We start from the raw sequence: 72,089 nt of genomic DNA, 5'->3' as shown, positions 1-72,089 counted from the left end.
CCTTACTTAATTCTTCTGATTTGTACCCTGCCTTTTCTGATGTATTTGCATCAGAATCATATTTATTTATTGTATAAAATGTACAGGCTCCAGTTACTGGTGCATTACATACAATTCAGGGAAGAAACCAAGTAGTTATATTTATAAGGTTAATTCTATCACCTTTGACATGATTGATTTTAATTTCTCATAGAAGATTAACACACAGTCTTTGCCATGGTTCATTGTCTTCCCAATTTTTAAAATTTGCTCAGTAGTAAAAGGCACTAAAATCTCTGCTGAGTCTATAATTGCTAATGAACAAGGTCTTAATTTTTCTTTTCCAATTAATTCAGAGACTTTTAACATATAAGTTTTTAATTTCTTACTTGGCTTATGTGGTAAAAGATCCATTAATGATAATGTTTTCACTTTGCATTATAGTTGCTGTAGGGAAAATTTTGGAAGGCAGTAAGGATAAAATACAATTAAGATTAGATTCACTCTATCTACATGTGGCTCCTGCAATTTCTTTTCAATGATTGTCCATTCTTTTTCTGTTTCAGATGTTAATTCCCTGGAACTATTTCAGTCTTTATAACCATCTAATGTTTGTTTAAATGAATTATTAAGTCCTGTGTAATACCAACAGCTGATCATAGACTGAAAATATCTCCTAACAATCTTTGAAAGTCGCTAAGAATCTGGAATTGGTCTCTCCTAATTTATGCCTTTTGTGTTCTAATTTTCTGTAAATCTATTTTATAACCTAGGTAATTGACAGAGTCTTCTCTTTGTATTTTTTTTTCAGGAGCAATTGGTAATTCCCATTTAGGCAAAACTTTCTTATTTCTTCAAGCATCCTCTCTAACATATCTGCTTTTGTGTCAGATAACAAAATGTCATTCATGTAATGATAGATTACAGACTTAGAAATTGCTTGCTTATTATCTCTGATGGCTGACTGACAGAGTATTGACACAGGATGGTGTCTATTGAGCATGCCCTGTTGGAGGATAGTCCGTTGATATCTCCTAGTAGGCTGAGAATTACTGTAAGTAGGCATGGTGAAAGCAACTTTTCTATATCCTTTTTTTTTTTGTAAAGGTACAGTGCAGAAACAATCACTTAAATCAATAACAAGAGGTTATACTTATTTATTTATTTATTTATTTTCCATTCAAAGATTTCCATTTTCTCCCCTCCTCCCATTCCCCTCCCACCCCCTTACTCACCCTCCTCTCTCCCCCTCACTCCTTAAGAGAGGGCAGGCAGGGAACGGGGCCCTGTGGGAAGTCCAAGCACCGCCCCCTACATCCAGGCCTAGGAAGCTATGCATCCAAATAGACTAGGATGGAGATAGAAACAGAGACCCTCATCAGAGGCCATACTTTTTCTAACAGAAAAGGTAGAAAAATTCAAGATTGTAGAGGGCCCATAGGTCAAATAACCTTGTTGAGAGCCCTTAGATTTGTCACCATTCTCCATTTGCCAGATTTCTTTTTAACAACAAATACAGGACTATTTCAAAGGCTGGTTGATTCTTCAATATGGCAAGCATCTAATTGTTCCTTTTTCAGTTGTTCTAAAGCTTTCATTTTGTCTCCCGTTAAAGGTCATTGTTTAACTCATATGGGTTTCTCAGTTAACCATTTTAAAGTCAAGGCTGTTAGTTCCTTGGAAGGTTTGATAGTTCCTTTGTGTTCTTGTACAGTCTGAATGGCTGTTTATAAGACCTTATAATATCCTTCCCAGTGCTTGAGCTTCTCTCTTCCATCTCTTGTATTCTGCTTTTCATGCTTGTGTTTGTGATTCTTGATCATTTTCTCATGATTTCTGTTGCTATAATTCCCTTGGTTTGTGTTTTCTATATTGTATTCATTTCAATTTTCAAGTCTTGAATAGTTTCTTTCATATGTTTGATTTATTTTTCTTGTTTTTTGTGGGATTTGCTGATGTCTTCCAATTTTTTATTTGTCTTTTCCTCCATTTCTTTAAGGGAATTTCTCATTTCCTCTTTAAGAGTTTCAAACATTCTCTTGAAGTTATTTTTGGGCCATTTTTTTCTGCTTTATCTATATTTGGTTGTTCAGGTCTTGCTGTTGTAGGGTCTTTAGGTTTTACTGGTGTTGTATTGCTCTTTGTGGTGTTGCATTTGTTCTTACCTTCTCTACTTACCTTTTCCTCTAATAGATGTGGTTAGGGATGACTAAGATTCTGTTGAATAATCTTCCAGGTGCCAGTGAATCCAAAGCTCACATGGTTGTCCTTTGTGGTAGAGTCAGTGCCACAGTTCTAGTGACCCCGTTGCTACCCCACATCAGAGGTCTGATCTCCAAAATATACAAAGAATTCAAGAAATTGGTCATCAAAAGAACACATAATCTAATTAAAAATGGAGTACAGACCTAAACAGAGAACTCGCAACAGAGGAATCTAAAATGGTTGAAAGACACTTAAGGACATTTTCAACATCCTTAGTCATCAGAGAAATGCAAATCAAAACAACTCTGAGATTCCATCTTATACCAGTAAGAATGGCCAAGATCAAAAACACTGATGACAACTTATGCTGGATAGGCTGTAGGGAAAAAAAGAACACTTCTGCATTGCTGGTGGAAATGAAAGCTGGTACAGCCCCTTTGGATATCAGTGTGGTGATTTCTCAGAAAATTAAGAAACAACCTTCCTCAAGACCCAGTATTACCACTTTTGTGTATCTATTTAAATAATGCTCAATCATTCCACAAGAACATGTGATCAACTATGTTCAATGTTTGTCATAGCCAGAAACTGGAAACAATATAAATATCACTTGACTGAAGAATAGATAAGGAAAATGTGGTACATTTACACAATTCTACACAGCAAAACAATAACATATTGAATATTTTAGGAAAACTGATGGAGCTAGAAAATATTATTTTGAGTGAGGTAACCCAGACACAGAAAGACAATTATCACATGCACTCACTCATAAGTGGTTTTTAAACATAAAGCAAAGAAAACCAGCCTACAAACCACAATCCCAGAGAATTTAAACAACAATTGGGATACTGAGAGAGACTTACATAGATCTAATCTACATAGTAAGTAGAAAAAGACAAGATTTCCTGAGTAAATTGAGATCTTGGGGATCTTGGGGAAGGGCTGAAGGGGGAGGGGAGAGGCAGGGAGGGGAGCAGAGAAAAATATGGAGCTCAATAAAAATTAAAAAATAAAGGAAAAAATAATATCCTTCCCAGAAACATGAGGTTTTGGGATTACAGGAATATTAACTTGGGTATTCCATTGCTTCAATAGGTCATAACTCCATAAATTCACTGTAATATTAGCTATATTTGGCCTCAGCCTTCCTTTTTGTCATTCTGGCCCTATGCAATCAACCCACCTGCTGCTATGCTTCACTTGAAATAAGATTCCAATTCCTAGGAATTGAATATCTGCCTCCTGAAGAGGCCAATCTGGATGCCAAGATTCTGGCACAATGATACTCATGTCTATAACTGTGTCTAGTAATTCTTTAACTGCAATGTCATTTATATGCACTCTAAAAATTGGTCTTTAATCATTTATAGAAGTCTGCCACAATATATGTTTCCTATTTCTTACTGGACTTTTTGACTAATTTTCTATGTCTATTCCATCATCCAGGACAGTATGGTTTTTATTTTCTTGCAGTAGACACTGGATTGTTTAATTTTCCTGGTGAGACATGTGTTCCAGAGTGCCTGGGAATGATTAGACCTTTTTTGACATGTGAGCCTGTGTGAGGCCCCCAAGGAGTTTCCTGATGATATTGAGTTGCCTTGTCTGTATTTTGTTGACCTATATCATTGGTCAAATGTTGACCTTTGATACATCATGCAGAAGCATGGGTTCTCCTACTCTTGCCTTTCAAAGAGTGGAGATTATTCCTAGGAATTCCTTGTCTACAGTTCCTTCTCAGTGTTCTATTCTACCACAATTAAAACATTTGGTATTTGGTATGTTCTCATACCATTTGAAATTGCTTTACCTACCCGCCTCAGTACTACAATTAAATGTTTCAGCATTCATAGTATGCAAAATCCATTCATCTACATTCCCACACACACATAGACACAAAACTGATATCAGCTGGTTGGAGCTATAGAATCAACTGTGATTAAGAAGAAACCAGTATCACTGAAACAAAATCTTTTGGGAATTATTTACTTGGGATCATCACACAGAATCTGTGGTCCTGAGGTGCCAAGGTTGTATCTTGTGTTGGCAGCTGAACTCAGTAATGTATAGGAGTCCGTCTGGTGGTACTAATGTGGAAATCATGATGGGATCTTGGAGATACACTACCCGGGTCAATGTCCCTGCAGGGAGTCCAGGAAAATTATCCATGAAAGTGCAGTCTAGTTCAGCATGTTTGGAAACAACAGTATGGTTGCATAATGAACAGTAAGTGGTGTGGAGCTGTCTTGTGCCTAGAATTCAAGCCATGTGTGCTTTAGAGGCTTTTAAAGCCCAGAGGACTATTATGAGTGGGTACAAGACATCAAGCACTAAACTTTGGTTTTACTTTGATTTGATTGCTGCTCTGCCCTGGTTTCCCATCTTCCATCATTGGCAGAGAAACTATTTGGCTTCCTTTTTGTTTATTTGTCTGTTTGCTTTATAGGAACCCATAGTTAGAAATCTTTGTACATTTTAGAGTAACTTCGAACTTTGAAAGGATCTTTGGATGTTTTAAAGAGGGTGTACTTCATAGGGTTTTTTTGTTGTTGTTGTTGTTTTTTGTTTTTTTTTTTGGTAGAATTTCTCTTTGTAGCCCTAGCTCTCTTAAAACTCACTCTGTAGACTAGACTGGCCTGGAACTCACTGAGATTCTCTTGCTTCTGCCTCCTGAGTGTTGGGATTGAAGGGGTGTGCAATTATGCCTGGCAAGTGTTGGAATTTTTAAATATTGTGTGGGGGGGTTAATTTTATATTATGATATTAGTATTACAATGCCATGTTGGAGTTTTGAGAAAGAATGAAAAAGAACCTAATTGAATACATTTGTGTATCAAGATGACAGAGAATTATGCTGTACAGTTTTATGACAGCTTGCCACAAACTATACTCATTTGTGAAGAAGGAACCTCAGTTGCTAAAACACCTATATCAGATTGACCTGTGAAGAAGCCTGTGGAGAATTATTATTATTATTATTACTACTATTATTATTATTATTTATGTGAAAGGGCCCAACTCACTGTGGCACCTGGCACCCATGGCTTGATAGCCTTCCTTTGTGCTATATGAAAGTGGATTGTGTTAGGCTATGGTTGTTCAGGCCTTTAATATCAGAACTTGGGAGGGAGAGGCAGGGAATCTCTGTGAGTTTTAGCCCAGCCTTGTTTACAGAGAAAATTCCAAGATAGCCAGGGCTGTTACACGGAGAAACCCTGTCTCTAAAAAAACAAAACAAAGGGGGTGGTTCTAGGTGGAACTGAACAAGCTATGATCAGCAATCCAGTAAACAGGTTTCCTCTGTTCACTTCTGCTTCAGTTCCTGCCTTAAGTTACTGCCTTGGTTTCCTTCAATGAACTGTGTCCAAAATATGTAGGCTAAATTGCTTTTCATCATGTTGTTTTATAACAACAATAGAATTATAAACTAAAAAAAAAACCAAACAAGTAAATATGAAATAAAAATATCACTGGCACCAATCATCAAAATTGAAAGTCCATCATAATTAAAAATTTACTCATCTTCCAACATTATAAAATTTAAAAAGAATAATTATATGATTCAGCCATACCACTTTAATGTGGGTCTATATATAATCCATACATATGGTAATTCCATAATGAAACCCTTTATTTTGTATAGTTAAGGTACACTAATTATCCTTCCTTATTTTTGACACATGAAAAAAACTTACTGATAATATCTACCATTGTAGAGATTGCATTCAGTTATACCTCAGTTGGCTTTTTAATACCTGTTTGAAATTAATTTTGAGCAGTTTTTTTCTCCACACCTTTGTCTCTTCATGGTGAAAAAATATTTCACCTCTTGATTTCATTTTCCATTTACCATATTCTTTATATGGCACATTTTATATTTATTATACATCTTCATTTACATTTTATTGAGGACAGAAATGTAAACAGTCTCCCAAAGTCAAATCCTTGTACAATTTCCCTCTATTTAGTGCTGGTAAAACCAGTTACTCTTTAACCAATAGATTATAGAAAAGAGCTCCCCTATAGATGAATGTTCTATGGCAAAATACTTGCATTAATATTATTGTTTAGTTCAAAAATATCCCCCAAGAACTCATGCACTGAATACATGTTCTTAGCTGATACTATTAGAAGCTAGTAGAATCTTAGGAGGTGGGGTTTTGTATCACCCCACAGTGGGATGGACTCTCCCCCATGACACTAATTAAGAACATTTTCTACTACATTGCCTACAGGCAAATCTTATGGAGACATTTTTTTTTCAATTAAGGCTCCCTTCCTTTCTGATGACTCTTGCTTGTATCAGGTTGACATAAAACTAGCCAATACTAGTAAAGTATACTACACTTGACTCCTTTGTACTTTATATAAATTAATGAATTTTGACTGCCCTAATTTTATAAATTTATAAAGAATTATTGTATTGTCTCCCAAGTCTTTGTATTGTTATTTATTTTTATAAAATTAATATGATTATGGTTATTGGTTATTTTTCAATGTTTTCTGCAACATTTGTTTATTTATTGTGCATGTGTGTGTCACACAGTCTATATATGGATATCAAAGACAACTTGTCAGAGACCAGTCTATCTTTCTAACATAAGGGGCTATAAAATCAAACTGGGGTTACTTACCACTGCTTTACCTTGATGGCCCTGTTTCAATATTTTCTAGTCTAATAATGAACTAATAATGTGGTTGCCATTGAAGTGTATGCTTTATTTGGTTTAGATCCAGCCAAATTCTGATAGTCCCAATATTGAGAACTATGTTTCTCTTTCCATTTCTTTGACTCTCCCAACCAAAACCACACATATCACAAATTCATAACTGTATTGACAGAAGTCATTTGCTAGATAACAAATGGCCAAAGATATTTTTGTAGTTGTTTTTTTTTTCTCTTCACTCTTTTGAAGCCTACCTCCCAGCTCCCAAATAAATACTTGGATACTTGTTTCTTATAAATACCTGATTGTAACTTGGCTTATTTATAGCCAACATTTCTTAAATTATCCCATCTACTTATCATTGCCTTTGGCCTTTTATCTTTCTCTATTGTATATACCTCTCTTTACTTCTTACTCCACAGCTGTATTTTGGCTGAGTGACTGGTCCCCAGTGTTCTCTTATCCTTCTCCCTTTTTCCTCTTCTCCTTCTCTTTTTTGTCTTCTATTTATTCTTTTTACCTGGCAGCCCACCTAGCCTTCTCCTACTATGTTATGGCTATTCAGCTCTTTATTAGCCTACTCAGGTGTTTTAGACAGGGAAAGTAGCACAGATTCACAGAGTCAAACAAATGCAACATAGAAGAAAGCAATATATCTTTGCACCATTAAAAATATTTCACAGCATAAAAGAATGTAACACATCTTTAACTAATATTCCAAAACAGATTTCTGACCAGAGACACCATGTAAATGCCTTCAAAAGATGATTGAAATTTAGCATCAAGGGAAATATATGATGCTAAGTATAGATAATTTCCATCAATATTGAGAGTGACAGAAACATACCTCTACATTGTCACATCATTATTAGCAGTTTCTTAGTCATCTAGGGAAGTTGACTCAGGTAAAACAAGATCCCTGGCTTCGGTATGGAAAATAATTTAAGATAAGCAACTATAAAGTAGAGTTGTGGGTCATTAAAATGTTTTAAATAGATATTTTAAACATCCAGGTGAAGAGAAGGAAAGATGTGCTTGAAATAAAATAAAGACACCCATGAAAGCATGGATGTGGACTTTTCAAGAGTGACTGGCACTTCAATGTCTTGAACAATAGTCATGTACACTATTTTGACAAATTTTGATGTTATCATCTTCAGAGGATTTGTAAGGAAGCTAACAACATAGGGTAATTTCTGAGAGACATGTAAGGCTATTTTATACATCCATATATATAAAATGAATGTTATCTCTTCATCAACAAACTTCATAGGGACAGGGGCTCATTTTCCTTCTCATTTTTCGTTTTATTTTCCATCTTTTTTTCCGCCTCTATTATGATTGTAGTAATAAGGGCGGTGGGGCTGCGTCCCCAGCACCCCGGCTGCCTGGCTAGCTTATGCCCAATATAACAACACACAAACTGTATTCATTTAATCACTGCTTGGCCCATTTCTATCTAGCCTCTTCTAGGCTAATTCTCACATATTAATTTAGCCCATTTCTAATCATCTGTGTAGCGCCCCCTAGGTGCGCTTACCGGGAAGATTCTAGCCTATGTCCATCCTGGGTCAGAGCTTCATCGCATGTGTCTGCCTGGGTGCTGGGAGCATGGCGTCTCTCTGAGGCGTCTGCTCCCGAGAGGAGAGCTGTGGTGTCTGAGCTCACTTCCTCTTCCTCCCAGCGTTCTCTTCTGTTTACTCCTCCCACCTATCTTCTAACCAATGAGGGCCAAGCAGTTTCTTTTTATTTAACCAATGACCTTTCTCCATCATATGATAATTTTTAGGATAGTCTTGATCAATATTTCTTTCTTTTTTTGATGTGAGTGTTTGTGAGCATGGATGTGTGTATGTGTGTATACCTGTGTGTGGAAATACAAGTTGAAGTCAGTTATCAACTTTGATGGCATTCTCAGAAACTTCATCCACTTTTTCTAGACAGTTTTTCATTGACCTAGAGCTTAGTGATTCAGCTGCGCTAGCTGGTCAGTTAATCTGAGGGATCATCTAGTGTCCAATTCCTCATCACTGAAGCACATGCCACTATACCTTGGTTTTTATGTGGGTGCTGGGATTAACCTCAGCAACCCCCTAGCTTAACATTTTAAAGCATACTTTAAAGACTGTCTTCATTAGACACAAACTGTAATACTTAAACCAGTGTTCTACACTTCCCTGAAAACTCTAAAAATAAACAGTAGTTTTTCAACTAATTTTAGTATGGTATAGAGTATAATGATCCTTCTATTGTAAGTTTTTCTGAGATAATATTGATTTTTAATGTAAAACTCTAATCTCATTCCTCACCTGAATCTCTTTTGTTTGCTTTCCCTATGATACCCTCTAAAGCAGAACAACCAGATATTTCCTCCAATAATTCTGGATTCTAGCTAGTACAATTGTACTGTTGGAGACAGTAAAAGCCATACAATGCAAGTAGATTAAATCTTATTTTTTTCAGTTAACTTTCTAGTGTATATGCACTTTTAATGTGGTAAAAAGTAACATAAGCTTTGAAGACTTCATGATTCCTTTAGAAAAAATCATAACTTTATCTAAAGCCATATATTTTTCTGTGACGGCTTGTGTTGTATACACACACACACACACACACACACACACACACACACTGGCATTTTCACATTTTTAAACATAGGCTTCAATAAATAAATGATTGGCCAATAATTCTAGTTTGAATTTTACAAAATGGTAAGCTGTTAGATCAACTCTTTTTAAATAAACAACACCCTAGTAGCTACTGTCGGTGACTGCAATAAGTTTAAAAGTAAAAACCAAATCAATAGTAATTTGACAAAGGGATGAATGGGGTTAACGAGTCTGAATTAGGAGTCTTGTGTAAATATACATTTTGGATAAATTGTAGAATAGATTTTAACAGTGCTTGAAAATGAAGTTCCCTGCCATAAGGAAAACTATATTTTAATATCCTGAAACATAATTTTGGTATTGTGTCCCTGTTTTCCTCTTTGGGTAAATACAGTACTTTCTATACTACATTTTGGCTAGTTGCACAGTCAAAATATTGCATCAGATATAGCATGCATTTCTTTAAAAGTTAATGCTTTTTTATTTTTTCATTTTTAATGCTTTTTTAATAGGAAATCGAAGTGTCACTGTACAACCATGATTTTAAAAATGTTTCTCTTTATCTACCTTCCAAAGTAGAGTCTTTTCTTGTGCAGTTCATTTTTGTTACCACTGCTACTGAAACTCAGGTTTTAGCCCCTTTCTGTTTCATCTTCATCCTTCTGGTCTTATTATTTTTTACATGAACACTTTTTTTCTCAGAAGAATTTAGAAATTATCTTTTTACTTACATTTCACATGATGCCATGATTAGGGGGCGGGGCAGTACCATACAATAAAAAAAATAAAACAGGCCTCAGGGAAGCTGAAAGAGTTTCATTCAGATCATGAGTCTATCACTAACTAGCTGTGTTACTGTGCAAAAATAACTTAAACCTGAGGTCTCCCGTTTAAGTGATAGAAGCAATTATCAGCTTTCAAAAATAGCCATTGTGGGATTTAGCTAAATAAAATAATTCGTACTTCTGGAAAATAATGGCTGCTATTATTTTTATTATTAATAGTTTGATTACAAAACTGGAGAGAAATATTCAGCGAGGTCTATCATTTTATATAAGGATATTGCAATCAGATTTCACTGTTGTTCCCAATTGCCTCTAAGGGCTAAGAAAATTAGCCAAACCTTTCTCTTTTTCCCTGAATGGCTGAAATAAATCATCTACCTAGGGAGTCAGGATAGCTATTAGCTGATTAGTTTTCCCATAGATGTTGACCTTCCAGTAATCTACAAATTCTGGGGTGGGGTGTTATTTATTTCTTCAATTGAATCTTTTATTAAAGGCTTTAATGGATGAGATAACATCCCTATGTCTTCATGTGACTGTATAAATAGAAGTACAAAAGTGAATTTCTGCAGGAGACTTGTAGACAGCTACCGTGTTTTTTCTCCCTTTAAGCAATATCTTATGGTTTTAGTGTTTAGGAGCCTTTTTAGCACTTCTGTGAGAACCCTTCCCCCAAGCAAATCAAGGAGTACCAGAGAACAGTGTGGGCTATAAAAAATGGTATTGTGAAACATCATTCTGATTTCCCTTAGGGAACCATTTTGACATTTTCGGAGGCTGTGTCTAGTACATTATAGAACTTTTACTTATATTTAAGATTTCAAATCCATAAAAGTCAATTGTATTTTTGTTGTATTTGCATTTACAGAGTTCCTTTAACACATTTTATATCATAGTTCTTCTACAGACCAATGAATTATATAGCTTTATGGCAGAGACTAGAGTTGGCAAAGGCAATACTTATTTACAGAAGTCCCTGGTTTTGCACATTTCTTCAAGTGATGAATATTTCAGCTTGTGGAGAAATGTAATTGAGAGGTCATGATTGACAATTATTGGTCACTATTGTTTCATATCAATTGTGACCATCATGCATTACACTGACTCTATGGGTAAAAGAACTTTTCTCAGCATAAGCAGCCAGCTAGTACCAGATCTAATATTATCTAGCATATCAGAACTTCCACAGTAGGATCTTCGGCTTTTGTTTAGGAAATATGTCTATAGGTGGAAGTCATAATTCATAACATATATTCACAGTTTTCACTACAAAAAGAGTGCATAAAGCTTCGTATCACTAACAAAGATCTAGGTCAAGTCAAACTGTTGCAATTAATAAAATTATAGAATCTACTCTGTATTTCATGGCTAGTTCTCAGGACAGAGTTAGAAAGATTTGCCTTGGAGCTTTTAAGAATGTGGACTGTGGACATGACCCAGCCTCCCCCAAGCCTGCCCTGTTGTCTGCATGGTCCTTGGCTCAGGAAGAGTTTTCTGCTCCTGCACTAAGGCTACCCACCCAGAGGGGTAAGTGTCTGCCTGCCAGGCAGGTGGAATGCGGGCACCTTCAGCTTGTGCTGCAAGGTCTCCTGTGTCCTACTCAACCCTGCCCTGCTCCCCACATTAGCCCTTTTGTCCACGGTGTCCTTGGGCTACCAGGCGTCCCTGTTTCAGCACTGAGGAGTTTTATCCAGACGGGCTATCCACCCAGAGGGGGATACAAGGCATCCCTGTTTCATTGCTGAGGAGTTCCATCCAGACAGGAACAGTACCTGCCCCTGCATTGAAGAGATCCACCCAGAGAGTCAGTTACAGCAAAGACTGGACCAAGACACTAGGCCTCTCCTGGCTCCATTTGAAGAAAGAGATGGGCAGGCGAAAATGCAAGAATTCCTCCAACAACCTGAAAGGCAACATGACATCACCAGAATCCAGGGATCCCGAAACAAGAAGAATCTAACACCCTGCTCCAGAAGAAGTAGAAGAAATCGACTTTAAATGGAACATTATGAAAATAATAGAGGACCTTAAACAGGAGTTGAAAAACTGTCATAAAGAAATAGAGATGACAATCAAAAAGATAGAGGAAATGAGTAAATCTCTCAAAGATACCCAAGAAAAACAAGAAAAAGCAATCAAGCAGGTAATGGAAATGGTTCAAGACTTCAAGAATGAAATGAAGGTAATGAAGAAAACAAACCGAGGGAAGGCTGGAGATGGAAAATCTGGGAAAATGAACAGGAACTACAGACACAAGTATTACCAACAGAATATAAGAGATAGAAGAAAGAATCTCAGACACTGAGGACACTATATAGGAAATAAACTCATTAATTAAAGAGAAAAACAAATCCAACAAATTCTTAACACAAAACATCCAGGAAATCTGGGACACCGTGAAAAGATCAAACCTAAGAATAATAGGGGTAGCAGAAGGAAAAGAATTACAGCTCAATGGCCCAGAAAATATATTCGACAAAATTATAGAAGAAAACTTTCCCAACCTAAAGAAGGATATTCCTATGAAGGTACAAGAAGCATACAGAACACCAAATAGACTGGTTCAAAAGAAAGCATTCCCATGCCATATAATAATCAAAACACAAAACATACAGAATAAAGAAAAGATATTAAGAGCTGCAAAGGTAAAAGGTCAAGTAACATATAAATGGGAACCTATCAGACTTACACCTGACTTCTCAATGGAAACCATGAAAGCCAGAAGGTCTTGGATCAATGTGCTGCAGACACTAGAAGAACATGGATGCAAGCCCAGACTACTATACCCAGCAAAGCTTGCATTCACCATTGATGGAAAAAACAAGATATTACAGGACAAAAACAGATTTCAACAATATGTTGCCACAAACCCAGCCTTACAGAAAATTCTAGAAAAAAAATCACAAACCAAGGAAACAAATAACACCCATAATAACACAAGCACCTGAAGCCTCCACCTGCACAACTCAAAGAACGGAAAGAAACAAACTCTACCACCAAAATAAATAAATAAATAAATAAATAAATAAATAAATAAATAAATAAATAACTGGAATTAACAGCCACTGGTCATTAATATCACTTAATATCAAAGGACTCAATTCACCTATAAAAAGGCACAATTTAAGAGAATGGATACAAAATCAGGGTCCAACATTCTGATGTTTGCAAGAAACACACCTCAACCAAAAAGACAGACACTACCTCAGAGTAAAGGGATGGGAAAACGTTTTCCAATCAAATGGACCAAAGGAACAAGTGGGTGTGGCTATACTAATATCTAACAAGATTTATTTCAAACTAAAACCAATCAGAAGAGATGGAGATGGACACTTTATACTCATAACAGGAAAAAAAATCATCAGGAGGAAGTCTCTATCCTGAATATCTATGCCCCTAATATAAAAGCACCCACATATGTAAAAGAAATATTACTAGAACTCAAAGCACACACCAAACTCCACACTCTAATAGTAGGAGATTTCAACACTCTGCTCTCAACAATGGACAGGTCAACCAGACAGAAAGTTAACAGAGAAATAAGAGAATTATCAGATGTAATGAACCAAATGAACTTAACGGACATCTATAGAACATTCCACCCAAACAGAAAAGAATACAACTTCTTCTTAGCATTGTATGGAACTTCTCAAAAATTGATCACATAATTGATAACAAAGCAAACATCCATAGATACAAAGAAAATGTAGTAATCACCTGTATACTATCGGATCACCATGGAATAAAGTTAGAATTCAACAACAATTCTAAACCCAGAAAGCCTACAAACTCATGGAAATTGAACAGTCAACTACTGAACCACCCCTGGGTCAAGGAAGAAATAAAGAAAGAAATTAAAGTCTTCCTTGAATTAAGTGAAAATAAAGACACATCATACCCAAACCTATGGGACACTATAAAAGCAGTGCTAAGAGGAAAGTTCATAGCACTAAGTGCCCACATAAAGAAAACTTAGAAAGTGCACATTAGAGACTTAACAACACAGCTGAAAGCTCTAGAAAAAAAAAGAAGCAGATTCACCCAGGAGGAGTAGAAGACTGGAAATAATTAAACTGAGGGCTGAAATCAACAAAATAGAAACACAGAACACAATCCAAAGAATCAATGAAACAAAAAGCTGGTTCCTGGAGAAAATCAACAAGACTGAAAAACCCCTAACCAAACTCATCAAACACCAGAGAGAGATCCAGAAAATTAAGAAGATTAGAAATGAAAAGGGGGACATATCGACAGACACAGAGGAAATTCAGAGAATCATTAGATCTTACTACAAAAGCCTGTAGGCCACAAAATTGGAAAATGTAATACAAATGGACACCTTTTTAGATAATTACCACATACCAAAATTAAATCAAGACCATGTGAACAGTTTAAATAGACCTGTAAGTTGTGAGGAATTGGAAGCTGTCATCAGAAACCTTCCTACCAAAAAAAGCACTGGACCAGATGGTTTCAATTCAGAATTTTACCAGAACATCCAAGAAGAGCTAATATCTATACTCCTTAAGGTGTTTCACCAAATAGAAACAGAAGAGTCATTGCCAAACTCCTTTTATGAAGCTACAGTCACCCTGATAGCAAAATCACACAAAGACACAACCAAGAAAGAGGATAACAGGCCAATGTCACTCATGAACATCAATGCAAAAATTCTCAATAAAATACTGGTAAATTGAATCCAAGAACACATCCAAACATGTATACATTATGATCAAGTAAGATTCATCCCGAGATGTAGGGCTGATTCAACATACGAAAAACTATCAATGTAATCCATCATATAAATAAACTGAAGGAAAAAACAATATGATCATTTCATTAGATACAAAAAATCATTTTACAAAATTCAACACCCCATTATGATAAAGGTCTTGGAGAGATTAGGGATACAAGGTTCATTCCTAAATATAATAAAAGCAATTTACAGCACGCTGAGAGCTAACATTAAATTAAATGAAGAGAAACTCAAAGCCATCCCACTAAAATCAGGAACAAGAGAAGGCTGTCCACTCTTTCCATACCTCTTCAATATAGTGCTTGAAGTTCTAGCAATAGTGATAAGACAGCATAAGTAGATGAAGGGGATTCAAATTGGAAAGGAAGAAGTAAAACTTTTGTTATTTGCAGATGATATGATAGTGTACATAAGAGATCCCCGAAACTCTACCAAAGAACTCCTGCAGCTGATAAACACCTTTAGTAATGTGTCAGGATACAAGATCAACTCCAAAAAGTCAGTTGCCTCCTATACACAAAGGATAAATAAGCAGAGAGGGAAATCAGAAAACATCAACTTTCACAATAACCACAAATAGCATAAAATATCTTGGGGCAACTCTAACCAAGGAAGTGAAATATCTATTTGACAAGAACTTTAAGTCTGTAAAGAAAGAAATTGAAGAGGATACCAAAAAATGGAAGGATCTCCCATGCTCTTGGATTGGGAGGATCAACATAGTATATATGTCAATTCTACCAAAAGCAATCTATAGATTCAATGCAATCCCCATCAAAATATCAACAAAATTCTTCACAGACCTTGAGGGAACAATGATCAACTTTATATGGAAAAACAAAAAAACCCAGGATAGCCAAAATATTCCGGTACAATAAAGGTACTTCCGGTGGCATTATCATCCCTGACTTCAGACTCTATTACAGAGCTACAGTAAGGAAAACATCTTGGTATTGGCACAAAAACAGAGATACTGACCAATGGAGTTGAGTAGAAGACCCAGATTTTAACCCCTAAACCTATGAACACCTGCTTTTTGACAAAGCAGCTAAAAGTATACAATGGAAGAAAGAAAGCATCTTCAACAAATGGTGCTGTCTTAACTGGATGTCAACCTGTAGAAGAATGAAAATAGATCCATATTTATCACCATGCACAAAACTCAAGTCCAAATGGATTAAAGACCTCAATATCAATCTAAACACACTGAATCTGATAGAAGAGAAACTGGGAAGTACAGTATAACACATGGGCACAGGAGACTACTTCCTACATATAACCCCAGTAGCACAGACAATAAGGGTAATATTAAATAAATGGGACCTCCTAAAACTGAGAAGCTTTTGTAAAGCAAAGGACATTTAAATTAAGACAAAAAGACAGCCTAATGACTGGGGGAAGATCTTCACCAACCCCACAACAGACAAAGGTCTGATCTCAAAAATATATAAAGAACTCAAGAAACTACACTTTAAAATGCTAATTAACCCAATTAAAAATGAGACACTCAACTGAACAGAGAATTCTCAACAGAAGAAGTTCAAATGGTCAAAAGATACTTAAGGTCATGTTCAACCTCCTTAGCAGTCAGGGAAATGCAAATCAAAACAACTTTGACATACCATCTTACACTTGTCAGAATGGCTGGAATCAACAACATCAATGATAACCCTTGCTGGAGAGGATTGGAGTAAGAGGAACACTCATCCATTGCTGGGGGAAATTCAAACTTGTACAACCACTTTGGAAATCAGTTTGACGGTTTCTCAGGAACTTCAGGATCAACCTACCTCAGTATCCAGCAATTCAACTCTTGGGAATATACCCAAGAGATGCCCTATCATACTACAGAAGCATTTGTTCAACTATGTTCATAGCAGCATTATTTGTAATAGCCAGAACCTGGAAACAACCTAGATGCCCTTCAATGGGAGAATGGATAAAGAAAGCGTGGAATATGTATGTATTAGAGTACTACTCAGCAGTAAAAAACAATGACATCTTGAATTTTTCATGCAAATGGATGGAAATAGAAAGACTATCCTGAGTGAGGTAACCCAGACCCAAAAAGATGAATATGGTATGTATTCACTCATAAGTGGGCCCTAGCCATAAATAAAGGACATTGAGCCTATAATATGAGATCCTAGAGAAGCTAAATAAGAAGGTGAACCCAAAGAAAAACGTATACTTATCCTCCTGATATTGGAAGGAGACAAGATTGGGTGGGAATGGGGTGGGGGTAATGGCAAATGGGGAGAAAAAAAGTGAGAAGGTGAAGGTGGGGAGAGCTTGGGGGAATGGGATGTTTGGTACGGACGCAGGGTATATATGGGGGTAGGGAAGTATATATCTTAATTAAGGGAGCCATTTTAGTGTTGGCAAGAGACTTGACTCTGGAGGTGTTCCCAGTTGTCCATGAAGATGTCCCTAGCTATATCCTTGGGCAGCTGAGGAGAAGGAGCCTGAAATGACCCTATCCTATAGCCATACTGATGAATATCTTGCATATCACCATAGAAACTTCATCTGGCGATGGATGAAGTTAGAGACAGAGACCCACATTGGAACACATGACTGAGCTCCTAAGGTCCAAATGAGGAGCAGAAGGAGGCAGAACATGTGCAAGGAAGTTAGGTTCACGCGGGTTGCACCTACCCACTGAAATGGTGGAGCTGATCTAATGGGAGCTCACCAAAGCAAGCTGGATGATGGGGCATGTGATCAAACCGGACTCCCTGAACGTTGCTGACAATGAGGGCTGACTGAGAAGCCAAGGACAATGGCACTGGGTTTTGATCCTACTTCATGTACTGTCTTTGTGGGAGCGTAGTCTGTTTGGATGCTCACCTTCCTAGTCCTGAATGGAGGGTGGAGGGCCTTGGACTTCCGATAGGTCAGGGAACCCCAACTGCTCTTTGGAATGGAGAGGGAGGGGAAGGGGGTTGGGGGGAGCGGGATGAAAATGGGAGGAGGTGAGGAGGTGGAAATTTTTAATTAAATAATAACAAAATAAATAAAATAATGGAGACAGTGGAATCTAGTATATTAACAGCAAAAGGACCTAATTTATAATCAACATATTTTTTCTTATAATTAGTCATTTATTTTCTAAATTCAACTTCCTCCTAAGGTCCATTTTCTTAAAAATTGCATACCTCATGTAACATAGTATATTAGCTGAAAGAAATGCTACTGATCTACAAAATGGTATGAATAGGAAACTTTTCACACATTTCACCATACTAACCGAGAATTGTTAAACTTTTCTTGTAATTCTACATTTCTAATTGAGTTGAGGTTCTTCTTAGGTATATACTTTATCTAAATATGAAGCTTTGGATTTTGTTTAATAGACAACATCTCAAAAGTATAGGTTTGATTAATGGCTAATATTCTGGATGAAGCTTTTAAAAGGTTCAAAATTTAAACTTAGCCACTTCAGTATTAATGACAATTACACATAATTTATGACATACAAATTTCTATTATTAACCCAAAACTTAGGAGAATGTAAGAGACGTTTAATTCAGCCTTTATTTTCTTAAAGAAAGTAATAAATTTCTAAAATATGGGATTCCCATATTTTCTTAGATAGCATCTAATCAGGCTTATGTGTATATCTATATATCTCATATACCTATGTAGAAGGAATGCTGCTTGTTTGTTCCTGGCTGCTCAGCCCTAAAATAATCACACAAAAACCATATTATTTAAATCACTGTTTGGCCCAGTAGCTCCAGGTTATTATTTGCTAACTCTTATATCTTAATTTAACCCATCTTCATTAATCTGTGCATCACCATGTGGTCGTGGCCTATCAAGAAAGTTTCAGCATGTTTGTCTCCAGAGGCAGCTCCATGACTTTTCTCTGACTCTGCCTTTCTTTCTTCCAGCATTAAGTTCTGTCTTCCCAGCAGGGCGGTGGTGGCACATGACTTTAATCCCAGTACTCAAGAGGCAGAGACAGGAGGATCTCTGGGAGTTCAAGGCCAGCCTGGTCTACAAGAGGTAGTTCCGGGATGGGCACCAAAGCTACAGAGAAACCTTGTCTCTAAAAAACAAAAAACAACAAACAAACAAACAAACAAACAAACAAAAAGTTCTGTCTTCCCTGCCAATGTAAGTTCTGCCCTGCTATAGGTTCAAAGCAGTTTCTTTATTCATTAATAGTAATTATAGCATACAGAGGGAAATCTCACATCATACCTATATAAAAACAGTAATCTTAGATACCTATATATAAATAGTATGAGGATTTTTTTTTATTGAGAAAAGAGAAAAAAAAACAAATTTCCTCCTCCTCCCAGCCTCCCATTTCCCTCCCCCTCCTCCCACCCTTCTCCCCCTCCCCCCACTCCTCTCCCCCTCCCTCTCCAGCCCAAAGAGCAGTCAGATTTCCCTGCCCTGTGGTAAGTCCTAGGTCCTCCCCCCTCCGTGCATTTCTAGGAAGGTGAACATCCAAACTGGCTAGGCTCCCACAAAGCCAGCACATTACGTAGGTTCAAAACCCCGTGCCATTGTCCTTGGGTTCTCATCAGCCCTCATTGTTGGCCATGCTCAGAGAGTCCAGTTTTATCCCATGCTTTTTCAGTCACAGTCCAGCTGGCCTTGGTGAGCTCCCAATAGATCAGCTCCACTGTCTCAGTGGGTGGGTGCTCCCCTCGTGGTCCCGACTTCTTTGCTCATGTTCTCCCTCCTTCTGCTCCTCATCGGGACCTTGGGAGCTCAGTCCAGTGCTCCAGTGTGGGTCTCTGTCTCTGTCTCCATCCATCACCAGATGAAGGTTCTATGATGATATGCAAGATATTCGTCAGTATTGCTCTAGGATAGGGTCATTTCAGGTTCCCCACCCTCATCTGCCCAAGGAACTAACTGGGGACCTCGGCTTGGGTATCTGGGAGCCACTCTAGGTTCAAGTCTCTTGCCAACCCTAAGGTGGCTCCCTTAACTAAGAACCGTGCTTCCGTGCTCCCCCATCCAACCTTCCTTCATCCCAAACCTCTCCCTTTCCCAAGCTCCCCCCCATTCTCCCCCTCTTCCCCCTCTCTCCCCAACTCCCCTTACCCCCATCCCACCCCACCCCCAAGATCTCACTTTTCTCCCCGGCAATTTTGTCTACTTCCCATAGCCAAGAGGACAACTATATGCTTTTCCTTTGGTTCACCTTCTTACTTAGCTTCTTTGGGATCACCAAGTGTAGACTCCGTGACCCATGTTTATGGCTAGAAACCAATTATGAGTGAGTACATCCCATGTTCATCTTTTTGGCTCTGGGATACCTCACTCAGGATAGTGTTTTCTATTTCCATCCATTTGCATGCAAAATTCGAGAAGTCATTGTTTTTTACCGCAGCATAGTACTCTAATGTGTAGATATTCCACACTTTCTTCATCCATTCTTCCATTGAAGGGCATCTAGGTTGTTTCCAGGTTCTGGCTATTACAAATAATACTGCTATGAACATAGTTGAACAAATGCTCTTCTCATGTGATAGGGCATCTCTTGGGTATATTCCCAGGAGTGGTATTGCTGGGTCCAGGGGTGAGTTGATCCCGAATTTCCTGAGAAACCAAAACACCGATTTCCAAAGTGGTTGCACAAGATTGCATTCCCACCAGCAATGGATGAGTGTTCCCCTTCCTCCACAGCCTCTCCAGCAAAGGCTATCATTGGAGTTTTTTATTTTAGCCATTCTGACAGGTGTAAGATGATATCTCAAAGTTGTTTTGATTTGCATTTCCCTGATTGCTAAGGAGGTTGAGCATGACCTTAAGTGTCTTTTGGCCATTTGAACTTCCTCTGCTGAGAATTCTCTGTTCAGTTCAGTGCCCCATTTTTTAATTGGGTTAATTAGCATTTTAAAGTCTAGTTTCCTGAGTTCTCTATATATTTTGGAGATCAGACCTTTGTCTGTTGCGGGGTTGGTGAAGATCTTCTCCCAGTCAGTAGGTTGCCTATTTGTCTTGGTGACAGTGTCCTTTGCTTTACAGAAGCTTCTAAGTTTTAGTAGGTTCCATTTATTTAATGTTGCCCTTAAAGTCTGTGCTGTTGGGGTTACACATAGGAAGAGATCTGCTGTGCCCATCTCCTGTAGGGTACTTCCCACTTTCTCTTCTTTCAGGTTCACTGTGTTCTGACTAATAGTGAGGTCTTTAATCCATTTGGACTTGAGTTTTGTGCATGGTGATAGATATGTGTCTATTTTCATTCTTCTACAGGTTGACATCCAGTTATGCCAGCACCATTTGTTAAAAATGCTTTCTTTCTTCCATTGTATACTTTTGGCTCCTTTATCAAAAATGAGGTGTTCATAGGTTTGTGGGTTAAAATTCAGGTCCTCTATACGATTCCATTGGTCAACGTCTCTGTTTTTATGCCAGTACCACACTGTTTTCATCACTGTAGCTCTGTAATAGAGTTTGAAGTCAGGGATGGTAATGCCTCCAGACAATCCTTTATTGTATAGGATTGTTTTGGCTATCCTGGGTTTTTTGTTTTTCCATATAAAGTTGATTATTGTCCTCTCAAGATCTGTGAAGAATTTTGATGGGACCCTGATGGGGATTGCATTGAATCTATAAATTGCCTTTGGTAGAATTGTCATTTTTACTATGTTGATCCTCCCAATCTAAGAGCAAGGAAGGTCCTTCCATTTTCTGGTATACTCCTCAATTTCTTTCTTCAATGCCTTAAAGTTCTTGTCAAATAGATCTTTCACTTCCTTGGTTAGAGTTACCCCAAGATATTTTATGCTGTTTGTGGCTATTGTGAAAGGTGAAGCTTCTCTGATTTCCCTCTCTGCTTCCATATCCTTTGTGTATAAGAGGGCGACTGATTTTTTGGAGTTGATCTTGTATCCTGCCACATTACTAAAGGTGTTTATCAGCTGTAAAAGTTCTTTGGTGGAGTTTTTGGGGTCGCTTATGTACACTATCATATCATCTGCAAATAACGAAAGTTTAACTTCTTCCTTTCCAATTCGAATCCCTTTGATCCCCTTATGTTGTCTTATTGCTATTGCTAGAACTTCAAGTACTTTATTGAAGAGGTATGGCGAGAGTGGACAGCCTTGTCGTGTTCCTGAGTTTAGTGGGATGGCTTTAAGTTTCTCTCCATTTAATTTAATGTTAGCTGTCGGCTTGCTGTATATAGCTTTTATTATATTTAGGTATGACCCTTGTATCCCTAATCTCTCCAATACTTTTATCATAAAGGGGTGTTGAATTTTGTCAAATGCTTTTTCAGCATCTAATGAAATGATCATATGGTTTTTTTCTTTCAGTTTATTTATATGCTGGATTACATTGATAGATTTTCGTATGTTGAACCAGCCCTGCATCCCTGGGATGAAGCCTGCTTGATCATAATGGATAATTTTCCTAATGTGTTCTTGGATTCGGTTTGCCAGTATTTTGTTGAGGATTTTTGCATCGATGTTCATGAGTGAGATTGGTCTATAATTTTCTTTCTTGGTTGAGTCTTTGTGCGGTTTTGGTATCAGAGTAACTGTAGCTTCATAAAAGGAATTTGGCAATGACTCTTCTGTTTCTATATTGTGAAATACATTAAGGAGTATAGGTATTAGGTCTTCTTGGAAGTTCTGGTAGAATTCCGCATTTAAACCATCTGGTCCTGGGCTTTTTTTGGTAGGGAGGTTTTTGATAACCTCTTCTAATTCTTCGCGACTAACAGGTCTATTTAGATTGTTCACCTGGTCCTGGTTTAACTTTGGTATATGGTATTTATCTAAAAAAGTGTCCATTTCCTTTACATTTTCCAGTTTTGTGGCATATAGGCTTTTGTAGTAAGATCTAATGATTCTCTGAATTTCCTCTGTGTCTGTGGTTATGTCCCCCTTTTCATTTCTGATCTTATTAATTTGCAAATTCTCTCTCTGCCGTTTGATTAGTTTGGATAGGGGTTGGTCAATCTTGTTGATTTTCTTCAGAAACCAGCTTTTTGTTTCATTGATTCTTTGGATTGTTTTCTGTGTTTCTATTTTGTTGATTTCAGCCCTCAGTTTGATTATTTCCAGTCTTCTACTCCTCCTTGGTGAGTCTGCTTCTTTTTTTTTTTTTCTAGAGGTTTCAGTTGGGCTGTTAAGTCTCCAATGTGAGCTTTCTCTGTTTTCTTTAAGTGGGCACTTAGTGCTATGAACTTTCCTCTTAGTACTGCTTTCATAGTGTCCCATAAGTTTAAGTATGTTGTTTCTTTATTTTCATTGAATTCCAGGAAGACTTTAATTTCTTTCTTAATTTGTTCCTTAATCCAGGTTTGGTTCAGTAGTTGACTGTTCAGTTTCCATGAGTTTGTTGGCTTTTTGGGGGTAGCATTGTTGTTGAATTCTAACTTTAATCCATGGTGATCTGATAAGACACATGTGGTTACTAATATTTTTTTGTAACTGTGGATGTTTGCTTTGTTACCGACTATGTGGTCGATTTTTGAGAAAGTTCCATGAGCTGCAGAGAAGAAGGTATATTTTTTCCTATTTGGGTGGAATGTTCTATAGATGTCTGTTAAGTCCATTTGATTCATTACCTCCATTAATTCTCTTATTTCTCTGTTAGGTTTCTGTCTGTTTGACCTGTCCATTTGTGAGAGAGGAGTGTTGAAGTCTCCTACTATTAGTGTGTGCGGTTTGATGGCTGCCTTGAGTTTTAGCAATGTTTCTTTTATGTACGTGGGTGCTTTTAAATTAGGGGCATAGATGTTCAAAATTGAGACTTCATCCTGATGAACTGTTCCTGTTATGAATATAAAATGCCCCTCTCCATCTCTTCTGATTGATTTAAGTTTGAAGTCAACTTTGTTAGAGATTAGTATGGCCACACCTGCTTGTTTCTTAGGTCCATTTGCTTGATAAGCCTTTTCCCAGCCCTTTACTCTGAGTAGGTGCCTGTCTTTGTGGTTGAGGTGGGTTTCTTGTAAACAGCAGAATGTTGGATCCTGTTTTCGTATCCAATCTCTTAGCCTGTGCCTTTTAATAGGTGAGTTGAGTCCATTGACATTAAGTGATATTAATGACCAGTGGATGTTAACGCCGGTCATTTTTTTAGTCGTAGAGTTTGTGTGTTTCCCTTCTTTGATTTGTGTTGGTGAAGGGTCTCTAGATGTCTGAGTTATTGTGGTCATTTTTGGACTCCTTGGTTAGTGATTTTCCTTCTATTACTTTCTGTAAGGCTGGATTTGTGGCTGCGTATTGTTTGAATTTGTTTTTATCCTGGAAAATTTTATTTTCTCCATTTATAGTGAACGAAAGCTTGGCTGGGTATAGTAATCTGGGCTTGCATACATGGTCTCTTAGATTCTGAAGTACATCTATCCAGGACCTTCTGGCTTTCATGGTTTCCATGGATAAGTCAGGTGTAAGTCTGATAGGTTTACCTTTATAAGTAATTTGGCCTTTTTCCTTTGCAGCTCTTAATATTCTTTCCTTATTCTGGATGCTTTGTGTTTTGATAATTATATGGCGAGGGGATGTTCTTTTTTGATCCAGCCTATTCGGTGTTCTGTATGCTTCTTGAACCTTCATAGGTATATCTTTCTTTAGGTTGGGAAAGTTTTCTTCTATAATTTTATTAAATATATTTTCTGGACCATTGAGATGCACTTCTTCTACTTCTTCTACTCCTATTATTCTTAGGTTTGGTCTTTTTATTGTGTCCCATATTTCCTGAATATTTTGTGATGAGAGTTTTTTGGACTTGCTGTTTTCTTTGATCAGAGTGTTTATTTTCTCTATGGTATCTTCAGAATCTGAGATTCTTTCTTCTATCTCTTGTATTCTGTTGGTTATGCTTGTTTCTGTAGACTCTGTTTGTTTACTTAAATTTTCCATGTCCAGCCGGCCCTCTGTTTGTGTTTTCTTCTTTGCCTCCATTTCAGTTTTCACGTCTTGCACCGTTTCCATTATCTGTTTGATTGTTTTTCCTTGGTTTTCTAGGGTATCATTTACTGATTTATTCAGTTCTTCAAACTTTCTGTTATATTTCTCATCCATTTCTATAAGGGCATTTTTTACATGCTGTTTAAGGGCGTCAATCACTTTCATGAAGTCAACCTTTTCTACTTCTTCTTGATTAAGGTGTTCATGTCCTCCCGTTGTGAGGTCGCTGGTTTCTGGTGGCTTCATGTTGCTTTTCAGCTTGTTGGGCGAATTCTTGCCTTGGCGTCTACCCATCTCTTCTTCCAAATGCTCCCTTATGGATCTTCTTTACCGGATCAGGTCTCCTTGCCTACCCAATGCTGGATCTCCCCAACGTTGTCTCTCCCCAATGCTGGGTCTCCCCAAGGCTGGGTCTCCTGGCGCCTAGAGATCAGGCCTCCGTGCTGATGGGCAGGTGGCAAAAAAAGCGCCTACCCTGCTTAGTGCAGGCAGGCCAAAGAAACAAAGGAACTCCCGCCCACTTGGGTGCCCCGATGATTCGGACCCAGTGCCCAGACAGGCTGGGCTGGGTGATGTTATGTGCAGAAAGAGGGCGGTGGGGCAAATTGGGGAGGGTTCTCGATGGAAGCTGGGTGGGCTAGGAAGAAAGAGGAGGTATGCAGGGAGTGGGGGCCCTGCCGAGAGCTCAAGAAGGATAGGGGGCCAAGGAAGCTCTGAACTCCCCTTCCCGGGCTGGCGCCGCAGGGTCAGAAACTCACCCCAATGCTGGGTCTCCTGGCGCCTAGAGATCAGGCCTCCGTGCTGGTGGGCAGGTAGCAAACAAAGCGCCTACCCTGCTTGGTGCAGGCAGGCCATAGAAACAAAGAGACTCCTGCCCGCCTGGGTGCCCCGATGATTCGGACCCAGTGCCCAGACAGGCTGGGCTGGGTGATGTTATGTGCAGAAAGAGGGCGGTGGGGCAAATTGGGGAGGGTTCTCGATGGAAGCTGGGTGGGCTAGGAAGAAAGAGGAGGTATGCAGGGAGTGGGGGCCCTGCCGAGAGCTCAAGAAGGATAGGGGGCCAAGGAAGCTCTGAACTCCCCTTCCAGGGCTGGCGCCGCAGGGTCCGAGTCCACAAATTTAAAATGCCCTAGTATGAGGATTTATTGGACTGATATGAGAAGAAATAGTTGTTTTATCAAATTCTGATAGCATCATTTAATCTAATTTCTAACAGCTAAAATGTATAGGTATAAGAAGAATTTTGAATTCATCATAACCGCCCCAAATAGAGATTAGTTTAAAGTAATTTTTCTGAGTATATACAAAATATAAAAATCAAATCTAGCCCTACCTTTTTTCTACTGGAGTTTTTTTTTTAATTTAAATCAATCAATGAACCAGCTGGAATCAGTAAAATAAAAACTTGTGTAGTTTCTGAAACTAAAATAGCAACACATGGGTAAATGAAGTATCAAAACATCTACTGCAGTGACTCTGAACTTACTGAAATTTTGTTAGGTTGAATTCTTTTCATCAAACAGTATAGATACTGCTATGTTTCATCTCAATAGACAAGTTTAATTTCAGGGGAAATATAAACAGGTGTTCTAATTAAGATAATTACTGAGATTTTTTTATATCATTCTTGGCATACACAGTCACTGGAATCTAGTATATTTTACTTTTACAAGACATCTCCGCTCTAATTAGTTTTGTTTCAAAGCCTCAAAATATGTGGCTACTGTCTGTCATATAGAACAGTGCAGACTGAAAACAGACCTACATTATTTACTGAGAGTATTTTATCTTTAAGGCATTAAGGATAATTTTGAAAAGAAATTAAACGAGAATGATACAGGACATCAAAGGTCTGGTATATACTCAACTGAATGCACAGAGCTCATCAGTAGCATGCTGAAATCAATTTCTAAATTCAGATAACTCCTGATCAAAAAGGAAAGGCAAGCATAAAACTGAAATTCTGACAATCTTATAATACAGGAAAAAAATTTTAAAGAGGCACTGAAATTTACTCAGTACCTGTGTATTTATCATAATGTAAATATCTGAAAGCAAAAAGTAACCTCCTCTTTGTTTTTCTATTATTCTTCTTATCTAAAATGACTTTTACACATAGAATAAACTTCAAAGAATGATTAATGACACAATAATGAAACTAATATGCATATGTTGTTCACAACAACATAAAAGACAAGAAAACTTATTAGAAGCACATGAAAAGGATGATATTTTCAAATTTACCTGAAATATTTGTTTGAATATTGGAACAAATTTTGTAACTTCAGTCAGAGAATTTAAATATATAATGTTTAAATATATTTTATTAAAATATGAAGACAAAATATGACACTATTTAAAAAATAAAATTACTATATAGAACTAAATATGTTATATAGATTCTACCTACAAATAATAGTTTGATGTTCATTACTTTTTAGAACTAAAGTATACTGAATCTTTGGTTGAAAGCACCAGGTGTTACATCTACCAAATTAATTTAAATACTTCTTTAACTGATGTTTTTTATTTAGGAAACTATACACTCATCATACTATGTTGTCATAAAGCAAAGTGTAAATTCTCAGGAAAGCTAACATTAGAATTCATAAAACTAAAAGCATTATACAATAGTGAATGTGGTTAACATTATGAAAATGTCTGCAAGTACATCTGTGGGACAAAAAAAGCAAACATACAGATGTATCCTTCATAAAGTGTTCAGGAGGAATCAGCTTCCATTCACTGGAGTTAACTAGTTAAGAGCAGGTTACTTGCTATTATTAAGAACTATGAATTTTGATTATATTTTTAAATATCATTTAACATTAAAATGAATTTTCTTTAAATTTTATATTTAGTAGAAAATTTAAATGACATGACCATCTTTCTCAAAATAAAAATAAAAAGAGAGCTGGAATAAAGATCAGTGATTGTATGTATGGGTACCTCCAAGCCAAACATACCAACATAGAATAAAAATGGGAAGGGACCAAGTGATATGACTTCCTCCCACTTCACCATAACAAAGAGAACACAAAGAAAATGTCAGATCAAAATAGAAGCCACTCAAAAAGAAGTATTTGAAATGTTTATTTTGCAAAAAAAATTCTACAAGATAGTTTCAAGCCTTTTTCTTCTTGTAGCTTCACAGAAAAAAAAGGTGATGAAAAATATTTTGGTACTTCAAAAGGTGCTGCAAGTAGTGACAATGTCCGATCAAGCAGTTGTAGGACCAGCTCATGTAAGTCTCTGAACTTCTCATTGTAGGGCCGAGTATTGCTTGGATAAAGGCTTCATCCTGAGGTTTCAAAATGTTGAAAAAATTCCTTAATTTCTATTACCAAGGAGAGATGACTGGTTTATTTGCACATTAAAATTAAGTACAGATTCCAAGTCATAAGCCAAATAGCTATATAGAAAGAAATAATCTCCATTAGAGCCATGAAAATCTGGCAGGTTATTGTAGATATTCAAGAAATTGCTGTTTACTTGAGACAAATTAAGTCCTTCAGTGCTTCTGCTACTTTCAATTGCTTCACAAATGTTCTCATTTGCTCTAATGGCATTTTCATTTTCATCAAAAGCATTTTGTCATGCTTGCAAACCATAATGACTTGCCCTAAAGGCACTTGTGTTTGCACCCAGAGCATTTGGGCTGGTCCTGAAAACACTGGGGTTAGTCTCTAAAGCATAATGACTTGTATGAAAATCATATGAGTTTGTCACAAATCCATAGTAGTTTAGACTGAAGGTATCTGAGTTCGAACTCAAAGTACACTGGCTTACCCCAAAACCATTTGGGCTTTTCCAGAAGCATATTGGTTTATCCCAAAACCATTTGGGCTTGTTTCCAAAGGATACTGGTTTGTACTGAAGACATTAGGGGTTGTCCCTACTGTCTTTGGCTTACCCCAAAACCATTTGAATGTATTTCCAAAGGACACTGGTTTGTGCAGAAGGCATTTGGGCTTGTCCCCAAAGCCCCTTGACTTACCCCAAAAGCATTTGAGTGTGTTTTCAAAGGATACTGGTTTGTACAAAAGACATTTGAGGTTGCCCCAGAAATATGCTGACTTACAACCAAACCATTTGGGTGTGTTTCCAAAGGACACTGGATTGTACAGTAGACATTTGGGGTTGCCCTCAAAGCCCCTTGGCTTACCCCAAAAGCATTTGAGTGTGTTTCCAAAGGATACTGGTTTGTACTCGTGACATTAGGGCTTGCCCCAGAAGTATACTGGCTTACCCCTAAATCATTTGAGTGTGTTTCCAAAGGACAATGGTTTGTCCAGAAGACATTTGAAGTTGCCCTCAATGCACATTGACGTTTGTCCAGAAGATATTTGAAGTAGCCCTCAAAGCATATTGGCTTTCCCCCAAACCATTTGGGTATGGTTCCAAAGTGTACTGGCTTGTCCCGAAGGAATTTGGACTTGCCCCAAGAGCATACTGGTTTTCCCAGGATGGATTCAGGTTTGATCCGAGAGTATATTTGTTTGCTCTATTGGAATTTGAATTTGGCCCCAAGGCTTTCTGCCTTGCCCCCAAAGCCACTGAATTTCTCATCAAAACATTGGGGTTTACTTGGAATTTACAGGCGGTATTCCCGAAACCACTGGAACTTGCTCAAGTGATATTTGAGTTTGCTCTCAAAGTATATGGGACAGCTTTTTGGGTATCTAGGTTGGCTTCTTGAGCATTTGAGTTAGTCACAAAGTAGAAGCTTTGGTTGCCTCTTCCTCCTCAGTAACTTTCAAATCTACCGGTAGGAACAGATTTTCTTTCCCTAACCACAGTATTAGCTTTATTTTTACTCTGTTGTTGTCTTCCAGGATATTCTTTAGGAAGTGCCATTTTAACTTCACAATGGCTGGAGCCAATGTAATGGAACCTGGTTTCTAAGACCTTTCTAAAAGGCTTTTTCCTCCATGTATTTGATAAAACCAAAAGCTCTTCTTTTCTTTGTATCTGAACACAATGGAAGTTCAATAGCTTCTATCTGCCCAAATGTGCCAAAATAGGATCTTATTTTTTCTTCAGACATCCGAGGGGTCAACCTACCAACAAAAATCTTTTTGATGGGGAATTGAGATTCAATGGCTTTAGCCCTTTTAAACTCTACTTTCTTACCATCCACTTTGTGGTCTTTCACTTGTAACACCTTCACTACAGTAGAACTATCTTCAAAAAGCACGAATCCAAATCCCCTGGAGAGTCCGGTAGTTGGGTCTCTTTTTATGATAAAATCAATTATCTCACCGAACTGAGACAAGTATTCCAGAAGTGCTTGCTTGTTCAATTCTGGGGAAAGTCCCCCCATAAATATCTTACTGGCATCCTGTTCACTTTTGGTGGCATTGATTCTGACTCCTTCAGGAAACTGGTCTCGTTCATTGTACTTTCTTGCAACAATGCTGGTTGTATTCATGGTAAATAGGTTGAATGGCGTTGACTTGGCTGTTGGTAAAAAAAAAAATGGCTGAGGCACAAATGTCGACGGCATTGCCGTCTTCAAGAAGTAAGGAGAATTGTCACAAAATAATGACGAAATAGAAACAAGCTTGGTGACTCGAATCAACACAGGGACTATTTCGGGTTCTAAACTGGGTGGGGGGCAGGGGAATGAAAAGTGCCTAATTTTAACTGCAAAGGTGTTGATTATTCTCATGAAAATAGGAGGCATGCCTACAAACTTTGTTTTTGCACTCATAAGGCCTATGTAAGGGACAGTTTGCTGTAAAAGGAAGCAATTTTCATTCGCTTTCCTGTCTTTTCAGATTATATCTCTTTGAATTTATGTTAAAACTTTTTTTGTTTTCTGGAAAGGGCCTTAAATGTCCATGAAATCACCAGTTCATTGTATCCTTCAGGTAAGTTTCACATTCATCTTTAACCATTTGAGTGATTGAGATGGAAAAACAATGTAGATTTGAAACATTTTGCAGGGGAAAAGAATGCCTATTTGTTTGTACATTATACAAAAAGAATCCAAAGAAAGAATTTAAAATCAGAGTTTCACTGAGATTCATTTATGTAATTCATCCTTTTAATATGTTAAATGTATTAAAAAAAACTATTCTGTCATTACAATAATCCATCTCATAAATACACTCTCCTCCAAAATTCATTTTATTTAAAGCATCACTCCTTATTTCTTCATTACCCACTCAATAGTATGAGTGATTTTTCTCTTTTACTTATCGTACCTAAATGCTTTCAAGATGTACCTATGCTGTAGTATATATTAATATTTTATATTTATTCCTTGTGTTGATATGCTATATTTTGTTTTAACATTTTACATCAACTTCATATATTTCACTTGGCAGTTTGGCTTTGTTCCATTTTCCACAGATGCATCACACATACTCACATGCCACACAAATAATCATGGTATTTGTTTTTTTTTTAATCTGACACTCATTTTTTTTTCTTTTTAGCATATTCAATAAGTATCAACCTCACATTTTGCTATTCTGATGAGAAAGCATTTAATATCAGAGAAATTTCTCAAGACCAAAGCTCAAATTTTAGGTACTTATTTTTTGCCTATTTCTGTCCTTGTCACTATCAATTAGGTATAATGAAGTACTTTATGTCTGTCACTTGCTCCTTCTAATATTCGTTTCTTTGAGGAAGGAGATTTTAAGTGTCTCCATTACTTTCACCACAGCTTGTGTATATAATCATCCTCAAGCAATTTTTGCAATAATTTCATGTTTATGGCATCAGTTCTATGTTCAAAATAATGGCCACCTACCTTCTTTCTCCAAACTAAAAGCTTAAATATTAATCATAAAGCATAATTTTGAGACAAGAAAGGAAGAAAGTTACATTCCGAAAATACTCTCAGCTCTAGACATTTGCAGTTATCCACATGATGGACTTCATTCTAGGCTCCCTCCTATGTATGATACAACAGTTGGGACAAATGTAGATTGGAAAATGTTGCATGTTGAGATAAAATATGATTTCATAATATGCTGATGAAAAGCTAGGGATCAATTTCCTCAAGGATGTTATTTTGCTAAGTGTCTCCAGGAAATGTCTGTTTAAAATGAATAAATAAATAAAGCTTCATTTTTCCAATAATCATTTTCCTATTAGAATCAAAAAAAATCTTATAATGACCCATCCACATGGTATAAAGTAGCACTGAACCCTATTTTCGATCACTTATCTCCCCATGGACAAATGTCTTTTCCAGATAGTTATAGGACAAATCAGCTTCAGAACTCATTAAGTTTCAAGGCCCCAATTCCTAGTAAGAGACTTTTGTAATCAATAAAAATATTTTATAGGTGTACTAGTAAATGTTTTCTAGAGAAATAGAACTTACAGAATGAGTCTCTCTCACTCTCTCTCTTTCGTAAAATGAAATGCATATGTTTGACATACTTGGTCTACTTGGTTGTTTGATAAAATGAGATTTTTCCTTTCTCTTTTTCCTCTTCACTTTCCAAACAGATACATGTAATAATACACACACACACACACACACACACACACACACACACACACACACACACACATATATATATATATATATATATATATATATATATATATATACAGAGAATGAGAGAGAGAGAGAGAGAGAGAGAGAGAGAGAGAGAGAGAGAGAGAGAGAGAGAGAGAGTTTATTAGAATGAGTCATAGGACGTGATCCAGCTAATCCAACAATGGCTGACTGAACAGAAATCCCAAGAATCTAGTAATTTCTCAGTCCATGAGGCAGGATGTCTCAACTGGTCTTCTGTAGACTCTGGAATCTGAAAAAAGTGGGTTCTAATGCCAGTGATGGAATGGACTTGGCAAAAAGTTGAGAGAAAGCTGGTAAAGAGGAAAAGCTTCTTTCTTTCATGTATTTATATAGGAATTCAGCACAAAGTATCATATTAAAGGTGTTTCTTTGTGCCTCAAAATCCAGACTAAAGGCATTTATATTCCTGTCTCAAAAATCTGAACATGAAGTATATTCACCTACTTCAATCCAATCCAAAAACAAAACAAATCTCTCACAGGTGTACCCTCCATTTTTGGACTGTAGTTAAGGGTTGATCTAATTGACAAAAAATAATAGCCATCACAACCATACAATGGTGGTATATACCTTTAATCTCCATACTTGGAAGGCAGGGGCTGGTAGATCTCTGAGGTCTCAGACAAGCTGCTCTACAGAGAAAGTCCCAAGACAACTGGGACTACAAATAGAAACCCTGTCTTGAAAAATTGAAAAAGAGAAAAGGAAATAAAAATTGCCATCAGAATATTTATCTAGTATAGGTCTTCTAGGCTCCCTGATGTTGTCTGTAGTTAAATGAGCTAAATTTTATGATGTTAAATGTAGATGTTTCATTCTCTGTGAATTATCTTCTCTTTGATTTAATAAATATTCTGTTTTCATACATAACAGAAAAGTATAATAATGAAAATAAGGAGCAATGCTGTCATTAAAATTGAACTCTAAGAAAAATAAGTTACTTCATAAGGTAAAAAACTAAAATCATTTAGCAAAAATTCCCTGATCATACTTTGATTATCAGATATTTTAATCTCCTTCTACTTATATTTTAGAACCTTGTCCATATCATTTTACTTTTGTTTGTTTGCTGAATATCATTCCTCACAGTTTTTTATCTTTTGTTTTTCAATTTTTCTTGTTGAACATCTATCTTCATTTCATTTGCTTAACTTTTATAGAGTTCCCCAAAAGCCTCTTCTTTAGAATCTGTGCTAAGTTTTCTATATGTCAGTATTACACAACTTCTTTTTTTTTCAGTACCTTTAAGTATTTATTAGAGACAGTATGAAAACCATAGATTAACCACATGTGTTTTGCACTGGTAAGAATCTTACATGTTTAACAGAGTTAGTTGGATAATTTATAATACATCCATCCGCTAAAAAAATCTTTTGAGCTGGGGGGTCTCCTGCAGCCTGAGTTAGAGCAGAATGCCCTGACCTTTTTTTTTTTTTTTTCCAAAGTGCTAGGCTTACAGCTCCACTATGCCTTGTTTAGGAGAAAACCATTACAACTTTTCAAATAACATTTAAGGAACAAGGTAGACAACACACTTATCTTAATATGTAATTTTGTATCATTGTAGCTGAAACTTCTTATTCAGTGTCTGCTTTATGCGAACACTCAGTGAATTTTTTTTTACAGTATTATAATTTGAATAGGTGCCAAATGTCCTGTTCCCTTTCTTCAACCGGGATGAGAATATTTCTTTTCCAAATCACTTGAAGCTTGGATAAAAACGACCATTTCCCCATGTCATCCTGTAGTATTGCAGATGCAGCGACAAGGGAGACTTCTTCAACCTTTTAGGGAGGACATCCCGGCTCTCATGATCTCATCCACCAGGTTGGTGGCAATCACAGTACAGGAGTGAAGCAGCTGCTTCTTCACACAGTAGTTATCCCACACACCCATCTCTGCCGCCACCATCGGCTCACCTGTGTTCAAATTCACACACACTAGTTGACCCGATTCTGAATGCTCAGCTTGAACTTTGACTAGTGTTTCCTGAAGGTCAAAACCAGAGTTCTGGGCAAGAACCTTGGGAATAATGAGCAAGGTGTCCGCCAATGCCTGCACTCCAAGCTGAGCCCTGTCCTTCACACTGGGCTTGTATTTAATCAGAGCTTCTGCCATTGCCACTTCTACTGCACCAGCACCGGAACAACACAGCCATCAACGATAGCATTTTTGACAGCCATCAAGCCATCTCTTATAGCATCCTTGATTTGAGTAAGCGTGTGCTTATTTGGTCCTCTAACCAGCAATGTGACAGAACGGGGATTATTACATTTCTCAATAAAGGTGAACTTCTCTTCACTCAAGGTATACTCATAGACAAGACCCGCATGTCCCAAACATTCAGAATTAAGGTCATCAAAGGAATTCAGAGTCACCCCACCACAAGCAAGTGTCAGCCTCTCCATGTTTCTCCTCTTGGCCCGACGCAGAGTCACAATGCCTTCTTTTGCAAGGGCATCTAAGGAAAAGGGGTCAATCCCCTTTTGATTAATGACGACAAATCCCTTATCTGAGTCACCACAGACTTTCTTTTTCAGCTCTATTATCTTTTTAACCCTGTCTTCAATGAACTTCCTTTCAGCTTTTACTAGCCTTTCTCTCTCTTCTGCACTCTTATAAAAGAACCCAGAATTCACTTCTGTTATCTCATAATCCAAAGACACATTGTATGTGAGGATGTAGGCATTCTCTACCCTTTTCTTCATAGCAGGATGCGGTGCTCCATGATCCAAAACAAGTCCTCTGATTAAGCTTGTATCAGTTTCAGATTTATGTTTCATCTCCATGATCTCAACCATGAAGAGGTCAATGGGTTCATCTTTTTTCTTAATGGCCAAAATGGAGTCTACCACAGCCTCTGTTAAGACATCTGCAAGTTCAGAATGAACTTTAGTTAGCAGAGATGTTCTGGCCACATCGACGAGTATTTCTCTGTCCATCTCTCTGCTTACTTTCACTTTTTTCACTTTTGTTCCAAAAACTGGAGTGCCCTTTCCTTTGCAGCTTCAAAGCCTTCAGTTATTATCCTGGGGTGAAGACCCTCAGAGATGTAGAGGTCCGCCTGTTTCAGTAGCTCCCCAATGATAAGAACATTGGATGTGGTGCCATCACCTGTTATATCATCCTGGGCTGTAGCTACTTTCGCTATTAAAGAGGCTGTTGGGTGTTGAATTTGCATTTCGTGAAGCAGTACATTGCTGTCTTTGGTAAGCTTGATGTCTCCAGCACCAGAAACAAGCATCTTCATGGTTCCCTTAGGCCCCAAGTTGGTCTTCAGAACATCCTGCAGGCCCCGTGCCGCGCTGATGTTCACTGCCAGCGCTGCCTGCGCCCGGGCCACCTCGGCTTTAGGGTTGAGGGTCTTCACCAAAGCCATGGTTGGCCTAGCTCAGGGAGAGGCCCTTACACAACTTCTGATATCAACTTCTGTCCTACCATGAATTAGCTGGGCTGATATATATGCCTAGTCATCAACGAGCTGTAAATGGAGACTGCACTTTGTTTTCCAGCCACATTTACCCGAATAATCACACAGAAACTATATTAATTACAGCAGTGATAGGCACGTGAATCAGGCATATTCCTAGCTAGCTCTTACATCTTAAATTGACCCATTTCCATTAATGTGAATATTACCATGAAGGTGTGGATTACCAGTGCAGCATGTTACTCCTTCAGTGGCTCCATGGTTTCTCCCTGACTCTGTTTTTTTTTTCCCCTACGGATTTCTCACCTTGCTAAATTCTGCCCTGCCATAGGCATCTTTATTAACCAATGGTATTCATAGCATACAGAGAAAAATCCCCCATCAGCAAATGAACTAGGTTTGAAAAGGATTATGAGGAGTGCTTTTGTTAGAAGAAGTCTGTCTTTGTAGGTGGGCTTTGAGGTTTTAAAAGCCCACATTAGGCCCACTTTAACTGTTTTGGCCTATGGATCAGGATGAAACTCTCAGCTAATATTCCAACAATGTCCTGAATTCCATCATGTTTCTTACCATCAACCTCTGAAATGGTAAGCAAACTCTTAATTAAATGCTTTCTCTTATAATAGTTGCATTGGTCATGGTATCTCTTTACAGCAATAAAACAGTGACGAAAACAAGATAAGTCTTCATGTTTCTGTGCTTTCCATACCTGTCATTGAGCTTCTCCTAGGTAGACAATGAGCATTCATAACTCGGAGTTCCACTACTTGGAATGAAATGCATAAGATTTAACATATTTTAAACAGAAGTTTACTTAACACTTGCTGAAATCATCTTAACAGTGGACATCAAGTGCTACATTTTTTAAAATTTCTGGTCTACCTGGCCTCTTAGAAGATGAGTCAGTTGCAAATTGATTCTTGGATACTGATTTACTACAAGCCGAAAGAGCTTACATACCTTTTCCCACTTAAAATAAACATGTGAAAGAGGATGAAAGTTTGAAAATTTCTTGTTTCTAGACATTTTCTAGCCTTTTCAGATAACCAAAGTATTTAGCTTTTCCTGGAATGAAAATCTTAGAAGAATTTTATTCTCAATAAGTGATTCTCAACTGATGAAGCTCCCTCATGACTAATTATTAGCTATGGATATTTACCTATGTGACAGAAGAGATGTCATAGTTCTGAACTCTTTCTTAACTCATTAAGTTTACTCAAAAACATGACCGCATGCTGTACCTTTTTGTTACATTACTTAGTCTTAGAACTTGTAAATGTATTTGGTGTCACAAAGTTCTGCTAAGACTGAGCAAGTCAATAAATCTGTAAAAAAAAATTATCCTTACTTTTGTATACACAATTCAAATCATTCATCCTACTGATCTTTAGTCAGTAATGTCACTTTGGTATATGAAAGACAACAAATTATTACTGTAATTCCTTTTGAAGCAATAAAAAGGAACATGCCATAAAGATCTTGTTATATTTGGTTCTCTAATGAAAACAATTAAACTTGCTGTGGTTTTTACATATATACACAAGAGACAGATTGAAAGAGACAGAGAGAGAGACAGAGAAGTATTTTAGCTGTGTAAAATGTTTTTAAATTACCCTTTCCCACTCTTAGGTATAAAGAAATCAAAATCTGACCAGTGAAGTTTTAATTTTATTTGTGAGCATTGGGGAATTGTACCCCAGGACTCTAATGGGATTTAGGTTTTGAAATTTTGTTACATGATTCATAATGCTGACTTTCCTCATGGGTAAACACACTAATAATAATTCTGACTAGTTATTTATTCTTATTCCACGTTAATTCAAAATACATGGTTTTGCAATTTGAAATCACGTGTGATTTTTATATCAAGCCATGAATGAATGAATGAATGAATGAATGAATATTAGATATTTTGACAATTGTCAGAGGTTATTTATAAGTTTGTAATGCTCATAAAAACTGACTCTGAAGTCAGAGGACAGAAGGTACAACAGCTAGAGAGAGAAATTAGAATTTGATACTACTTGTAAATAAGGGGAACAATCATGAAATAAATGTAGACTATTATAATTTTTGTATTTGGGGAACATAGTATACCTGATTTGGGTTTGTTTTACTGTTTATTTCAAGATTGGGCTTGAAATATTTACAGCTCTAAATTTATTCATTCCTTGGTCATTGTTATCTCATTTATAATTGTTAGAGAATGGTGATAAAATGAAGGATGACCTATGACTTTGGAATTAATCTACCTCTCTTATCACTCAACCTTGGCAGAAGTATGCTATGGGACACATAAATCAGAAAAGTAACGTGAATGCATCCTTATTTGATATGCTGGCATAGAGCTGTCTCTGTGGTAATATGTTCTTTAATGCTCTGTTGAACTTGTTCTCTTCAGTGAAATGAAAATGTATGTGTTTGACATACTTGGTCTACTTGGTTGTTTGATAAAATGAGATTTTCCTTACTCTTTTTTTTCCTTCATTTTCCACAAAAGCTGCCAGTGCCCATTACTTAAATTAAGCTGAGAGTATATGCAGATAGTTTTAAAAAATGGTCATTCAGGAAATGTTCTTTTCTCCTTACTTTTTGCACAGTCAAATAGTGATCTAAGTGAAAGTGGTATGTTGGATATAGACTAAAAAGCCATTTAACATCAAAAGTTTTTAGCATCTTAACTTGTCTGCTGTCCTTCTACTTACTTGAGATCTATTATGAACACTTTCTTCACATCTCTAAATAAGAGAACAATGTTTGGGTTTAGTGTTAAATTTTCATGTATCAATACATAAAATTTCAGGTATCAATATGTCTTAATAAGACATGTACAAATATTCAAACATGTATTTCTCTTAGGAATGATGCTTATAAGAGTCAATTGATTTATATTGTTCTCAGAGAGACTATTTTAAAGTGCTTCATATGCCAAGAAAGAATTATAAGAAGAAAGACTCCTTCTCTCTTATGTTATATAAAAAGATGAATTGTGTATTCTAAAGGGAATTCTACTATTTTGGTCTCTGAATTATTGTTTGCTTTAGAATTACTATGGTATGTTACAGAGGCAAACTAGTTGCTATTTTGGGCAGAATTTATCACCGAAGAAGGAGAAAGCTATTCCCCCAATCATCTGTGTATACCATAGGGTCGATTACAACAGTATGTGATCCGCTGTAATTCTTACTTTTTTTTCTTCCTAATTAACAAGTGTCATTTGGAAGAGTTAGTTGTAATCTAGGAATAAACAAACTTTAAAAAGATAAGCTCCCAAATTAGTGTTTTCACGTTTAATTTTTAGAACAGTCTTGAGTTTCTTGTATTTATTGAGTTCAATTAACTTCATGAAGACTGCAGCCTATTTTGATGCTTTGCATAAATTTCATGATTTAGCACTTATAGTAGGAGGGAAAGAAAATCTCTTTCTGTTGTTACATGTTTTTTTTTATTTAATAGTTATTTGGATAAAGGTCTTTGTTCGAATTTATCTTGAATTAATTAAATCTGTATTGAATATATATTCATTTATTTTAAAAGCCATAAAGTAAAACATGTTTGGATATGAATACTGAAAATGTAGAGTTTAGCAATTATTGCTCTGCAAACTTGCTGAAGTTGGACACACTCCAGATCTAGCAAATTAACAATCCACATGAAGCAAGAAGGAAATCCTTTTCAACATAACTCAGCTGCCGGTATTGTTTCAAACTTCTAAAATCTTACCCCAGACAATTTATTTTAGACATATTAAGTACAGTACTCTGGAAAAAACTTTCCTGGTGACATAAACACAATAAATCTCAAGGTGTGAATTCAAGTTTCCTGGTGACAATGATCACAATAAAGTTGATTGTGTGACCTCATCAAAACTCTCTTGCAAAGTACATGTAACCTTTTCCAAAGAATGGGTTCTATTGACTAGGAAACTATGCTCAGGATAAAGGAAGGAGGAGTTTTGAGATAACATAAGAGTCTGGGAAATTTTGTAGTGGCCTGTTTCTGAGCTAGCACAGATCACCAGGCTATTAATTACAACTATTGTCAGCTTTCAGGTTGGAAATATGTATGCATCCCTTCCATTGAAGGGACAACCATGCGTGAATAACATTCCTGGTTTCCTTTGTGTTTATCTGTGAGCACAAGGATCTCTTACCCTCTAAACAAACATAGTGTATTAGTACTTTTCTATTGATGTCATAGAACACCTTGACCATGGCAATCTATAAAAGAGTTTATTTGGTTTGCAGTTAGAGAGGGCTAAGAGTACATCATTGTGGAGAATTTTGGTAAGAAGAAGCAGATTAATGTGGGATTCCTCTGTGTATGCTATGAGTATGTTTTGTTACCATTGGTTAATAAATAAGCTGCTTCAGCTTATAGCAGGGCAGAATATAGCCAGGCTGGAAGAGGTATTGTAAGACAGTAGGCAGAGTTGTTGAGACACCATGTAGTTGCTGAAGGAAATAGATGCCCAGAACCTTTACCAGTAAGCCACAGCCTCATGGTAACACACATATTAATAGAAATGGGTTAACTCAAGATGAAAGAGCTAGCTAGAAATATGCCCAAGTCATTGGTCAAGCGATATTGTAATTAATAAAGTTTCTGTGTGATTATTTGGGTTTGAGCAGTTGGGGAATGAGTGAGCAGTCTGTGCCTACAGCAGACAAAGAAGCTGGAACAGTAGCTGAGAACTCAGACCTTAAAATGTAAATAGGAAAGAGAGAGAGAGAGGGAGAGAGAGAGAGAGAGAGAGAGAGAGAGAAATTTTGTAGTGTCTCTATTTTTTCCCTCAGAAACATTTTTCACATATCTCCTGCAAGAAGAAATGTGCTGACCAATAATTTCCAGTTGTGATTATGTTATGTGTATGTTCAAATTTTATAAGGAAGCAGATGCTTACAAATCAAAATATACAGACCTTGCATTCTGTGTTTGGTCTCTGTCTAATTTCAATCCATGCACAAAGTCAAAGCTGATTACAGAAAGAAAAGTTGCAGAGTCAGAGCATTGAAGAGGTTTTGTGAGGTGCAAAAAAGATTTGCAGAAAGCATCTAAGCATAAGCACAATCAATACAAACTGAACAACTAAGGTGTTATTGAGAGCAGTCTGATAAACATGGACATAGGTTAATGCTGATTTAGTGAAACTTTTAGATTAGATTCAATGACAAGAACAATGGGCAATATCTAGAACTGGAGAAAATCAGAGATCAGAAAAGAATTACAAATTCAAAAAGATGTCTCCTTGATGTGAACAGAAACATGAAGATGACTGCTGTCATTTGTTGAGACATATATTATGGTAAATCAGTAGTCAGCTATAAACTAAGCTTTTCACTATGTATTTTGGTTATTATTTGCTTATAGGTGGAAGTATCTCTGCTACATGACACTGAGTAAACAATCTTTAGTGGTCATTATTCATGCCATTAAGAGTTCAGAACAATACAGATCCTAGTCTTCATAAATGTGGAATCAATAATCCTTATTTGGAACTTCATTTGGTACATCTGTCAAGATTCACATTATTATTTCAGCAGTGTATATTCTTTATAATCAACTACTCATCACTTTTAAGTTTAGTAGTTTTCAATCTCTGTTAATCAGGGTTTCAGCTAGGTGGTGGTGGTGCATGTCTTTAATCCCAGAACTTTGCAGGCAGAGGCAGATGAATATCTTTGAGTTCAAGGCCAGCCTTGTCAACAAAGAGAGTTCCAATGACAGCAAGAGCTGTGCAAAGAAACTTTGTCTCAAAAAAACAAAAACAATTTTTTTTAAAAAAAATTAGAGTTTAATTTTCTTTGCCTGAAAATTTAATAAATGAATTATCTGTATATTTTTGTATATGTACCCTATTCTAATATAGCATCTAATTTAAATTTAATGTCTCATTATTAGAGTTGCAAAGTCTAAGCTTAAGTAAAAAGTGAACTACTGTAAGTTTCAGTGTATTCAAGTATTTGACCAACATGCAAGTAGCATCAATCATAACAAACAGTATATATACAAACTTAAGTTTGTGTTAAGAGCCACAATTGAAAAAAAAAATGCCGGGCGGTGGTGCCGACACGCCTTTAATCCCAGCACTCGGGAGGCAGAGGCAGGCGGATCTCTGTGAGTTCGAGACCAGCCTGGTCTACAAGAGCTAGTTCCAGGATAGGAACCAAAAGCTACAGAGAAACCTTGTCTCGAAAAAAAAAAAAAAAAAAAAAAAAAAAAGAGCCACAATTGATGTCTTAAGTTAGGTTTCTTATTACCATGATAAGATACCATCTCTGAAATCAAATTGGAGAGGAAATGGTTAATTTCATCTTAAACATCTCAGGTCACACTAAGGGAAGTCAGAGCAGGGACTCAAGGAAGGAAACTGGAGGCCAGAATTGAAGCAGAAATCACAGAAGAATGAAGCTTACTTGATTGTTTTCATATGCATATTAAATGACACTTTGAATGACTGACACTATGCATAGTGGAGTGGATATTTCCACATCAATCTTCAATTAAGAAAATGCTTCCCCGGTTTGCCTACAGGCCAATCTGGTGTGGAGTATTTTCTCAATAGGTATCCCTTTTCTTAAGATATGTATAGCTTTGCAAAATTGAATGTCATGAAAAAGTTTATTTTTTCAATGTGGTCAGAGAAATAGTGAATATAACATAATCAGTATAGAACTGGTAAGTAAATAATGGCCAACCCAACTAAACATATAACTTTTTTTCTTAGAAATTCTGGATTTATCCCTAGGTGTTTATTTTACTATAAAGATTTTTTTTTTACATATTTGGGTATACATAATTTTTAAATTTTTATATTTTTTGTAGTTTGGGAATTTTACATGTGATAGTCTTATACAGCCTATGCTGGTCTTGAACTCATTATGTAGCCAAGGATAACTTTGAACTCAAGTTCCTCCTCAATCTATGTTCCAAGTATAGGAACGGCATGTGTATACCATTACTTTCAGATTCTTTAGAATTTTGAAAACTAGAAAAGTAAAGGAATGTTAATACAATAAAATGTTTATAGTTAATAGAAAAACTATGATTCTAGCATATTATAGTTACAATTAGATATTTATAACCCCCTTTAGAAAACTTTGCAAAACACACATGTTCATTCACACACACGTACACACACACACACACACACACACACACACACACATTTTGGATTTAGTTGTTTTGGGTTTCTGAAAAATCTCTAGGGTCTAGAGCTTAGGTACAAATTCTAGAATCTTACTTTTCAGAACTTGAAAAGTAGAATATGAACATTTTTTGAAAGAACAGGGTCTAAAAGAATAGAAGTACTTCCATTTATGTATATTATTAATAAATCAGTTAACATTAAAATACCATGTCATCAGATGGTAGTGTAATCATGGTCAAAAGTCCATGGTTAGGGAGATCATTCCTAGGATAGAAAGCTATTGATATTTTGGTAAATGGCCATGCTGTCAAATCATTTTATGAGGTGCAGTGAATGATACGTGTCTTTCATAGGTTTATGAATTTGAATATGAACTCCCAATCAAGGCATAAATAACATCATGGAGGAGGAGGTATAAGTAAATATCTAAGAGCTAGAGTATGATGAAAAATGATGTAAAATGCTATAGTATGGACAGAGCATAGGCATTGCATTCATGATCTCTCAACAGCTGTGGTGGCTTACACAAGATCTAGCCTGTTAGAAATTAGAACATGGGTAGGGAAAGGCTCATTAGGACCAATCCGTAGTTCAGTAGCTCTCTGTAGTTGGAAGTTGCTGGGGAAGAATCATTATTGATTGAGGATATAGCCATTGATATATTTCTCATGCTATAATAGACACAGACTCAGGTACATATGAGCAGCATTAATTGGACTTAGTGATTTATAAAAAAAAAGACAAAGTTGGAAGGGTATATGTTAGGGAGAACATGAATGTATTTGAAGGGGGAAATGGTCACATTTCATTATACACATATATGAAACAATAAAAAAATCCAGCATTTTGGTAAGACATATGTTAAAAAGCAAAGCATCTAGTTTGAATATGTTATGGCTAGATACAATACTGTAGATATAACTCAGGTATTTTGTGAAATAGTTCCTTAATTGGAGTGTTTCTAGTGTTTTTCTCTGGGAGAAAACTGGGGTAGCAGGCTGTTATGAGTTCAAATCCAGATGGGTATTAACATTCTTGGCACATATCACAGAAATAGCATATGCAACTGTGATGTGGCCCCAAATATCTGTTTGCTTAATACGGTTGCATATGAGCTTTATAAAGGCCAAGATACATCATCACTTTATTCATTCTCAATATGAAATATGAAAATTCTTGAAATCTGGTGTGAATTCATGACATAATGATTTGAGGATATATGCTTCTCCATCATTTAAAGTCACTTACAAGACTTGGGATTTTTTTCTTTTATTTCTGAGACTGTGGCAGAATCTTTGGGCCTACCTGAAGAAGCCATTGAATGTAGGTCAGTGCCATTGCTGTATCTATTGCATGACAGAATTAGAAAGTGATACCCAGCATAATATCAGATCTCTTGTCTTTGTAGTTCCTGGTGACGAGGACTATTAAGTGAAGTCCTTCTTTCTGAAATGTCTATTATGGGTCAAACAACTAGATGTTAATTACATTGAAACATTGAGTTGACTTATTAACATAAATTGAATAGTTTTACTGCTTGTGAGTGTACTCATGTGATAATTCTAAGACATGTATAAGGAGAACTTGTCATGCATAATCATCATAAATGCAGGCTCAGGATGATTGCAAAATTCACTCTTGTTCTGCCAAGTAAATCTTTCAAATGACTGAATATAGCTTGTGGGATTTAGGCATTTTCTCGGCTTTTCTGGGATTTTACAGTAATGCTGGAATCACTAAACATTTTTTAAGCTTCAGAACTTCACTCAGCTTTCCAGGTTATTTTTATCGATCCTGGGGTTGGCTGGAAAGACCTTTATTTTAACTAGTAAACACCATTAAAAATTGTTGTTCTTGTCTTTGTGTAGCAAGGTTTGAACTCAATTACCACAGTCCAACCTGTTAAAGTACAGGGTAGGTCATATGAGGTGACAAAATGTACAATAGTTATCAAGGGACAGATAGAGTATAAAACAAACCCCACTACTGACTTCTACTAAAATCAGTTTTTTTTAATGGGGTCAATGTGCAACTCTAGAATTTTCAGGGGCATCAGAAATAGTGTTGAATACATTTATTCTTTTTAAAGTTCTGCTCTGATGCAAGTAATCAATAGTGAAGTTTTTGTGAAAAAAAATCCTTTCTGACAAAAGCTCCAAGACTGATTACCTTGATCAATACCATTTTTAAGAACAATTCAGCAAAATTGTATTTAAGCAGAGAACATGATGTATCTAAACTGTTAATAACACAAACCTTTCCCTTCCTCTACTTTCTTTGGATTATCTATTCTCCCTAAAGAGCATTAAGTTTCACAGCAAACTTTAAGACCACACATGTTCCCAAGGGTTAAAATAAGATAACAGTTCTTCAAAGTTTTTACTTTCCTCTCCTCTCTCTGTACTATTTGTATTTTGCAAACTATCTCTGTGTTGTTCTCACAATACTGGGCATAATGGACTCTCATGTTTTCTTTGTTTTTTTTTTTATCAGGAAAACCAATACCATATACTGTGGAAGAAAGAAAGATGAAACCCAGAGCATTGTTGTAATCATGCCCTTACACATTTCAATCAGTAATTACTCTAGGGAAAGGTTTAATTGCTTTGGTAATTCAGGCAAAAACACATATTGAGCCTGAATGCCTTCAGTAATTATATCTGTATATTGAGCATAGTGGAGTATAAAAACTGTCCTTGTACATCAGTGTGTACTTCTAAATATCATAACCATAAGAGGCAGTGTCTAGACATTACTGAAGCACTAAATTGTTTAATTCAGTCTATCTCTCCCAGCATCTTTAAGAATTAAGTAATTAACCTACCCCCATTTTAAAATTAAATTGGAGGCACAGATTTCAGAGTAGTCACCTGGATAATTTTATTAGTTCTCTTCTTCTTGGTGGACATATGAAGAAAGGAGAAATGGAGAAAATTGATAAGCTAGGCTATATATAAGATCTATAACACCTATCAACTGGTGCCTTTAAAAGTACTTCTACCTCATGTACAGATCTGGACATTCATATCTGCTTTAAGCTTAAAGACAATCTGCATAAATCCACCAGCATTTGCCTTGGAACTTAAGCTCATTTTCAAAGCTTTTCCTGTACATCCGATCTCAGTATGTCTTTCTTGAGAATTTTGCTTTATACAGTGTTGAAGAGGCCATAAAATGTTATGTGAAAAATAATAATTCATATAAACATGTCAGAGGGAAGCTCAATTACATGCTGATTTAATGTGTTAAAAAAACATACAAACAATGACTACAGAAGAGTTCACAACTTTTGTTGGAAAGTATCATATAAGTGATTTTTAAAAGTCTCAGTGAGTTTTACATTGAGGTAACTTACAGTGTGTTGGCTTGGTAGATGAATAAATTTTAAAAGAATTTTCTGTTCATTTAAAATGACATATATGTTCCCCATTTTAATTTTATTTACTAATGAGTACAAGAAGATCTTTGGAATATATTCTAATTCCACTCTCCATGGGAAACAAAACACTTTTCATTGCTTTTCCTGTACCCTAGTAGTGAAAAAAAATGATAAGTGATGTGCCAATAATAACCTTTGTCTAGTATTTTCTGACATTCATTGACAAGTGTACAAATCACTTTCTTGTAGCCATGTATTACAGTCCAAGGGAAAGTGGGTCATAGTTGTGTTTCGTGCAATTTTTTTTTTGTTTCTTGCAAACCCATTACTGGCATTTAAAACCCAGCTTATTTATTTTTGTGTATTAATCATTGACTCATAAAGGGAATGTTTATCTTTGAGGAATTCAATATTCCTCTTCAGAATAATTTTTTCTTAAAATAATTTTATTTATTTCTCCCAGAAGCATCAAAAATGATATAAAATTTCACAAATAAATATACATTCTGCTTACAAGAATCTATTTCATTTACTGTGTTGAGTGTGCAGATTTTGGTGGGTCATAATTTAGGTAAACACAGATAGTGTTCTTGACCTAGAGGATTATTTGTCAAAATTTTCCTCCTGAACTATTTGTAACTTTTTCCCCTTCATTCCTGTAGGAAAGATTCCTTTCATACCCTTGGTGCTTTTTTATATATCTGAAAGAGAAAAACACATGATACTCTTGTTTTACAAGTGTCTAGGCTTTTTACAAAGAGAAGATATTGTTTTTAATGAAAATCTATTCAAAGATTTTCATAAGTAGCTGCATATCATGTACAGAAAAATCCCTTTATATGGTATAATACAATTTATAATATCGTCCTTGTCTACTTTTTCAAATAGGCCACCCACCAACCTACTCTACTCCACACTATTTAAGTGGCCAAGTGGGCCAGTAAAATATAATGAGTCTAGGCAAATATAAACACAAAAATTTTGTGTCCTTTGTCCCATAATATCTAGCTGACAGAAAACGGAAAGAGTAAATCACTCTACTGCAAAAAAGTCCATTTTATAGCCTGAAGTTGAACTCAAAGACAAGGAAGGTAAAGCAGTCACTCCCATCCCCCAAGAGAATGTGGGAAACATCTAGGAACTGGTTCCATGGTAGCCTTCCCCAAAATATGGAGACATGTGTGCAAGTGCCTTGTTGTGCCATGCACAAGACTGTCCAGATTTCCCAGATTTAAGAAGATAACAGTGTGTTTTGTAATGCCATTAGACACACTATTGTGGGTAACTTTCCTTTGGGCCACATATGCGTGTTTCCAGTGTCATCAAGGTACCAGCATAGTTAAAACCCTCTATTCAAAACCAGATACACTGAGTTACAATTCAGACTTATTTGTTTTAACTTCTTGTTTTCTGTTTGGAGTCTTTGTTCTATCAGGTTTAGTGTGGTTAGATTTTTATTGAGGTCTTTGATCCATTTCAACTTGAGTTTGGTGCTTGGCAATAGATATGGATTTATTTTCATTCTTCTACATGTTGATATCCAGTATGCCAGCAACATTTGATGAAGATGCTTTTTTTTTCTTTGTATAATTTTAGCTTTTTTGTGAAATATCAGGTGTCCATAGGTGTATGGATTGATATGTGGGTCTTCAATTCAATTTCATTGGTCAGCCTCTTTGTTTTTTATGCCAATACCAAGCTGTTTTCATTACTGTAGCTCTGGAAGAGAGCTTGATGTCAGGGATAGTAATGCCTCCAGAAGTTCCTTAATTGCACAGGATTGCTTTGGCTAGTCTGGGTTGTCTTTCCCTATGAAATTGATCACTGTTCTTTCACGGTTTGTGAAAAATTGTGTTGGGATTTTGATGGGAATTACATTGAACCTATAAATTGATTTTAGTAGGACTGCTATTTTTAATAGGTTGATTCTACCTATCCAAGAGCATGAGAGATCTTTCCATTATCTGGTTTCTTCTTCATTTTTTTTTCTTCAAAGACTTAAATTTCTTGTCAATTAGGACTTTCACTTCTTTGGTTAGTGTTACCCCTAGATATTTTATGTGATTTGTGGCTATTGTGAAAGGTGATATCTCTCTGATTTTTCTCTCATCTTCTTTATCATTTGTGTATAGGGTGGATACAGATTTTTTGAGTTGATCTTGTATTCAGTGTAGCAGCATAAATAAATGCATGCAGATATTAAAAATATATTCAGCTTTAATGATTAAATAAACTTACAGAACCGAGGTTCCTGCGTAGGCGTAGCACAGGAGGCAGGAAAAAAGGGCCGCACAGGCTCTGCAAGCCCTATTTATCAGTCAACATTCGCCCGAGGCAAACCCTCCCCCTAAGGGGCTGGATTAACTCTACATCTCCTGCTTTTGTCTAAATAAGACAGAACTAAACCAAATACAACTATAAACAATAACAACAAATGATAAATATAACAAACTATATTGAGAACAAAAGTTTTGCTAGACATTCTATCTCAAGGAGTCTAAATAATATAGAGAGTAACTACAATTAAATAATCTTCAACTCCGTCAAAGATCTGAGAAGGGAATAAATATTACTTAACAATGAGAGATATCCAAAATGTGCAACAAATGACAGAGACAACTGACTACCTGGGCAATCACCCAAAGTCTCGTTTGCAATGTTGAGTCAACCAACTTTGGCTAAAGCCTAACATATCTGACATACCATTATCAAATGCAAGGAACTTTCTTAGAATTATCCTACACTGTCTTGGCAAGATAAGACAATCCTGTTTCATAATTTAGTCAGTAGTTGAGGTATGGGCTTTTCTTAACCCAAAGGCCAGTTCTGCCAAGAAGACAAGCTCCCAGTGGAGTGACTTTGGTGCTCAACGTTCTCTTGGGAGTAGAGTGGCATTGCCAGGAGTAATTGGGTCTCGTTGGCACAGAATTCTAGGTTAGATTAAAGGCCATTTTCTACAGCTCTTCAAAGAGGCTGAAGATTATACTATCTATACTAAATATAATCTCTATGTATCTAAAAGACCTGATTAACCTAAAAATAAATATGACAAACATTAATTCTCAATACCTATCTAATTTGAAAACTAAGATGATAAACAATTGTGCAATATATGAAGACAATGATCTTCACCTGTAAACAATGTCATTACATATCAAATGTAAACAGTGTTATTACATAAATAGTATCAGAGGTAGAAATGTACATTGTGATATGATAGATGTATCAATATAATATAAGCATACTCTTATACAAAAATAGAGGTAGAAACACTCACATTCAATATTCAATACATTAATATACAAGAAACAGTACCAATATAATTTTCTAAAAACAGTAAGTCACAAATACAAATCATCCCATCAAACCAGTTAATCCCCCCCTTTTTTTGAATAGACCCCTAATTCCATACAATATCTCCACATCCCCTCAACCCTAAACCAATCACTAAAAGATGTCGCTAACCCTGTGGGCAAACTCTGTTGGGAGAGGGGATGTCTTCCTCTTAGATTGCTTCAAGCTGACATGGGGGTGACGTTCTTCTTAGGGGCCACTGTGAAAGCAAATGAGAGTAAAATTCCCAAATTAACCTTTGATCTAAGAAAATTATAACTAGTCTCTGAGCATTTTGAGAAGGTCTGGCCAGAGTGTTGTCAAAAATGTGCATCATTCGAAATTGTCTCATGCAGTTGGTACCAAAAAACAGGTCTAATATTAGCGATTAAAATAAAAATATTCATGATGTCATAAAAACCAGATTGAGTTGATGTTGTGGGGCCCCATCTTCATCCTGGAAACTTCAAAGATTATTGTAGGAAAATTTGTTGCTTGTTATGGGAAATTTAAACATTAACAACAAGGACATATACTGACATATAAAGAAAGACACAGATATGAGGAAAGACAAAGAAAGTTTATCAAGTATAAAATCATTCTTATTCTGTCCCATTTCATTTCTGACCTTAGACAGAAACTCTGCAATATCTCTTATCAACAGGCTTGGAATTGAAGAGGGACTGAGCCATAGTCCAACTCCAAAACAAGCTCAACACATTTATAAAGAAGTGTTCAATAAAACATATAAATATATATAAAAAATCAATACTTACAGAATGTATAGAATTTTATTGTTGATCCTTAGTGGGTCATGACTATTTTCCATCCATCAGTAATTAAATATTCAGGGTCCCTTAAATTCTTTGAAGATGAGTATTTTCCTGTGGAGATAAGAACCCTGCCCCCAAACTATCTGTAATCCTTACCCTCAGCACGCTTGCCATCCTTGTGAATGAATTGTTATTTATCTTTTCCAAGTGACTTCTCTTCTTCAAACCGAACCTTTAATAATTTTGACGGTATCCATAATTTTTCCATATCTGTGGAGATAAGAGCAAAACCCCTTCCCCAACGCAGCACATCTCCTGGCTTCCATTGTGAGGTCAGCACATCCTTGAAATAAACTGGTTGATTTAGTTCAGCAGACTTTTCCATTATCCAATGTCTTTCTGCAGCCATCATTCCCTTCTCATTAGTGTTGAGAAAATTCAAGGTTAACAAAGCATTATGTAACCTATTTCTGGGGGTGTTTTCCACCCCTTTCTGTTTGTTCAACATATCCTTAATAGTTCGATTGGATCTTTCTATGACTGCTTGACCTGTAGGATTGTATGGTATACCTGTAACATGCTTGATATTGTAATAATAAAAAAAAACGTTTTATTTTCCTAGAGACATAAGCAGTACCATTATCTGTCTTTATTTGTGTAGGTATACCCATGATAGCCATGACGTCTAATAAATGAGTGATTACTGAATCAGCTTTTTCTGAACTTAAAGCAGTTGCCCACTGAAAGCCCGAATAAGTGTCAATGGTGTGATGAACATACTTCAGTTTGGCAAATTCTGCAAAGTGGAACACATCCATCTGCCAGATTTCATTCCTATGGGTGCCCTTCGGATTAGCCCCTGCTGGCAGTGGCATTTGGTTATAGAAAGAGCAAGTAGGGCATTTCTTTACAATCTCCTTAGCTTGTTGCCATGTAATAGAAAACTCTTTCTTCAAACCTTTGCTATTAACATGATGTTTTTTTTATGAAATTCAGAGGCTTGTAGCACACTACCAATCAATACTTGATCAATTTCTACATTACCTTGTGCTATAGGACCTGGCAGACCCGTATGGGATCGGATGTGTGTGATGTACATAGGGCAAAGCCTGTTCCTGATCAAATCTTGAATCTGGATAAACAATGAGGTTAGTTCTGTATCATCAGGTATAAATTCAGCAGTTTCAATATGTAAAATAACTCTTTCTGTGTATTATGAATCAGTAACTATATTAATAGGTTCTTTAAAATCTCTTAGTACCATAAGAATGGCATATAATTCTGCCTTCTGGACAGAATCATAAGGACTTTGTTCCACCTTACCCAAGTCTTCTGATTTGTAACCTGCCTTCCTTGAATTATTGGCATCAGTATAGAATGTACGGGCTCCAGTTATTGGAGCATCACGGACGATTCGAGGAAGAATCCAAGAAGTTCTCTTTATGAAGTTAAGCCGCTTGCTTTTTAGATAGTTGTTAATCATGTCTCCCAAAAAAATAGCACAAGCTCTTTGCCATGGTTCATTATCTTCCCATAATTTCTTTAGTTCATCAGCAGTGAAAGGCACTATAATTTCTGATGGGTCTATGTCTGCTAGTTGACGAAGTCTCAGCTTGCCTTTTATAATTAACTCAGAGACTTTTTCCACATAAGTTTTCAGTTTCTTACTTGGTTTATGTGGTAAAAAGATCCATTCCAAGATAATATCATCTCTCGGCATTAAAATTTCTATAGGAGAAATTTTTGATGGTAGTATGACGAGAATACAATAGAGCTCTGGATTCACTCTGTCCACATGTGCCTGTTGTAATTTCTCCTCAATCATTGTCAGTTCCTTTTCTGCTTCAGCTGTTAATTCTCTGGAACTGTTTAAATCTTTATCACCATCCAAGGTTTTGTTCAAATAAATTATTAGATCAGGTGTTATCCCGATAGCTGGTCGTAGACTGGAAATGTCTCCTAATAGTCATTGAAAGTCATTAAGAGTCCGTAGGCGATCTCTCCAAATTTGTGCCTTTTGTGTTTTAATTTTTTGAAAACCTATTCTATAATCTAAATAATTAACAGAATCTCCCTTCTGAATCTTTTCAGGAGCAATTTGCAATCTCCATTTAGGTAAAAGTATCTGTATTTCTTCAAACAGTCTGTTCAAGGTATCTAGGTTTGAATCGGATAACAAAATGTCGTCCATGTAATGATATATTATCGATTTTGGAAATTTCTTGCGGATCATTTGCAATGTTTGATTCACAAAATATGGGCACAAGGAGGGGCTATTTAACATACCCTGGGGGAGGATTGCCCAGTGGTACCTCCTCGAAGGTTGATAATTATTATAAGTAGACACTGTGAAGGCAAATTTTTCTCTATCTTCTTTTTGGAATGGTAACATGAAAAACCAATCCTTTAAATCAATAACTATGAGAGGCCATCCTTTTGGTAATAAAGTGGGCAAGGGGATTCCAGATTGCAGAGGGCCCATAGGTTGAATAACCTTGTTGATAGATTTATCCACAGATGTAGTTAAAATTTGCCTTTCTACTCTTTTCTCTTCTTCATCAGAATTTAGAAATTCCTCAATCTTTTCAATTCTATTCACCATTGCCTTCTGCAATGTCTGAATCTCCTGTCCAGAATTATGTTCCACAGCCTTCACTGAGGATTCTAAAGTATGAAGTTTGTCCATTAGAGATAACTTGTCATCTTTAGACATAATTTTTATGGCATAAACGTGCCTTCTTGTATTGACAATCTTTCCGCCAATCTGTCATAAGCTTTAGACAAAATTCGATTGTCACATTCAGCAGTTTTGATTCTCTCAGTTAATGTTTCAGTTCCTACAGAAAGGGACTGCTGGAACTTACGATCCAATTCAGCTGTTCTTTCTTCCATAGTAATGAATTTCTCCTTAACATCAGCCTGTGCCTTTTCTAAATTTTGCTCAGTAAATTGAGTCATGTTAAACAAAGATCTGTTCTCTTCCTGGAAAACTTAAAACTGTTTCTTGAGAAGATTGTTGTCATTCTCAATAGTTTTTAAACATTCAACCTCTGCCTTAAGAGACTTTATCATTTTTCTGTTGTCAAACCATATAGTGTCAAAGAAAATTACGAATCCCAGAAATATCCATAGATGTGGGGTGATAGACACCTCTTGTATAATCTCCCACATGGTATACTCAAAAAAGCTGTTAAAATCTAAAACAGTCACATTCTCCGACATTTTATTTATAAAAGAAAAAAATTCTTTTACCTGCAATGACCGGTTCCTGCAAGTGGTGGTGAAAGAGTCCACTTGAGTCCACGTGGCCTAAGTCTGAAATAAATGACTCAAAAACAAAAATTGGAGCAGACACCAGGCTGATAAATAGCAATTGCGCCGGAAAGGGAAGAGAGAAAGCCGCCAAAGTGAAGAAATCAAAGGGACACCAGTGTGTTTGAGCCGGCTCGCAGGGCCACTGTCACGTGACTCGAGCACCGGCGGAGGTGGGAGGGGAACAGAGACTGATCATGCTGTTGCAGAGGCGCTTGTGCCACTGTCAGGCAGGGCAGGGCCCACAGACTGGGAGTGCTAATTCAGATGCCAGAAAAAATCGAGTCGCTCAGAATCTCAGCTGCTTCTCCAGCCATAGTCGTACTGGAAGACGCAGTGCTGAGAGGGTACAGTCTGCGCGCCGAGGGATACCTCCAGAGGGGGAGGTGCCGCTGGGCGCTGTCACCCCTAGGAGCCTCCGATTTGGGGCGGGTATCCGCAAAGCCCCACGGGAGTGGGCGCCAAATATGTAGTGGCATAAATAAATGCATGCAGATATTAAAAAAATATATATACAGCTTTAATGATTAAATAAACTTACAGAACCGAGGTTCCCACGTAGGCGTAGCACAGGAGGCAGGAAAAAAGGGCCGTGCAGGCTCCGCACGTCCTATTTATCAGTCAACATTCGCCCGAGGCAAACCCGCCCCCTAAGGGGCTGGCTTAACCCTACAATTCTGCCACATCACTTATCATGTACTTATATGTACATGTACTTATCAGCTGCAGGAGTTCTCCAGTAGAGTTTTTGTGCTCACTTATATACATTATCATATCATCTGCAAATTACAAAAGTTTGACTTCTTCCTTTCCCACTTAAATACCCTTGATCTGTTTTTTGTTGTCTTAATGCTATTGCTAAAATTTCAAGAACTATATTGAAGAGATATGGAGAGAGAAGACAGCCTTGTCTTGTTCTTGATTTTAGTGGAACCAGTTTGAGTTTCTCTCCATTTAATTTGATTAGCCGTTGGATTGCTATATATTGTTTTTATTATATTTAGATATGTTCCTTGTTTTGCTGATCTCTCCAAGACCTTTATCATGAAGGAGTGTTGGAGTTTTTCAGCATCTAAAAAAATGATCATGAGCTTTTTTTTCTTTCAGTTTATGTGATGGATTACACTGATAGATTTTAATAAGTTAAACCAGCCCTGAATCTCTGGGATAAAGCCAACTTGATCATGTTCAATGTTTTTTTTTTGTTTGTTTGTTTTTTTTGTTGTTGTTGATGTGTTCTTGTATTTGGTTTGCCAGTGTTTTATTAAATGTTTTTGCATCCATGTTCATGAGTGAGCTTGTTCTGTATTTCTCTTTCTTGGTTTATTCTTTGTGTGGTTTTGGTATCAGGGTAACTGTAGCCTTATAAAAAGAGTTTGGCAATGTCCCTTCTGTTTCTATTATGTGGACCACTTTGAGGAGTATAAGTATTAGCTCTTCTTAGAAGTTCTGATAGAATTCTACACTTAAACCTCCAGCCCTGGGCTTTTTGGTTTGTTTTTTATTTTGTTTTGTTTGTTTGTTTGTTTGTTTGTTTTGATGGCAGCTTCCATTTCCTTGCAGATTTTAGGTCTACTTAAATTGCTCACCTGGTCTTGATTTAATTTTTCATATATGGCATCTATCTAAAAAATATTCATTTCTTTTACATTTTCCATTTTTGTGGAGTACAGGTTTTAGTAGTATGACCTAATGATTCTCAAAATTTTCTCAGTGTCTCTTGTTATGCCCCCATTTCCCCATTTTCATTTCTGATTTTATTAATTTGGATGTTCTCTCTCTGTCTTTTGATTAGTTTGGATAAGTGTCATTCTATCTTGTTGATTTTCTAAAAGAACCATCTCTTTGTTTCAATGATTCTTTGTATTGTTTCCTTTGTTTCTATTTTGTTGATTTCAGCCCTCAATTTAATTATTTCCTGCCTTCTACTCCTCCTGGGTGAGTCTGCTTTTTTTTGTTGTTGTTGTTCTAGAGCTTTCAGGTGTGCTTTTAAGTCACTAATTTGAGCTTTCTCTGTTTTATTTATGTGGGCACTAAGTACTATGAACTTTCTTTTTAGCACTGCTTACATGGAATCCCATAGTTTAGGATATGTTTTGCCTTCATTTTTATTGAATTTAAGGAAGCCTTTAATTGCTTTCTTTCTTTCTTTCTTTCTTTCTTTCTTTCTTTCTTTCTTTCTTTCTTTCTTTCTTTCTTTCTTTCTTTCTTTCTTTCTTTCTCTCTTAACCCTTAACCTAGGAATGATTCATTAGTTCACGGTTCAATCTCCATGACTTTGTAGGCTTTCTGAGAGTCATATTGTTGTTAAATTCTAACTTTAATCCATGGTGTATTAGAGGCATAGATGTTCAGTATTAGGACTGAATCTTGACAAATTGTTTATATTATGAGTATAAAGTGTCCTTCTCAATATTTTCTGACTGATTTTGGTTTGAACTCAATTTTGTTACATATTAGGGTATCTACACCTGCTTGCTTCTTAGGTCCATTTGATTGGAAAACCTTTCCCTAACTCTTTACTCTGAGGTAGTGTCTGTCTTTGATGTTGAGGTGCATTTCTTGTATACAGCAGAAGGGTGGATCCTGTTTTCATATCAATTCTCTTAGCCTGTGTTTTTATAGGTGAATTGAGTCCATTGATATTAAGCAATATTAATGACCATTGGTTGTTAATTCTGGTTATTTTTTTAATAGTAGTATTTCTATGTTTCCCTTCTTTGGGTTATGCTGGTGGTGGTTATCAAACGCCTGTGTTTTTGTGGGCATAGTTAGCTTTCTTGTGTTACAGTTTTCCTTCTAGTACTATTTGTAAGTCTGGGTTTGTTAATATGTATTATTTAAATCTGTTTTTTTTTTCATGGAATATCTGTTTTCTCCATCGATGATGAATGAAAGTGTTGCTGGGTATAGTAGTCTGCGCTTGCATCCATGGTCTCTTACTGTCTCCAACACATCTATCCAGGTCTTTCTGGCTTTCATGGTTTCCATTGAGAACTTGGGTGTAATTATGATTGGTTTACTTGACTTTTACTTTACTTTGCAGCTCTTAATACTCTCTATTGTGTATCTTTTGTGTTTTGATTATTTTATAGCAAGGGGATGTGGGTTTTTTTTTATTCAGTCTACTTTTTGTTATGTAAGCTTCTTGTACCTTCATAGGGATATCCTTCTTTAGGTTGGGGAAGTTTTCTTCTATGATTTTGTTGAATATATTTTCTGGGCCTTTGAGCTGGAATTCTTTTCCCTCTTCTATCCTTATTTTTCTTAAGTTTGTTCTATTCATGGTGTACCATATTTCCTGGATGTTTTTTACTAGGAATTTGTTGGTTTTAAAGTTTTCTTTGACCAGTGAGTCTATTTCCTCTATAATATCTTCAGCGCCTGAGATTATTTCTTCCCTCTCTTGTATTCTGTTGGTTATACTTGTATCTGTAGATCCTGTTCATTTATCCAGATTTTCCATATTCAGAATTCCCTTGTTTTGTGTTTTCTTTATTATCTCTATTTCAGTCTTTAAGTCTTGAACTGTTTCCTTCCCGTGTTTGATTATTGTTTTCTTGAGTTTATTTGAGGGATTTATTAATTTCTTCCAATTTTTTGTTTGTCTTCTACTCAATTTCTTTAAAGAAGTTTTTCATTTCCTCTTTAAAGTTCTTCATTATATTCACAAAGTTACATTTAAAGTCATTTCCTTTTACTTCTTCTGGGTTAGAATGATAAAATCTTTCTGTTGTGTGACCTCTGGGTTCTGTTGTAACCATGTTGCTTTTAGGTTGTTGGAAGAATTTCTCCATTGGCACCTACCCCTTTCTTCGTGCAAGTGAGACCAGCAGTATCTTCATGTCTTCGTCCAATCCTTGCAGTGGCTGTCGCAGTGTTTAGGAGTTTTTCTTGTTCTGTTCTGTACTGTCAGTGTCTGTCTTTGAAAGTCTCTGAGGTCTCTATATGACTGGTCTCTTGGTCTTTTCTTCTGGTTTGCTTTCTTCGTGCTTTCTCTTAATTCCCTTGGTGTTTTAGCAAGCTTTTGGTTTCTTTTAAGCCCCCTCTGTATTGGAGCAAGCTATCCCCCCCCCTTTTTTTTCTTTTTCTAAAGCTAGATTATGAAGGATGAACTGTTTTTTTTTCAGAGAATTGGGATTTTTTTTTATACTAAGAGATATATTTTGAATGTGGTTTAGATATTATCCATGTGAATTGTCTAACGCAACCATATGTTCTGTAGTATTTAAAGAGCTAAGGGCAAAACTTAAAATGTCAATTTCTTATCTCTTCTACCTTTGTAATCAAAATTGTCTTCCTCCCCATAATACTAATGTAAACTTTTGTTCTGGGGTTGCTTACTAGTATGAAATACTGCCATAAACACCCAAACAACATATCTCTCTCTATGTTAACAAAAAACTGACATTTTCTAAAGTGAAAAATTTTCTACTTTTGTGGTGACAAACTGATTTTCATCAAGCCTTCAGACAGATGGTCACATTATCCTGATTTAAGATTAACATAGTTTCACTATGTGCTGTGATTTTTTATAAGTGCTTTATTAAGATCAATCCATTTCAATTCACAAGTGACTAATGACTGACGAATTCCTATTTTGTTACTTGAGAATAGATTCTGAAACATAGAAAATCAGAGTTATACATTGATAAACTCCCAAAACTTCAGTTTTCAAACTGAATCCTAGTCTCAATCTTTGTTAAAAACATTTTTATTATTTTAATCTCCAATATGTACAAGTAATATTTTCTGATGATATTTATACTTCATTGTTTCCTGTCTCCTCTCCATGCCTTTTTTCCAACTTCCTGCTTTGTGTCTGGGATATTTTGCATAATCCACCAGTTCAAATTGTGTTGCCCTTGTTTTCATGGTTCTATAGCCTTCCACTGGATTATGGTCAATTTACCAGGAGCTATACCCTGAATCTGTAGGCATAAGTCACAAACAATGCCACACCAGTTTGGAATTATGATTAATAGGGTGATATTTATTTAAAGGGGAAAAAACTTACAGATAACCGTCCTAGACAACAGCCCTCTGCACAATCTAGTCGCCAGAAATGGAGCAAGAAGCAATAGAGTGAGAAGGGAAGTAGCCATTTTTTTTAAAGGGAGAGAGACCACACCCCAATGGGCTGGAATCTCAGTGGCTATAGGCTGAAGGAGCAGAAAGACCTCCCGGAACACCTCCCCCCCCCCTTTTTTTTTTAATTGTACGCAATTTGTAATTTATTGCTTTGTTGTTGTCACTGAAAGAAGAAAGGCAGATGTTGCACCTTTCCATCCCCGGAGTGCTCCAGACCAATAGTCACAACCCCTGGGACCTTGGGACTGATGGCCATGGTCCTTGAAGCACTCAGACTGATGACCACAGTCCCTGGAGACTCTTAGACTGGTGACCATTGTCCCTGAGATCCTAGGCAGCTGCATCCTCTCTCCCAGCTTCAAGACTGTTCTCTGATTGCCATAGATTCTTTCAAGGTCTGTGACCAAGCCTTGAACTTGCTACGAACTTTCTGGAGTTACCCTGCTACCCTCTGGCCAGGCTGCTGTAAATAATAATGATGATAATGAAAAGAACTGCTTAAGATGCAGCAGGAGGCTCTGCAGACTCCCAGGCGCACTGGAGAATGAGAAATGTCGTGTCCAGGGACTGCTTCGGGGACTCGTGCTAATAAATCATAAGTAAGAGAGTTCTAAACCTACTATGGAATTATATACAATAAGTACAAATATCCTATTCTAACTAGCTTAGGTCTTGTATAATAAATAACTTGGCCAAGTCATGAGAGAAAAGTAACTACATTTATATAGTCTTCAACCCCATCGAAGATCTGAGAAGGGAAATAATGTTACCTGGGTAATTTGGAAGTTCAGCAAAACAACTTCCAAAACATGCAACAAATCACAGAGAGAACTAGCTACCTGGGCAATCACCCAAAGTCACGTTAGCAGCGTTGAAGTAACCAACATTGCCTAAGGCCTAACATAACTGACATACCATTTTCAAAGGCAAGCAACTTTTGAAAACTATCTTACCCTGTCTTGGCAGGATATGACAGTCCTGTTTTATCCATTGATGCATGCTCTGTATCTCTGTCAGTGGTTGAGGTATGGGCATTTCTTTTCCAAAAGGCCAGTTCTGCCAAAAAGAAAGGCTCCAGGTGGAGTGTCTTTGGTGCTCAACATTCTCTCAGGAATAGAGCAGTGTTGCCAGGAGCAATTGTGTCTCACTACCACAAAACTCTGTGTTAGATTAAAGGTCATTTTCTGTAGCTCTTTGAAGAGGTTGAGATTATCTATCTATACTGAGTATAAACTCTAAATATCTAACCTGATTAGTTTTATTATAAATGACAAACTTAGATGACTATTAATCTGTATAATTCTCAATATCTATCTAACTTAAAGACTAAGACAATAAATGACTGTGAAAAAAATGAGGACAATGACCTCCAAATATAAACAATATACAAATATACATTGCAGTATGGTAAATATATATCAATACACAAACAATATATAAGTATCTTAATCAGAGGTAAAATTGTACACTGTAATATTATATTATATATATATATCAATAAAATATATGTCAATACATAAAAAAATATTTTAAACAGAGGTAGAAACATGTATGTATACAATAGTCAATATAATTTAACTTTGTATCAATATACAAGAATTGATACCAATATATTTGTCTAAAAACAGTAACTCACAATTACAAATCTATTATCCCATCATCCCTCTTTTTTTTTTCAAAATGATCCCTGAGCTTATAAAATTCCTCCCCCAACCGTCAATCTTATACTAATTATAATCAACCCCTAAATGATGTCCCTAAACCAAAGGGCAAACTTTACTGAAAGAAGAGACATCGTCCTCTAGTATTACTTCCAGCTGTCATGGGGGCGACATTCTTTCTGGGGTATCCTGTGAAAGTAAAATGATGGTTAAATTTCCTGCCCCCATTCTGTATGTTTTTCTTACCACCTGTATGAATATCATCATTGTAGGTAAGTTTTCATTTATCCCTACCAAGAGGTTCCTCCTCTTCAAATCAAAACTTTATTAATTATGATGGTATCCAAAATTTTTCTACTGAGGAAACAAGAGCAAAACCCCTTCCCCAATGTAGCACATATCCTGGCTTCCATTGAGAGGTCAGCACATCTTTGAAATAAATCGGTTGATTTAGTTCAGCAGACTTTTCCATTATCCAATGTCTTTCTCCTGCTGTTGTTCCTTTCAAATTAGCATTAAGAAAGTTCTAGGTTAAGAAAACATTATGAAATCTATTTCTGGGGGTATTTTCGGTCCCTTTCTGTTTGTTCAGCATATCCTTTATAGTATGATTTGATCTTTCTATAACAGGCTGACCTGTAGGATTATTTAGAATACCTGTAATGTGTTTTATATTATAATAATCAAAAATCATTTCATTTAATTAGATACATATGCTGGATCTTTATCTATCTTTATTTGTGCAGGTATACCCATGATGGCCATAACTTCCAATAAATGTGTGATTACTGAATCAGCCTTTTCTGAGCTCAGGGCAGTAGCCCATAAAACCTTAATATATGTCTATGGTGTGGTGTACATATTTTAATTTATAAAATTCAATAAAGTGGAACACATCCATCTGACAGATTTCACTTCTCTTAGTACCGTTTGGGTTACTCCCTGCAGGCAATGGTGTTTGATTATAGAAAGAACAAGTAGGACATCTCTTTATAATACCCTTAGCTTGTTGCCATGTAATGGAAAATTCTTTCTTTAAGCCTTTTCTATTGACGTGATGCTTTTCATGAAATTCTGAGGCCTGCAACATGCTTTCAATCAATTATTGATCAATCTCAGCATTGCCTTTTGCTAGTGGACCAGGCAGACCTGTATGGGACCAGATGTGTGTTATGTACATTGGACAAAGCCTGTTCCTGATTATGTCTTGTACCTGGATAAACAATGAAATCAACTCTGTGTCATCTGGTATAAATTCAGCAGTTTCAATATGCAAGATAACTCTTTCTGCATATTGTGAATCTGTAACTATATTAAGAGGTTCTTCAAAATCCCTTAGCACCATAAGAATGGCATATAATTCTGCCTTCTGGACATAATTATAAGGGCTTTGTTCCACCTTACTCAATTGATCTGACTTCTAACCTGCTTTCGCTGATTTATTTGCATCAGTATAGAACGTACGGGCTCCAGTTATTGGAGCATCACGTATAATTCTAGGAAAAATCTAAGAAGTTCTCTTTATGAGGTTAAGTCTATCACTTTTGGGATAGTTGCTATTAATTTCTCCAAAATAATTAGCAGAAGCTCTTTGCCACAGTTCATTGTCTTCCCATAACTTTTTATTATTTCTTCAGTAGTAAAAGGCACTATAATTTCTGCTGGGTCTATACCTGCTAGTTGATGAAATCTTAGCTTACCTTTTAACATTATTTCAGAGACTATTTCCACAGAAGTTTTTAATTTTTACTTGGTTTATTAGGAATAAATATCCACTCTAAAATATTATCTTCCCTCTGCATTAGAATCCTTGTAGGAGAAATTCTGGAAGGCAATATGACTAGGATGCAGCTAAGATTTGGGTTCACCCTATACACATGTGCCTCCTGTAATTTTTCTTCAATCATTGTCAGTTCCTTTTCTGCTTCAGCTGTCAGTTTTCTTGGACTATTCAAATCTTTATCACCATCTAATGTCTTTTTTTTAAATGAACTATTAGATCAGGTGTTATCCCAACAGCTGGTCATAGACGGGAAATGTCTCCTCACAATCTTTGGAAGCCATTAAGAGTCTTTAACTGGTCTCTCCTAATTTGTTCCTTTTGCATTTTAATTTTTGGTAACCCTATTCTGTAACTTAGGTAATTAATAGAATTTCCTCTTTGAAACTTTTCAGGGGCAATTTGTAATTCCCACCTAGGCAAGACTCTCTTTACTTCTTCAAACATTCTATCTAAAGTATCGATATTTGAATCAGATAACAAGGTGTCATCCATGTACTGATAAATTATGGACTTGGGGAATTGTTTACAAATTATTTCCAATGGCTTACTTACAAAATATTGGCACAGCCGGGCAATGGTTGCGCACGCCTTTAATCCCAGCACTCAGGAGGCAGAGGCAGGTGGATCTCTGTGAGTTCGAGACCAGCCTGGTCTACAGAGCTAGTGCCAGGACACCCTCCAAAGCCACAGAGAAACCCTGTCTATAAAAACCAATATATATATATATATATATATATATATATATATATATATATATATATATTGGCACAATATAGGACTATTGAGCATACCCTCTGGGAGGACAGTCCATTGATATCTCCTATTAGGCTGAGAATTATTATAAGTTGGCACTGTGAAGGCAAATTTTTCTCTATCCTTTTCTTGTAACGGTATAGAAAAAAAAAACAATCTTCCAAACCAATAACTATAAGAGGCCATCCTTTTGGTAACAGAGAAGGCAAAGGAATTCCAGATTGTAGTGGGCCCATAGGTTGAATTACCGTGTTGACAGCTCTTAAATCTGTCACCATTCTCCATTTACCAATTTTCATTTTTACAACAAACACAGGAGAATTCCAAGAGCTGGTTGATTCTTCAATATGGTGAGCATCTAGTTGCTCTTGCACCAGCTGTTCCAATTCCTGTAATTCATCTTCAGCTAAATGCCACTGTTTGTTCCATATTGGCTTCTCAGTTAGCCATTTAAGAGGTAGGGCTGTTGGTACCTCTAAAGGTTTGGTATTTGCTGTATGTTCTTGTACAGCCTGAATGGCTGGTGACCTTTTTCTATAATACCTCATCATATCCTTCCCAGAATTATGAGTTCCTGGAACTACAGGAATGTTAATCTGGGTATTCCATTGCTGTAGTAGGTCACGGCCCCATAAATTCATGGCAATATTGGCTATATGTGGCCTTAGTCTTCCTATTTGTCCTTTGGGCCCTATGAATTCAACCCATCTTGTGCTTTGTTTTACACGAGATAGGGTTCCAATTCCCAGGAACTGAACATCTACCTCTTGTAGAGGCCAATTCAGATGCCAAGATTCTGGGGTAATGATACTTACATCCACACCTGTGTCCAAAAAGCCTTCAATAAATGTGCCATTAATACAGACTCTTAGCTTTTGTCTTTGATCATTAATAGAAGTCTGCCAATATATAAGTTTACTCTGTCCTACTAGGTTTTTTGACTCATTCTCCACACGTAATTCATCATTTAGACCAGTATTACTGTTTACAATAGAAATTGGAGCTTTTAATTTTCTTGGTGAGGCACGTTCTCCACTGTGACTGGGAATGACTGGGCCACTGTTGGCTTGGGGGCCTGCCAGAAGCCCCTCAAGGAGTTTCCCAATGATATCGGATTGCCCCGTCTGTCTGTTGTTGACCTGCATTCATTGGACCAATGCTGTCCTTTACTGCATCTCCTACATATACCTGAAGGCTGATGTCTCCTATTTTTGTCATTCCCAGAAGAGATATTATTCCTAGAAATTCTTTGCCTGCAATCCCTTTGCAAATGGCCTAATTTAGCACAATTAAAACACCTGGCAGTTTGATGTCTCCTCATTGCTTTGGAAATCGCTTCTCCTACCCAAGATTCATCATTATAGCTAAACGTCTCAACTTTCATCGTATGCTGAATCCATTCATCCATAGGTGCTGATCTAGACTTTAAAGGCCCAATTATCTTTTCGCATTCTATGTTTGCATTCTCAAAAGCTAGAGATTCAAGAGGTATTCGTCTAGCTTCTGGGTCTGTTACCCCTATGTCCAGAGCCTTAATTAATCTTTTCAAAAAGTCAATAAAGGGTTCTCTCTGTCCCTGCCGAATTCTGATATATGATTCAACCCCTTTTTGCTGGATCTTGTATCCTATTCCAAGAATTTAAAGTTGCTTGGTGACATAGACACAGTACTTTATCATGATAAAGAGCTTGCACCTGTGGATCAGCATATTCTCCTGCTCCAAGAACTTGATCTTGGGAAACCTCAACACCTTTTGCTCTTCCTTGCTGTTCCATATGTTTGGATTCTTCTCTGAAATAAATTCCAAACATCAAGGAAGGTCCATTATCTAAAACTGCAGACACTAACTGATGGAAACCATGGGGGGTAGCTCTAGCATTAGAAGCCCAAGTCCTTATCATTTCCTTTACATATTCATTGTGCAAGCCAAAATTAACAACAGCTTGCTTAATTTCTTTCAGATCATTCATTGCTATTGGCGTCCATCTAGCTTCTCTGACTCCCTTTGAGCCTTTAGAAGTTGACGCTTTGCCAGAATTAATTATAGGGTATGTCGCTAAAACCCTGGGTATGCCAGTTCTAATAGCTGATGGAGGCATTGTATCCTATCCTTGTGCCTCCTTACTCTGTTCACTAGCTCCAATAGTTTCTCCAATCTTTTCAAATCTTTTTATCATTGTCTCTCTTAAATCCTGAATTTCCTGACCTGTATATGTTTCTAGTGATTTCACTGAGTTATCAATTTTTTGGTCCCCATTCTGCACCTGTGATTCCAAAGCTTTAATTTTTTTCCTCCAAAGATAACATCCTCCTTAAACTTTTCTTGTATATCATGTAGATTCCCATCTTGGAGGTACATTCTGTCTGTTACCTTATAAAAAATTGTGATAAAGCTGAACGTCAAATTCAACAGCCTGAACCCTTTCAGGTAACTTTCTAGTACCCTTGGATATGGAGTCAATTTTGTCTGTCATAGAATCCACTTGTTCAGATAACCTCTGATTTTCAATAATTTTAATCCTGTCAATTAGTTGTTCATTATTAGTTCGTAAAGATTTTATCATTCTTAGGAGTGCCATATTCTTCCTTAATGATAGAATATTGAAAAGGAAACTGAAACCTAGGAACAAGGAAATTAAGGTATCCCCACAATCATATAAACCTTGTATGATGTAATCCATTGTATTAGTAAATATAAATTTACTAATCCATTGTATTAGTGAAAACAAAGCATTAAAATTCGCGTTAGAAACGAAAACTGCCATATTACCTATTATTCAGCAGGTGGCCCTGTTTTGGGGTTGCAATGAAAACGGGGTCCTGTTTCAGTGCCTTAGTAGATGTTAAAAACTGGAAAATGCGAGTTTCTCAACAAAGTAAACATAATTAAATCAATTCCATAGACGGAACCAGGAACCCAGAATCCAGCGGTACTGAAGAGCAACCTGGAAGCCGCTTATGCATCCATATGACAGAGTCCCCCTGAGGGGTTTCAGCTTTCGGCCACCGGCAACAGCGTGTTCTGGTTTGCGCCAATTAAGAGCTGTCCTTGCAAGGGAGATTTAAAAACAACTCAGAAAAGAGCAAACCACACGGGCAGAGACTATGCGGGCCTGTGTAGTTTAAATCCATGTGGGGAGTCAGATGATAAGGTGCATGGGGACTTGAAGTCAATCTGAGGTGTCTAAAGGGAAAATATAAAGAACTGCAGCAAGAAAAACCACTGTGTGATAATTTATATTAAACTGCTGGCTCCATGCACAAGGCACAGGCTGCGGCTGAGGAAGTGAGGGGCTAGCGCCAAGCCGAACTCGGTGCTGGTAGCCGAACAGGGGAAGGAGAGGTCCTAAAACCAAACGTTGGGCGCCAGGTGTAGGCGAAAGTCACAAACAATGCCACACCAGTTTGGAATTATGATTAATAGGGTGATATTTATTTAAAGGTGAAAAAAATTACAGATAACCATCCCAGACAACAGCCCTCTGCACAATCAGGAAGGAGTCTAGTCACCGGAAACAGAGCAGGAAGCGAAGAGAGCGAGAAGGGAAGTAGCCGCTTTTTTAATGGGAGAGAGACCACGCCCCAATGGGCTGGAATCTCAGCGGCTATAGGCTGGAGGAGCGGAAGGACCTCCCGCAACATGAATCTCTCTACCTCAGAAGACATCAATTATTAATAGTTCCTCAGCTAGCATTAGTGGCTCATAAGCCCTTCTCCATTCCATCTAGGAATGTCTTCTGTCTTGATACTATGTATATCTTGTACAGGAAACTACAGTTGATATTGAAAGATCCCTATTCCAGCCTGTAGCAAGTTTCAAATTAAGTCACCTATATAAGCTTAAAAAAATAAATTTTAGAGAAGCAGATAGGGCCCTGCTGAAGAGGACATCTGTGGTCAGCTAGCTCTGTAGAAACTGGGCCGACAGGAAGACAGCTAACCACTGCAACAGTCTTTCAAAATACCCAGAGAGTTGAACCTAGCTTTAGTTAGATTTTAGTTTTTTTTTTTTTATATCCTGCAGAGGGATAAACAGCCCTGTCCTAAACTCGACCCTAGCCCACCCAACATATAGGAACCAATGAAATGCTTGTTGTTATGCTGTTTTTTATGTAACCCCTGAACCCCCTATAAATGCATAATGTATTTTCAGCCTGGCACGCTCATTCAGCTAGTTGCTCATCCAGCTGGTTGGGTGAAGCAACCACAGGCACCTGTGTAAACATTAAACTTCCTCTTGCTTTTTCATCCAGTAGCCTGTTTTCTCTCTTGGGTAAAGGGGGATCCCTCAGATGTGACACCAATTTAGGGGATTTTTCACTATGAATTAATGGTTAAAGGATTCCCCAACCTCCAAAAATTAGAATTTTAATACCTCATTTCTACAGTGGTCTTCAGTCTTGGGGATAGTTGTATAGTGATACTTTATTTATATTTTAATAAATAAATTTTGCCTGAAGATCAGAATGCACAGAATGCAAAGCAAGCCACAATAGTCACTTATAATGGGCAGTGGTGACACACACCTTTAATCAAAGCACCCAAACTTGTTAGCCATAGAGGTTGTATACACTGGTGATTCACACTTTTAACACCAGCACTAGATAGGAATATAAGGCAGAGTGAGAGAGAAACTAGCTGTCTTTTTTTCTGAAATTTTCGTAGTGGTGAGAGCTCTCTAATGATTTGTCTGCTTTGCTTTTCTGATCTTAAGCTTGGACTTCAATATCTGTCTGGTGTGGTGTGGGAGAATTATCTGTATTGTGTCAACCATGTTTTAAATAAATGCTGATTGGCCAGGCAGGAAATATAGGCAGGAAAACCAGACAGGAAGTAGAAATGATATAATGAGAAGAGGAGAATTCTGGGAAGGCAGAAGTTGATTACTCTCATTCCTGCCCAGACCACTGAAGTAGCAGGATGTGATCTGCCCCACTGCAAAAGGTACTGAGCCACATGGCTAACATAGTTCAGAAAAATGTGTTTATCAAGATGTGAGAGTTAGCCGATGAGAGGCTAAAGCTAATGGGCCAATCAGCTTATAATTTTTCTTTGTGGCTAAACAGTTGTGGGGTACCAGGTGGGACAAAAACCCCAATAACAAACAAGAAGGCCTTCCTCCTCCATGTTACACTGGCTTTTTATTAGTCATGCTCCATTTGATGCCCAATGTTTAGAGTATGAATTCATAAAAAGCCATTTGCCTGTGAGTTTGTAGCCACTGGCATAGGCCAGAGAAATATTCAGTTGGAGTCACTGCCCAACTGATTATGTTTTCCATTTTTCTCTCCTGGCAGGCTTTCCTTGAACTCGCTTCTCTGGTTAATGTCAAAATAGCTAGCTACCTTGAAATCCATTCATTCTATTACTGTTCTGTTCAGCAGCAATGAGCCTTACATCTTCATCATCATTGGTAGTAGTTTGGTATAGAAATTTGGGAATTCCTTAAGGAAGGAATTAGTTAAAAGGAAGAGATTTACCCATGTTTAAATATGGAAAAGACAATTATGATAGAGAAAGTTAGCTCTCTGTATGATTATATAATGCATGAGTTAAAAATGAAACAATTAAATGCAGGAATAATCAACTTAACTGGGATTGACATATTATTAATTATTTTTGATAATCTTTGCTGTCATTTTGATAATTCTTTGTTTATTTCTTAAAAAGTTGATTTCATTGACTGACAAGGTGCAGGTCTTAGAATAACTTAATAGAACAGATCATAGAGATATTTGTATCCAGACAAAACAATTTAATAATGAACCAGTATCAGCATTGCATTATAAGGCAATGGAGCAACAGCGTAAATTATGAAATTACCAACCTTAATATATCCATTAACCTTACAGGAAGAACTGCCAAATGATTAATATCTCCAAGTGTGTGTAAGAATTAAATGGATTTGTGTGGGAATGTTAGATTCAAGGAGATTTCAAGAAGAAATAGTCTCACTCCCTGTTTCTATGCTGAGGAGTTCCATCCAGACAGGTGAGTGTGTGCCATCCCTAGGGCAGACTGTCCAGGAAGGAGTAAAAGGGCTGCCTCAGCCTCTGCTGCAGGGGCTTATTTGTTACACGTGACCCTTCCTCCTGCAAGCCTGCCCTATTTTCTGCAAGGTCCTTTGACCAGGAATTGTTCCTGCTCCTGCACTAAGGATATCCACCCAGAGGGGTGAGTGTTTGCCCACCAAGCAGGCCAAAAGTTTCCTGCAGGGGAGTGCAGAGCACCTTCAGCTTCTGATGGAGGGTCTTTTTGTACCACACAACCCTGTTCTGACCCCAAGTTCGCCCTTTTGTCTTCTGGGGTCCTTGGATTACCAGGCGTCACTGTTTCTGTGCTGAGGAGTTCTATCCAGATGGGTGAGTGTGGGACAGGCCCAGGGTAGATTGTCTGGGAAGGGAGCACAGGGCCCCCTCAACTCCTGCTGCAGGGGCTTCTTTGTTACACATGACCATGCCTCCTCCAAGACTGCCCTAGTGTCTGCAAGGTCCATTTCCCAGGATAAGTTCTTGCTCCAGCAATAAAAATATCTACCCGGGGGGGGGGGGGGTGAGTGTCTGCTGGTCAGGCAGGCCAGAAGGTCATCACAAGGGAGGGTGGGACACCTTCATCTTTTGCTGAAGGGACTTCTATGTTCCACATGGCCCTACCCTCCCACCAAGTTCTCTCTTTTGTCTGCTGGGTTCCTTAGACTACCAGGAGTTCCTGTTCCTGTGCTGAGGTGATCCATCCAGACTGGTCCTTGGCCCAGGAACAGTTCCTGCTTCTGCACTGAGGAGATCCACGCAGAGAGTCAGTCACAGCAAAGATTGGACCAATACGCCAAGACTCTCCTGGCTGCATTTGAAGGAAGAGATGGGCGGGCACGAATGTAAGAATTCCTACAACAACAGCCTGAAAGGTAACATGAAATCACCAGTATCTAGGGGTCAGGAAACAAGAAGAATTGAACACTTTACTCCAGAAGAAGTAGAAGAAATCGACTTTAAACAGGACATGAAAAACTGCTGTAAAGAAATGGAGATGACAAACAAAAAGGTAGAGGAAATGAATAAATCCCACAAAAATACCCAAGAAACCCAAGAAAAGCAGTCAAACATGTACTGGAAACAGTTCAAGACATAAAAAATGAAATGGACATAATGAAGAAAACACAAACTGAGGGAAGGCTGGATATGGGAAATTTGAGAAAACAAACAGGAACTACAGAGACAAGCACTACCAACAGAATACAAGAGATAGAAGAAAGAATCTCAGACACTAAGATAAAAGAAAGGAAAAAAAATCCCATTGATTAAAGAACAAAACAAATCCAGTAAATTCTTAACATAAAATATCCAGAAAATCTGGGACACCATGAAAAGACCAAACTTAAAATAATAGGGGTAGAAGAAGGAGAAGAATTATAGCTCAAAGGCTCAGAACATAAGTTCAACAAAATTATAGAAGAAAACTTTCCCAACCTAAAGAAGGATCCCTATGAAGGTACAAGAAGCATACAGAACACAAAATAGACTGGATTAAAACAAAAGCATCCTCTCACCATATAATAATCAAAACACAAAACATACAGAATAAAGAACAAATATTAAGAACTTCAAGTGAAAAAGGTCAAGTAACATATAAAGGGAAATCTATCAGAATTACACCTGACTTCTCAATGGAAACCATAAAACCCAGAAGGTCTTGGACAGATGTGCTACAGACACTAAGAGATCATGGATGTAAGCCCTGATGACTATACCCAGCAAAGCTTTCATTCACCATCAAAGGAGAAAAAAAAAAGATATTTCAGGACAAATACAGATTTAAACAATACAAAACCACAAACCTAACCTTAAAGAAAATACTAGAAGGAAAATCACAAACCAAGGAAGTCAATAACACAAGCATCTGACAACCCTCCACCAGCACAATTCAAAGAAAGAAAATACACAAACTCTATCACCAGAAAAAATAACCGAAGTTCACAACAACTGGTCATTAATATCACTTAATATCAATGGACTCAATTCACCTAGAAAAAGGCACAAGTTAAGAGAATGGATACAAAAACAAGATCCAACATTCTGCTGTTTATAAGAAACACACCTCAACCTCAAAGACAAACACTACCTCAGAGTAAAGGGTTGACAAAATGTTTTCCAATCAAATGGACCAAAGAAACAAGTGGGAGTGGCTATATTAATATCTAACAAAATTGATTTCAAACTAAAATCAATCAGAAGAGAAGGAGATGGAAAATTAATACTCATGACAAGAACAATTTATCAGGAGGAAGTCTCAATCCTGAATTTCTACACTCCTAATAAAAAAGCACCCACATATGCAAAAAAAAAATACTAGAAGTCAAGGCATGCACCAAACCCCACACTCTAAAAGTGGGACATTTCAACACTCCTCTGTCAGAAATGGAGGGGTCAACCAGACAGAAACTTAACAGAGAAATAAGAGAACTAACAGATGTAATGACCCAAAGGGACTTAACAGACATCTACAGAACATTCCACCCAAACAGAAAAGAATATACCTTCTTCTCAGCATCTCATGGAACCTTCTCAAAACTTGATCACATAATTGGCAACAAAGCAAACATCCATAGATATAAAGAAATTGTAGTAACCACCTGTGTACTATCGTATCACCATGGAATAAAGTAAGAATTCAACAAAATTTCTTACCCCATAAAGACTAAAATCTAATGGAAACTGAAGAGTCAACTACTTGACCACCCTTGGGTCAAAAAAGAAATAAAGAAAGAAATTAATGTCTTCCTCAAATTGAATGAAAATAATGACACAACATACCCAAACCTGAGGGACACTATGAATGCAGTACTAAGAGGAAAGTTCATAGCACTAAGTGCCCAGAAAAAGAAAATAGAGAAAGTTCACATTAAAAACCTAACAACACACCTGAAAACTCTGGAAAAAAACGAAGCAAATTCACCTAGGAGGAGTAGAAGACTGGAAATCAAA

At 36.9% G+C, this 72,089-nt stretch overlaps 2 pseudogenes; both read right to left on the bottom strand.

The window, feature by feature from the left end:
- Window positions 1–28,227: 28,227 nt before the first annotated feature.
- LOC121436638 lies at window positions 28,228–53,778 on the bottom strand (annotated as a pseudogene).
- On the bottom strand, window positions 34,223–35,824 carry LOC121436642 (annotated as a pseudogene).
- Window positions 53,779–72,089: the final 18,311 nt, after the last annotated feature.

This window comes from Microtus oregoni, unplaced genomic scaffold, assembly GCF_018167655.1.
Source record: "Microtus oregoni isolate MIOR12 unplaced genomic scaffold, Mior012 000050F_000, whole genome shotgun sequence".
NCBI lineage: Eukaryota > Metazoa > Chordata > Mammalia > Rodentia > Cricetidae > Microtus > Microtus oregoni.
This window is presented reverse-complemented; position numbering and strand designations above follow the sequence as displayed.